Source organism: Helianthus annuus, chromosome 16 (genome assembly GCF_002127325.2).
Source record: "Helianthus annuus cultivar XRQ/B chromosome 16, HanXRQr2.0-SUNRISE, whole genome shotgun sequence".
In the NCBI taxonomy this organism is placed as follows: Eukaryota; Viridiplantae; Streptophyta; class Magnoliopsida; order Asterales; family Asteraceae; genus Helianthus; species Helianthus annuus.
Genome location: NC_035448.2, coordinates 143,074,001 through 143,146,089, shown reverse-complemented (window position 1 = coordinate 143,146,089; position 72,089 = coordinate 143,074,001). Strand labels below are relative to the sequence as shown.

The following is a 72,089-nucleotide window of genomic DNA, read 5'->3' as shown; positions in this document are numbered from 1 at the left end:
CATTAAAGGGATTAAGATCGAGCATGAAGATTGATGAGAATTGATGTAAGATCTTAATTGTTTACCGTTTTTATTTTCCCCATAAATAAAGACATGACTATGATGTAATAGGGGATAGATTTGGTCAATAATATTGTACCGTCCGGAACATTTTACTTATGTTATGATCAAATATTTGTTTTGATAATATATGATTCGCTTTCACTACTAGAAAACCAATCAATTAATTGCGACTATTGTTGCGGTCACAAAGCTCTTCGTCGCTAATCAAATTTTGCGATCGAAGCTGTAACCACCCTTGTTGCGACTGACTTAGTTTGTGACTGGGTTGCGACCAATATTTATTATTGATTTTTAATTAATTAAAATTTCAACCTTTCCGCAACTGATTTGTGACTGAATTTGTACTGTCGCAAAATCTATCAGCGTTGCGTCACATATTGGTTGCAAATTTTCTGCTGTGCATTTCGAACACAAATTTCGGTCGTAATTAAGGGGTAGGGGAGCTCCACTAGTGATGGTTCCGTCACTCACAACATCTAATCAAGTTCCGCCACGTCATCTAGCTTTATTCCATCACTAGTGATGAATTTTAGTCGAAATGCCCATCACCCAGAACCCAAAGATCAATAAACCCAAAACTCACATAAATATACAAACAATAAGAAGATGACAACGCGTGAAGACGACAACGCGTCATATCGACCACGCGTGGAACAAGGTGGTGGCGGCGGTGTTCCACGTTCCACAACGTGTGGTGGATGCTTCATCACGTGTCGCTCCGAATCCTCTTACGCAATTTTATTGTAGAGTAATCAAGGATATTAGATATATCATCATTACTTTAATTCTCAAATAAAAGTTGTATTCAATTACCCGCAAAGAAGCTGATAACGGGCAACGTTGATCATCAGCTCAAAGTCACAACCAATTGAGATCCATTTCAGGGCCGGATTAAATTAAGTTACAAGTTGTTTTTATAGAATAATTACCATATTAACCCTACGGGGGTCTGAAATTATATGAAACTACCCATTTTACCCTAAAAGTTCCCTTATAAAACTTTTGTACATGTTGCATTTTTACCCTTAAAGTTTTCTTATAAAACCTTTGTAAATGTTAGCTTTATAACTTGTAAGTGTGATAAAATTACAATCCAATCCATTATGTAACCAATTTGAATGTGACCATATATTTGAATAATTTACAATATGATATATTATTAATACCATATACTTTGTGGTCAATAATCATTTAATCAATTTTACAATGCATAATTTTATTTAGAATAACAATTAATTTAGACTCTTCACATGTCATCTTAATTATAGATTACGAAGGTGTTGAAATCCCTAAAATGCCCCTAAAGTGTCTTAAATTTTTTAACAATGCGCAAGTTTACCCCTTTTAAAATAGCTTAGCTCTCTTATACATGTTGCTTCAAAATGTGTACACAATGTAAAATTAATATAAGGGTAGAAAACTCAGTTTCTTTAGTAAGTTAGTATAGATATAGATATAGATTATAAGCAAAAGAATAGTTAAAAATTGTTTTAATAGAATAATTATAAGATTAAAATACGATAATTGATAAAATTAAGAGTAAACTGCAATTTTACCCCCTGAGGTTAGGGGTCATTGGCACCCTTACCCCCCCTAAGGAAATAATTGCAATTTTACCCCCACTGTTTGTTGTTATGTTGCAACCTTACCCCCCGGCCTCAAATTTGTTGACTAATCTGTTGACTATAACTTGAAATGACTACAATGCCCTTTCATATTACCCCTTATGTTTTGTGCACTCCTGTGATATTACCCCATGCCACCAGTGCCACCGCCATTCACCACCACAACCACCACTGCCACCGCCATTCACCACCACAACCACCACCCTCCAACAGATAAAGTTTTTGCTTTCTTGATTTCCACTTCATCAACAAAATATTAAACCGAAATCAAACCCATTTTAGTAACCGATTCAACTTCAAATAGTTCAAAAATGAAGATTTTCAGATCATCAAGAAACAAGAAAGAAATATATTTAAAGATGAAGCTTTCAAGAACCAAAAATGGAAAAACAGAGCACCCATTTTGCATCAAACACTTCAAATGGTAAAACAGAGCACCCATTAATTTGATTTTGCACTCTTTATGCACCGTTTATTGATTCCGAATAAGTGATTTTCTGTCAGATTACAACCAAGGAAACACTCGAGAATCCACTTCTAATGGCATTGAAGCAAAGAATATTAGAACACGTTGAAAATTTCGAACATTTCGTTCTAAAATGTGTTCCAAAGACTTCGATTGACTATGTTACCTGATCAAATAAGGTCGTGGAGTCGGTAAATGCAAATACCCTTTTGATGTCATTTCGTGCAGCTTCGGTAATCCCGTCCATCAAAGCCAAATAATCAGCAACCGATTCAACTACGTAAAATAGTTTGTGGTGGTTGGCGGTGGTGGCTGGAGGTGGCAGTGCTTGTTCTGATTTTCTTGTTTGGTACGTTTGCTTTTCTTTGACATAAGGAAGGTTATGATCATAGATTTGGATAGTGCCAGGCGTGTTATTGAACTTGCTTGCAAACACCAATTTTTTGATAAATTTAGGATGATAAGTAGATGTATAGGCAGAGATGAATTATGTCGCGTAGTTGTAGTCTGCCATGAAAAAATTGAATCCAATTTGATAATTTTGTTATTGTAATAAAGAGACAAATGACTAGTGTGTTATTATTAGCTCATATATCCTTTTTTTTTGTTGCAACAGTAATTACGGTGCTTGTGATCTGAACTGGAGCTCTGGTCTAACCATAAAAACCATAATTTGCAGGCGAATTAAGCCAATGTATCCAGCTCTATTCAGCTGCAGATTCATATTCTTCTAAAAGTACTGTTATGTAAATGTAAACTGTAGATCTTTAGGGTGAACAGTGGTGGTTGTGGTGGTGGCTAGAGGCAGAGGTGGCAGTGATGGTGAATGGCGGAAGTAGTGGTGGTGTTATATATGAAAGGGATGTTAAGTTGTGGTGGTGGCTGGAGGTGGCAGTGGTGGTTGTGGTGGTGAATGGCGGTGGCAGTGGTGGCAGGGGGTAATATCACAGAGTGCACAAAAAACAGGGGGTTAATATGAAAGGGCATTATAGTCATTTCAGGTGGTAGTCAACAGATTAGTCAACAAATTTGAGGCCGGGGGGTAAGGTTGCAACATAACAGCAAACAGTGGGGGGGGGGGGGGTAAAATTGCAATTATTTCCTTAGGAGGATAAGGATGCCAATCACCCCTAACCACAGGAGGTAAAATTGCAGTTTACTCTAAAATTAATAATAACAAGTGATGGTTACCTAAAAATTTGTCAGAAAGGTTATCAAGCAACACATGCCATCTTCCGATGATATCTTATAATTTATCAGCTCCATCCTTGAACATCTAACATCTTATTGAGTGTGTTTTAAGACCATATGTGGTTACATGCTAACTTTTAAATATCATTCATTTTTAAGAATAAACCTTAACATTACATTTGTCCTTAGATATATCCTCATAGTGAAAAATCAGGTTCGGTTCGATCTTACACGAAGATTATATACATATTATTTTATAAACTACACATTTTTTTAATACAAGTAAATAAATATAAAGAGTTTATATTTTAATCATCATCATCGTACTCAGTAAATTCCACCACTAGCAAAGCTAAGGTAGGGTCTGAGAAGGGTAAGATGTAGACAGTCTTACGTCTACCCTATAGAAATAGAGAAACTGCATTCAGTAAGACCACCTGCTCGATAATTCAAAATTGAATAAGTTTGAGTAAAACACTACTGTCATATTCCACATATTACGTGATTTGAAAATTAGTTAACTCCAAGTAAACATCACAAAACTGAATCAATGAACCTAGTACAAAATACGCCAAAATAAGTTTTGGTCTTGAAGATTTCAAACATTTTCCACAAAATGATGTTGAAGTTGTTGATAAATTGAATATCATGCATATCATAGAAGTTTTTTTTAGGTATTGTTCAAATTTGGTAATTGGCTATAAATATCTATGCCATCATAATTTAACCTAAATCATGAGAAATCCTTGGTAAATAGAAAAATTGCACATACAGTTGTAAATTGTTGAATGATAAGTATTGGGTATATCAATGGTATGACGGCAAATTAGGGTTTCCAACGGCGAATTAGGGTTTCCAAGGTTGTTTTTGATTTTCATGGCGGGTAGGGACAGATTCAAAGTTAATCAATGGTATGACGTGCCGAATTAGAAAGGGAAGGGATCCAAACAACAGCAAGTTTCGAAGGAACATGATCCGGCTATCAAGTTCTTCGTATCGAATTTGCCCAAGAGGTGTTCGTCTTCTGATCTGGTTAGGGTGTTGAAGGTTTTTTCCGAGGTTCAAGGTACATATATAGCTAGAAAATATGATCGTTTAGGTAAAAGGTTTGGGTTTGTATCGTTCAAGAACGTAAGAAATCTAGTGGATTTGGAGGAACAATTGAAGGATGTTTGGATTGGAAGCTATAAGTTATTCATTTTTCCGGCTAGATTTGTCGATGGAGTTGATGTGTCTAAGAAGAAGGAAGTTGTTTGGCAACCAGTTTCGAAGAATGGGTCGGTGGGGAATAACATGCATGCAGAAAATGATAAAGAAAAAAGGGGGGATCAATCGGGTTCTAGTGTACTCAATGGTAACAATAATGGTGGGAGGTCGTTTCGAGACACTCGTATTAATAAGGAACCCGACGTAGGGTTGATGGAGATTGTCGTGGATCCGAGTGTTCAAGCTTTCTCGGAATGGTATGATTATGGTTTGGTTGGTCGTGTTATCGATTTTTGAACATTAACTAAGTTGAGGAGGATTCTCAAGTTGATTAGTCCTTATAAGATTGACGTAAAATATGTGGGAGGCTGATATTCGCCAATTTACACATATTTTAGTCCCCCATTTTATCCCCATTTTATGCGTTTTTGGCCGTAAAATCGTCATTCGGATACTTAATTATGTATACTTTTGTTTACTGGCCTAAAACAGCATACCGGACAAGATGATAGTGAAAACGAGGACCAGTGCATCAATCCATGCAACAAGATCCCGGAAACGCATGGTCGTGCCATATGAAGAACGGTCGTGCGAGACCGAAGACCAGTCAACTCAGCTGATGTCATGAACAGTAACTCCAATAATGCAAAAAGTGAACGGTCGTGCGATCGGTGCACGACCGTGCGACATCGAAAATATATAAAAAACAAACAGAAACATTCTGTTCGTAACTCTGGAATTTTGGAGAGCTTCACAGGCGATTTTCAGGCTCCGGAGGCATTAGCTTTCGCCCGGATTCAAGCCACATTGTCCCGTTTAGCTCGATTACTATCCGGATTCTCATTCTTATGCTTGTTTATGGTTTGAATTCTTAAGTCTTTCCATAATTTTGTTATGTTTCAAGCATTAAGGTTGATTATTATATATTATTGTAGCCTTTGGGCAAAAACACAACAATCCCTTGCTTGATTATAGCCATTAGTATGTTAATCTTTGTTTGTAATGACATTTGGAAGTATTTTCTATGATTATCTTTGATGATTAGTTTGCAACCTTGTTATTGATATTGATTTCTTGATTATAAGTAATTGTGTTGGATGATTGGTACTTGGTTAGTTGAGATAGTTGAAAAATGAAGCTTAATTAATCATGTATTAGTAAACTTTAAACTTGGTTAACTAGTTTAGCTTGGTTAAAATGTGGGCACCATGATACTAGAAACGGTTAGTGGTTTAATAAAATGTAATTATTATTAATCAAGAAAGCTTGCCGTCACGTAAGGACTCTAACGGGTTAAATGGTGTCGTTATAAATTCTTGCCGTGATTTGTTAGCTTAGTTAGTAGTTTAGGCCAAAATTGCTATCTGGGTGAATTTATGTACAAGATTTGTAAAATGAACTTGGTTGTGATTTAATCTAGTTTATGCTTGTCTCGGTGGTTGCATTGTGTTTATCGGTATCGCTTTCCTTGATTAAGTGCGGTTAGAAAACTCCTAACGGATGACTAACTTATTTTTAGGAGATTTTCATAGACATTTATCAATTGCACGTTAAAGAACAATTTTAGGTGGTTAAAGTGTGTTCATCGTTTTAGCTTTCCGAATGATTGTCATGTTAGGATTCCCGAAAGGGATACTAATTGTCTTAAAATGGAAAATTGACTGAATGCTTCTAGTGCCAAACCGACTTAGTTGACATGCTTTGGTTGTGTATTAAGCAAGGCTATTTATCTATTTTAGTATTTGAAATCTACTATGTTTTATTAGTATTTGTTTATGCTTACTTTAGTTTAATTAAAATCAAACAACTTATGTTTTTACCAGTAGTTTAGTGACAAAGGTCTAGTATTATTTCTCCGCCCATTTCCTTGGATCGATACTTGGTTCTTACCGATACTTTACTACATATATGACGGGGTACACTTGCCCTTTCGTGTGTGTTTTAATGTTGAAGTATAAATCACTTTTATAAATTTAAAACCGAATCGTGTGTAATTTCATTGTAAAAATATGTGTAGTCACGCACACGTCAAGTTTTTGGCGTCGTTGCCGGGGAAGTGGCGAGTTTTAGGAACGACCCGAGTCATTATTTTATCGGTGTATATACTGGTTAATATTTGTGTATATTTTCGTGATTATTTTATTTGTTGATTTATTTGTTAATATTTCTTGCTTTTAATTCAATTTATTCATTTTCGTGATTCTTTTGTACACTTGTGAATTTTTGTTCCATTTATTTGTTCTAATCCGGATTTATTTATTCATTTATTCGTTGAATTTTCGGCTCTTAAAAATCATTTTTACACTAGTCGATTCGATTATTCTCATTGCTTTAATTTTTATAAAATTTCGGGCCCATTTTCGGATTTTTATAAAATTTTCAGCCCATTTAAAATAATATTCTGTTTCTTTTCAGCAAAAAAAAACAACAGCCTTATTATAATAATATAATATTCTTGTCTATCAATTTTTCGTGTCCTCAACCCCCGCTCCCGACGCTGCTGAGCCTTCAGACGAACCCGAGCATGATCTGAGGAGACGTCTTCATTAGAGATCCCGTGCGGTTGCGCTGCAACACGCAGCAGCTGTGGATGAGCAGGTGGTACCCGCTGAGGCAGAGGGCCCAGCCGACGAAGGACACATCATCATGGCGGACGACAAGAAGCGTGTTTACGAAAAACCGTGCCACTTACCGGTGGAATTAGAGCATAAGGCGATGTGGGCTCTAAAAACCGCAAATCTGAACTTAAAAACCGGAGGTGAAGCCCGGTTTCTTCAGATTCATGAATTGGAAGAGCTATAACAACAAGCCTATGAGAACTCCGTGTTGTATAAGGAGCGCACAAAGAGATTGCACGACAAACGCTTGAAGGACCACAAACAATTCCAAGCGGGCGATCTTGTTCTTCTCTACAACTCGAGGTTGCGTCTATTTCCCGGGAAATTACATTCACTTTGTACAGGACCATACACAGTAAAAGAGGTATTTCCTTATGGGACTGTTGCAATGGAGAACGCGGACGGCGTTATTTTCAAGGTAAATGGGCATCGGTTGAAGGTTTACGTTGGAGGGCCGATCGAGTCGGCGGTGGAGGTCATCGAGCTCCAAACCCCGCACACATCATAAGTGTGGGGAGGAGAGAGTCTACGCTACTGACTCGCGGATCAAAAATGTAGCAAGAGCGTCAAAAGTGCTTTAGGGGTAGTATCGTCTTTTTACGTGTTTTTCTAGTTTTAGCGTAATTTAGGAGTATTTGGTAGTTTCTGTTAGTTTGTACAGTTTTTATACGTGCCGAGTGAAGGGTCTACGTGGGAATATTGTTAAAACATGTTGCGGATGGTAAAAATGGTGAAAAACGGCGAAAACGGCTGCTGAAACTGCATTCTACAGTTTACAGACACATCTGCAGCTGTTGCACGGCCGTGCCATGCATCGAACGAGCGTGCGTTTGCGGGTTGGCCGAACGATGAGTCGCACCCCCGGTGCATCTCCGACAACAGCACACAGGGTTTGAAAATTGTCGCTATCGCACGCCCGTGCGAGCTGTTGCACGACCGTGCGACACATCAAGGGCAGTTTGGTCATTTGGCGATATAAATACCCCCATCTGCAGCCATTCCCCTCATTCGCGAACCCTAACTGCTGCCGACCGTTCTAGAGCGATTTCGCCTCAAATCGCACGGTTTCTTCGCACGGTTTCACCCATCTCTTCGCACGGTACGTTCCTTCTTGTAGATTTTCCGTTTCTTCGCTTTCTAAGTTAGATTCATCCGATTCTTCAAGGATTCTCTAGGGTTCTCTTCATAAACAAATCGAAACCCTAGCCCTTGTAAGAATCTTGTATATCGTGAACATCCGGTGGATTTTCTGACCCCTGTCTTTGTAAAAATTTGTTGATTTTCGGAGAAATCTGACTGTTCAAAAATTAGAGGTCGGGTTCTGCAAAAAAAAAAACGCTGTCGCACGGTCGTTCCTTGGATGGAACGGTCGTGCCGTTACGGCTGTTTATGATATTTGTAGTTGGTCTCGGTAATGCATGGTTGTGTCGTTGGTCGCACGCCGTGCATTTCCGACAAGTTTGGGCCATATCTGCTTGTTCTCGGTGACGCACGGCCGTGCGCCAGGCCGCACGCCCGTGCCATTTACCCAGATCAGTTTGACACAATCTTCATATTTGTGCGTTCTGCTGTTTTTGAGAGAAATTTTTCCTGTTCCATGTTTTCTAACTATGTTCCTTATGCAGATGGATCATCCCTTCCTTCAGTTTAACCCCAATGATGAACGAGAAGCTCTTTGTATCCCAAAACGTGATGCCTTATGGAGAAGGCGAGGGCAGTTTGGCGTCCCCCGGAGGTTGGATTGGGACGTTATGAGGGACCTAAATCAATTTGAAAGACTTGAAAACATGATCAGTATCCCACTTGCGTGCTTAGTAGCTATCGACCGACCCATCTATCGCGAGCTAACGATAGAGTTCTTCTCCACATATGCCTACGAAAAACTACTTGCTTATAGGAGGCCAAAATTCCGCTACAAGGAGCGGATAACTTTTAGGTTGGGCGGACGCTGGCACAGTTGGTCAGTGGGTCGATTGGGTAGGAGACTTGGTATCTACACGACTGCATACATGGACTCCGAATTCTTCACGGAGCAGTTTACCTTCCTGAGTGATGAAGCACGGGCCGCATTCTGGGCTGAAAATGCTATTGGTGACCCTTACGACCCGAGAATGTCTAAGGCTTCACGGTTGAAAGACCCCTTGGTTCGAGTGATGCATCATGTGTTTAGCCACACCATTTGCGGCCGCATGGACAGTTTGGGGAACTGTCCAACACCGGATTTGATTTTTCTGTACGCGTTGGTTTATGGAGTACACATCAACCTAGCCGCAAGGATGGTTGAATACTTTGTGAAGTGCTCAGGTAGGACACCCAGCAGTCAGATTCATGGCGGTCAATATGTGACCGAAATTGCTTACAACCTAGGGTTGATGACTGATGCGGTGCTTGAGAGTCTCACTCATGTGACCAATGGTGTTTATGTTGATATTCGGTCATTGAAGGCAATGGGGTTGATTGTTGAGTTGGATCAGGGGGATAGGTTGAGGGGGCTCAACAACGAGGTCTGGGACCCGTTGCCCCCACTCCCAGTAGAGGATGAGGATGTAGAAATGGAGGAGCAGCCTGCAGTTCAGCAGCACGAGCAGCACCAGCCACAGACACCACCACACCAGCCACCGCATTCACCGCAGCACCATGATTACCACCAGCATCAGGAGCGGCCAGAGTTTTACCAGCAGTTCCAACAGATGCGAGTTACGTAGGAGCAGCATGGGACTTATATATACTAGATTAGGACTAGTCAGGACCAGATCAGGACTAGTCAGGATCAGCTCAGGGCCACTCAGGATCAGCTTAGGCATAACCAGGAGAGTTTGTCCCAGGGGGTGAGTGCTGGATTTTCATACTTATTCAGGGAGATGCATCATGCATATCCCGACTACTTTCAGCACCCCCACAGTTCTCACCGTGGAACCCACCTGGTTATGGTGATTGTCACGGCCCTCGGCCCCGGTTTGACCCGGTCCTAGAGCCGCGGGGCAGGAATCCCGTGGTATTTAATTTAAGCGACAACGGAAGTCTTTTAATACAGAATCTTGAGTAAATTGTCATTTTAGTCCCTGAGTTTTGTCCAAATTTGCCAGTTTAGTCCAAATAGTTTTTTTTGTGCATCTGGGTCCCTGACTTTTACATTTTGTTGCCATTTTGATCACTTTGCCTAACTCCATCCAAAAACTCCATCTTTAACCAGGGGTATTTTGGGAATTTTCATTTTAAATGTTTTTAATTGCTATTTTGATCCAATTCCAAAAAATCAAAAAAATTCCAAAAAATCAAAAAAATTCCAAAAAATAATAAAAATTCTAAAAAAATCATAAAAATTCTAAAAAATCCAAAAAATTCTAAAAAATCCAAAAAATCCCTTTTGGCGCGAACCGTTTCGACCCGTATCGTTTCGAAGCTGAACCGTTTCGACGCGAACCGTTTCGACCCGTACCGTTTCAAGCCGAACCGTTTCAAGCCGAACCGTTTCGACCCGTACCGTTTCGAACCGAACCGTGCCGTATCGAACCGAACCGTTTCGAGCTGAACCGTTTCGAACCCGAACCGTTTCGAGCTGAACCGTTTCGACGCGAACCGTTTCGAAGCCGAACCGTTTCAACCCATACCGTTTCAAACCGAACCGTGCCGTATCGAACCGAGCCGTTTCGAACCGAACCGTTTCGACCCGAACCATTTCAAGCCGAACCGTTTCGAACCGAACCGTGCCATATCGAACCGAGCCGTTTCGAACCGAGCCGTTTCGAACCGAGCCGTGCCGTTTTGACCCGTACCGTTTCGACCCGTACGGGTCGAAACGGTTCGGTTCGAAACGGTACGGGTCGAAACGGTACTGGTCGAAACGGTTCGGCTTCGAAACGGTACGGGTCGAAACGGTTCGCGTCGAAACGGTTCAGCTCGAAACGGTTCGGGTTCGAAACGGTTCAGCTCGAAACGGTTCGGTTCGATACGGCACGGTTCGGTTCGAAACGGTACGGGTCGAAACGGTTCGGCTTGAAACGGTTCGGCTTCGAAACGGTACGGGTCGAAACGGTTCGTGTCGAAACGGTTCAGCTTCGAAACGGTACGGGTCGAAACGGTTCGCGCCAAAACGGATTTTTTGGATTTTTTAGAATTTTTTGGATTTTTTGGAATTTTTATGATTTTTTGGAATTGGATCAAAATAGCAATTAAAAACATTTAAAATGAAAATTCCCAAAATACCCCTGGTTAAAGATGGAGTTTTTGGATGGAGTTAGGCAAAGTGATCAAAATGGCAACAAAATGTAAAAGTCAGGGACCCAGATGCACAAAAAAAACTATTTGGACTAAACAGGCAAATTTGGACAAAACTCAGGGACTAAAATGGCAATTTACTCCAGAATCTTTTAATACTAAAACTGCCCGTTTTCATAATTTAGGGATAAAACCCCCTATTTTACAATAAGGTGATTTTACTGGGAAATCTTTATTTCTCAAAACATGTTTCTTTATTTATTTATATTGAGCCACTTCTCTAAGCTTGTAGTGCTTCACGGCACTTTTCTTGGATCACAACAGATCACCTGAAACATGTTTGAAAAAGGTTTTGTCAGTGGGGAAATACTGAGTGAATCATTCATTATGATAAAATGACACTTAGTTATAAATTACAGTAAAAGAGCGATTACAATGGTTTCTATCTTATTGTTATATGGCACCGTGTCACCTCCTGGTGACGGTGGTCGTACCACTATTGGGTCCTGTCACCCAATTAGTGATGATTATCACTGTTAGGGCTTATATGCCTAACCTATGTTAGGGCTTATTAGCCTAACCCTGTGACAAAATTTGTAATGTGCACAATACCCCACTAGCCATTGATTAAGATAGCCATGACTTAATCCCTGTAATTATAACATTCTGAAAATAATTTGAGGTATTGTAAAACAGTTGACAAAAAGAGAATGACTCATATTGCAGATTTAACGAGCAGCGTATAAGCCTACTGATTAGCCTTGTTTAACCTAATTTAGATAACAATGCACACAAACAGGGTTAGTAACTAATACAGCAGTTACGACAATTCACGAGATTAAACCCTCACAACGATTTACAAAGTGCAATACTTTAAAAATTCAGCGGATTCACAACGAATGACAGAGTGTAGCCCGAGTTCGGACAACACTCAAACATTCAAGTCGAAATCACGATGAATAACAAAGTATAAACCCAATTTGAGCAGCACTCAAACAATCGTTGGATAGTTACAATCGATCGGACGTTGTATCGTAATAGCGATCGAGTTATTACCCTGTTTTGCGGCAGCGTTTCGAGATTTGTGTGTGTTTTGATAGTAATTCTATGATATCTCAGCGTGTATAATGAATTTCTTCGTCGTTTTAGTGCCAGAAATCAATTGCCAATGTCCTCTATTTATACACGAATTTTGACCCCCCTCGCGTGACGCGAGGGGTACCCCTAGGGGCTTCGCGTAGCGCGAGGGGTCACCTATTTCCATAAGGTAGCTACGTGTGTGTGTAGGCTTGCTGAGTTGACGAAATCGAAAAATTCAAAATTGACAGCAAGTTATTTAGATAATCGTAACTAGGGTTTCCCCCCCCCCCTGAGTTTTAGGGGCCCTGATCCTGATTCTGATTGTTCTGAAAATTTTAGGGTTTATGTAGAATTACTTGGGTGTCTCAATTAGGGTTTCCTTATTAGATAATTAACATAATAAGTAATGTTTTTAGTGAGAGTTGTTACATCCTCCCCACCTTACGAAAAATCTCGTCCTCGAGATTTACTAGAATAAATGAGGATATTTCCGCTTTATTTCTGATTCCAGCTCCCAAGTGTATTCTGGTACTCTCTTTGAATCCCATTTGACTTTGACTAGCACTAGTCGTTTATGCTTCAGAAATTTGACTTTTTCTGTCTTCTATCTGTAGTGGTTTCTCTACAAATTTTAGCTTTTCATTTACATCTACGTCTTGAAGAGGTACTACCAGGGATTCGTCGGATAAACATTTCTTGAGATTGGATACATGAAATACATCATGTACTCCAGCTAGTTCTTCTGGTAGTTGTAAACGATAAGCAACTGGTCCTATTCGTTGCATTACTGGAAATGGTCCTACGTATCTTAGACTCAGCTTTCCTTTCTTACCGAATCGTACTACTCCTTTCCGAGGAGAGACTTTCAAAAGTACTTTGTCTCTGACTTGAAACTCTAGTGGTTTGCAGCGATTGTCTGCATAGCTTTTCTGGCGATCTCTAGCAGTCTTCAGTCTTTCTTTGATTTGAGTTATTTTGTCTGTGGTCTCTTGTACAATTTCTAGACCTGATAATTGACTTTCTCCTATTTCTGCCCAACAAACTGGAGTTCTGCACTTTCGTCCATACAGTGCTTCGAATGGGGCAGCTTCGATGCTTGAATGATAACTATTGTTATAGGAGAATTCAATTAAGGGTAAGTGGTTATCCCAATTACCACCAAAATCAATTACACATGCTCGGAGCATGTCTTCCAGGGTTTGTATCGTCCTTTCACTTTGTCCGTCTGTTTGTGGATGATATGCAGTACTTAAATTAAGTCGGGTTCCCATTGCTTCCTGGAAACTAGTCCAGAAATTGGAAGTAAAACAACTATCCCTATCCGATACAATGGAGAGTGGAACTCCATGTAAGGATACTACTTCGTTTACGTACAACTTGGCTAGTCTTTCCATGCTAAAGGTTTCCTTCATTGGTAGAAAATGAGCTGATTTGGTTAATCGATCCACAATTACCCAAATCGCATCATTACCTTTTCTGGTTTTGGGCAACTTGGTAACAAAATCCATAGTTATTAGTTCCCATTTCCAAACAGGCATTTCCAATTGGTGGAGTAACCCTGAAGGTTTCTGGTGTTCTGCCTTAACTTGTGAACAAGTAAGACACTTAGATACATAACTAGCTATATCCTTTTTTCATTCCTATCCACCAGAAATTATTCCTTAAGTCTTGGTACATCTTATTGTTTCCTGGGTGCATGGTATACCTAGATTTATGAGCTTCTTCTAAAATCTTATTTCTTAATTCTCCCTGCTTAGGTACCCAAATTCGTTTCTTGTGGAATATCCAAATTCCATCATTTCCTTGCTCTAGTTCCTTTACATAACCTTTCATTCCTTTAGCATTGTCTTTGATTGTTGTTTCCTGCACTTTCTTCAATTGTTCCATTAAATCTAATTGTAGATTGAATCTAAGCATACGAACTCGTCGTTGCTTCTCATGATACTTACGACTTAAGGCGTCTGCGACTACGTTTGCCTTTCCCTCGTGATATTGAATATCACATTCGTAATCGCTTAGGATTTCCATCCATCTTCTTTGCCTCATATTTAACTCTTTTTGCCCAAATATGTACTTTAGACTTTTATAATCTGTATAAACAGTAAATTTACTTCCATACAGATAATGTCTCCAAATTTTAAGGGCAAAAATTATGGCTCCTAACTCCAAGTCATGAGTCGTATAATTTTCCTCGTGCTTCTTTAATTGCCTGGAGGCATACGCAATTACCTACTTGCGTTGCATTAGTACACATCCAAATCCTAATTTTGAAGCATCACAATATACTTCAAAATCTTCTGTTCCTTCTGGCAAGGCTAAAATTGGAGCATTTGTCAATCTTTGCTTTAAAATCTTAAAAGCTTCTTCTTGTCTAGGTCCCCATTCAAACTTAACTGCTTTACAGGTTAACTTAGTCAATGGTACAACTATCTTGGAAAAATCCTTAATAAATCGTCTATAGTATCCAGCTAAGCCTAGAAAACTTCTAATTTCCATAGCCGTTTGTGGGACCTTCCACTTGGTAATTGCCTCAATTTTAGCAGGATCTACGTGAATACCTTCGTGATTCACCATGTGTCCTAAGAATTGCACTTCTTGCAACCAGAATTCACACTTCGAGAATTTGGCGTAAAGCTTTTCTTTTCTTAACAAAGTTAAGAGTGCATGCAGATGTTCACAATGTTCTTTCTGATTCTTTGAATAAATAAGTATATCGTCGATAAAGACAATAACAAATTTATCCAGATACGGTTTACAGATTCTATTCATCATGTCCATAAATGCTGCTGGAGCATTTGTTAGTCCAAAGGGCATGACTGTAAACTCGTAATGTCCATACCTTGTTCTGAAAGCATTTTTAGGTATGTCTTCTTCTTGTACCTTCAATTGATGGTATCCGGAGCGCAAGTCTATCTTAGAAAAATATCTAGCTCCTTGCAACTGATCAAAAAGGTCATCAATCCTAGGTAATGGGTATCGATTCTTAATTGTAACCTTGTTTAATTCCCTATAATCGATACACATTCTCATGGATCCGTCTTTTTTCTTAACAAACAACATTGGAGCTCCCCAAGGGGATGAACTAGGTTGTATAAACCTCTTGCTTAATAATTCATCTAACTGCTTTTTCAATTCTAGCATTTCAGTGGGTGCTAATCGATAAGGTGCCTTGGCTATTGGTGTAGTACCAGGAATTAGATGAATTCTAAACTCTACTTCCCTGTCGGGTGGTAACCCGGGTAATTCTTCTGGAAAGACATCTGAGTATTCTGAGACTACAGGGATATCCTGAAGTTCCTTACTTTTAGTGTTAATGATTACGGAAATCATATACACTACATCTTGTTTTCTTGAATAACTAGCCAACTTCATTACTGAAATGAATTTCAGTGCCTTTCGAGGTCTATCTCCTATAATTACAATTACTTCTCCTGTAGGGGTACGAATTTCTACGGAATTCTTATCACAAAGGATTCAAGCATGGTTGGCTACTAACCAATCCATTCCTAACACTACATCGAATCCAGCTAATTTCATAGGTAACAGGTTTGCAGAGAACTTATGACCTAAAAGTTCTATCTTTCCTTCTTGAAAAACCTTATCTATGTTAACAGAATTCCCATTTGCCGTTTCGACTGTAAAAATCTGCCTAAGGGTAGTTAATGGTAAATTAAGAGCTTGGCAGAATGAAGTATTAATAAAACTTTGGTTTGCACCAGAGTCAAATAATACTTTGGCGAACACTTCATGAACTAAGAACGTACCGGCTATCACATCTGGGATGAGTTCTGCTTCCTGGGTGGTCAGCTGAAATGCTCTGGCATTCTTCTTGGTAGCTCCGTCGGCTGGTTTGCCTTTGTTGTCTGTTGGTTTAATCAATTTAGGACATTCTGTTTTGAAATGCCCTGCTTCTCCACAGTTAAAGCAGACTATGAATTTCTTTCTCCTGCAGTCTTCCTCCTGATGTCCCGGAATTTTGCAAAAATTGCAATATCCCTTGTATTTTCCAAAATGCTTCTTTTTGCAAGAATTGCAAAATGGTCCATTGGAGGATTGTCCAGTCCCCTTTCTTTTGAAGTTGTTACGGTTACCCACACGGAATCCTTGGGTAATCTTTTGAGCTACTTCTTTCTTCCGATCTTCCTCTCTTGTGCGTACTAGTTCATCGGTTAAAGTTTAGCTAATTCCACAGTATCGTCAATAGTACGAGGTCTTGTAGCCTTAACGATGTTACGGATTTCGCCAATTAAACCCCAAATATAACGAGAAATGAGTACCAATTCTAGCGAAGCCAGGGTTGGTACCACTCTCGCATATTCAAAAATGTCAACGTATAACCGCGACAATCTACACCAGGCATACGATGATTTAGGAATTTATTTGACATTTGATCTTTTTCATATTCGGGACAAAATTTTCTTTCTACAAGACTCTTAAATCCTTCCCAGTTCATGGCATAGGCCATCCTTCTTCCTTTTGCTTGTAATACTGTGTTCCACCATTCTAGCGCCACTTCTTTGAACAAATTTGACGCATACATGACCTGATCTTCTTCGGCACATTTGCTTATTGCAATTACTGCTTCGGTTTTCTCTAACCAACGCAGTGTTGCAGTTGCCCCTTCATTACCTGCAAATTCTACTGGTTTACAGGCAAGAAATTCCTTATAAGTGCAACCAGGAGTTGCAGCTTTCATTTTCTTAGAGAGTGGGGCCTGTCGTGGATTATTATCGTCATGATTGCCGCCTCCATTTATGTTGTTACTGTCGTTATCTTCCGGAGTACGTTTACTAGGAATGATTTGTTCAGCAGGTTTCTGAGCAGTAGCCAGGATTGCTGGAATAGCATTGGCTATCCCTTGAGCAACAATATTTTCAATATCTTGTCTAGTCATATATTGATTTTCCTGATTCTGCTCAGATTGGTTTACTTCATTAACTGGTTCATTATTCACGTTTTCCATCTGGTAATTATTATAAGTGTAAATTATTAGTATCAAAGAATTGATAATCAAATACATAAATTAAACACACAACTTTTACAACATGCATATATAGCCAAAATTGTTGATTTCTCGACTTCTATTTTTTTATATAGATTATATAGGCATCCATACACACTGTTTATCTTACAATGTTTTATTTCCTACTTTACAGAGTTATATTTTACTACTACTGTTATTATACAGATATACTTCCCAACCCTACTATTCTTTGGTCAACTGGCAGTTTTAGTAGCGACGCTCCCTCTCGTCGTATTTCCAGGAGATTTGTTTCCACATTTCCCGGATCCTATTCCCTGTACCTATCAGCTCTTCACCGAAATGATGAAGTTCGGCTAAGTTTTCGTTGCTCATTGGAGGATTTGGGGATAAGTTCTGGATTGAACTGAAAAAGTTTATAGGGATTGTTTTGGAACTGTATTTCATTAGTCAACCATTCGTCTATTCCTAAAGGTTGCGAGTGGATTGAAGGGTTTGGAATAGCTGGTTCTAAGTTCATTGGTAGTTGTGTTTCAAGAGAGTGAATAAAAAGATTTTCATTAACAGGCTTAATAGTATTATAGCTTGCCAATATAAAATCTAACTCTTCATGATATGGTAACCCCTCAATTTGCCTAGAGCTTTCCCCAATTTCTATTTTCTTAGGCTTGGGTTTCTCGAGAGGTAAAGCGTTGAATTCTATAGGTTCTTCTATGTCTGGTATATACCTATTGAAATCTCTGGAAACCTGTATTCTTACCGGATAGAGATTTAAATTATGGAGCGCGTCAGACAAGTCACTCATGCTGTTATGCAAAATACACACCATTACTAATTATAACAAAATTTTTATAGAAAATCTTTAAATATTATTTCAGATTGTGTAACTACCAAACAACTGAAAATTAAAACACACTAGGTTCTATTTGTAAATTTATTTATTTACTGAAGGAGGTTTCTAGACTGTAGATAATAAAGGTGCTAAAACTTGGTTCAAAATTTTTAAGGATTTGCATTAATTGCTACATTGACTAGCATATAAAGATCTGCCCATACTGTACACAATTAGTTATATAATAAAACACATAATCACAGAATGACAGTTAGAAAAATTTAAGTATTTTCTCAATACTTAATAGGCTTAAATCAGTGATAAGCTTAAAACAGTGGCTCTGATACCACCTTTTTCTGTCACGGCCCTCGGCCCCGGTTTGACCCAGTCCTAGAGCCGCGGGGCAGGAATCCCGTGGTATTTAATTTAAGCGACAGCGGAAGTCTTTTAATACAGGATCTTTTAATATTAACACTGCCCGTTTTCATAATTTAGGGATAAAACCCCCTATTTTACAATAAGGTGATTTTACTGGGAAATCTTTATTTCTCAAAACATGTTTCTTTATTTATTTATATTGAGCCACTTCTCTAAGCTTGTAGTGCTTCACGGCACTTTTCTTGGATCACAACAGATCACCTGAAACATGTATGAAAAAGGTTTTGTCAGCGGGGAAATACTGAGTGAATCATTCATTATGATAAAATGACACTTAGTTATAAATTACAGTAAAAGAGCGATTACAATGGTTTCTATCTTATTGTTATATGGCACCGTGTCACCTCCTGGTGACGGTGGTCTTACCACTATTGGGTCCTATCACCCAATTAGTGATGATTATCACTGTTAGGGCTTATATGCCTAACCTATGTTAGGGCTTATTAGCCTAACCCTGTGAGAAAATTTGTAATGTGCACAATACCCCACTAGCCATTGATTAAGATAGCCATGACTTAATCCCTATAATTATAACATTCTGAAAATAATTTGAGGTATTGTAAAACAGTTGATAAAAAGAGAATGACTCACATTGCAGATTTAACGAGCAGTGTATAAGCCTACTGATTAGCCTTGTTTAACCTAATTTAGATAACAATGCACAAACGGGGTTAGTAACTAATACACCAGTTACGACAATTCACGAGATTAAACCCTCACAACGATTTACAAAGTGCAATACTTTAAAAATTCAGCGGAATCACAACGAATGACAGAGTATAGCCCGAGTTCGGACAGCACTCAAACATTCAAGTCGAAATCACGATGAATAAAAAAGTATAAACCCAATTTGAGCAGCACTCAAACAATCGTTGGATAGTTACAATCGATCGGACGTTGTATCGTAATAGCGATCGAGTTATCACCCTGTTTTGCGGCAGCGTTTCGAGATTTGTGTATGTTTTGATAGTAATTCTATGATATCTCAGCGTGTATAACGAATTTCTTCGTCGTTTTAGTGCCAGAAATCAATTGCCAATGTCCTCTATTTATACACGAATTTCGACCCCCATCGCGTGACGCGAGGGGTACCCCTTGGGGCTTCGCGTAGCGCGAGGGGTCACCTATTTCCATAGGGTAGCTACGTGTGTGTGTAGGCTTGCTGAGTTGACGAAATCGAAAAATTCAAAATTGACAGCAAGTTATTTAGATAATCGTAACTAGGGTTTTACCCCCCCCCCCCCTGAGTTTTAGGGGCCCTGATCCTGATTCTGATTGTTCTGAAAATTTTAGGGTTTATGCAGAATTACTTGGGTGTCTCAATTAGGGTTTCCTTATTAGATAATTAACATAATAAGTAATTTTTTTAGTGAGAGTTGTTACAGTGATGCGGGCCCGTCCTTCACAAGAGATAATGATGGTGATGACGAGTAGGAGATGGTGGTGTTGTTCGTTGATGGTTTTTTTTATTTCAGTACTTTATATTTCGGGTGTTCATTTTGCGTAGTATTTCAAACACCCTCGGATTGTATTTTATTTTCAGACACTTTACTTTATGTCTTGTCTTTGTTGGGATTTCTAGTATTTTTATTTATGTATATTATGGTTTTTATGTTTATTCTGTTACTGCTCTGTTTGGTGTACATGTGACATACTTGCAGATCCGACATATCTTGGACCGGAGCATATGACAAACACAGCTTTGGAAGTCTCGTTTCATCAGATATCACCTTGAGGGGAGTACTATTATCCTTTTTCTTTATATTTCGGGTTTCGCATTGGGGACAATGCGAAGTTCAAGTGTGGGGAGGGGGTTAACTTTGTTAACTTTGTTAACTTTGTTTGTCCTCTAAAAAAACCAGAAAAACCAAAAAATATCTGTTTTCTGTATTTATTTTAGTAAATAAACCGGTTGGTTGTGTTTTAGAAAGCTTCGGACTTGATAAAAACTCGACAAACAAAATATTTTTGAAAAAGGAAACCGGAAAGCGTGACAAACAAAGAAAGACTTGCATGATAGCTTGCACACTTTTACCCATTCTCTCCATTACTTGAGCATATTTGAGCCTTGATATTGTTATATATTTGTTCATTTCGGAGTAGAGTGAGCCGGATGTCATATGTAATTTAGAACTTGTCACTAGAATGCTTGTTAAGACCATGAACTTGCGAAATTGTGTAGAAGTGATAGAGGCACCTAGATTACCACTTTGTGTTAGCCTTGTTCTTTGTGTTATGTTTCCCGTAAACCTTACAATACCCTTTAGGATTAACCATGTCGAGCCTTCCCGTTTACCTTTGTTTACCCAATATTATCGCCCACTTAGCCATATTTAGCCTTTTTATGTTTTAAACCTTTTAGTGTTGAAACTCGGCCAAAATAATCATTTAACTAGCGCTTGTTATAGTTTACTATCCATTGTATAAATCCGTTAGTTTATATGTTAAAAAAAACAGAAAATAAAACACCCTAAAATAGGGTGAAGTAGACAAAATTCGAGCAATTTTGAATGATAAAATGATGAAATCTTGTTTATGAGCTCGTTGTCGCATAAGTCGCCTTTTTAAGGCATTTGTATGTATAGTTTTGTTGTATTGCGCTTGTTAAACGTAACTACCGAGTTTTAACCATTTCGCCACTTTAAATTTCCATTTCCATACCCTTCGCCCAAGCCTAACGTTACAACCCGTAAAGACCTCTTGATTTACACTTTTTCGCATGTCAGTTGGTGGAGACGAGATCTTATGACAAGCTTATGATATTACACATTTCATTGACGAGGCATTGAGTGTTTGCACGTACACATTTTATGTATGGTTCATAAATAAAACCGAGTGTGTGTGAACATTGTGAGTTGTGTGAAGATTAACATGTTGAGTCAATTAAATGTGAAATCACGGCTTTTTGGTTGTCGCTATATATTTGCATATGCTTGTTGGGTTTGAGTCTTTTGATGTTGTCTTTCGAAAAACCGGCTAACCGTTTATAGTTGTTTTCAATAAAATAGTGTGTAAATTATCGTTCCTGATTCTATCTTTTATTGCATTTTAGTTTAGCTTGCTTGAGGACAAGCAAGGTTCAAGTGTGGGGAGATTTGATATTCGCTAATTTAAACATATTTTAGTCCCCCATTTTATCCCCATTTTATGCGTTTTCGGCCGTAAAATCGTCATTCGGATACTTAATTATGTATACTTTTGTTTACAGGCCTAAAACAGCATACCGGACAAGATGATAGTGAAAACGAGGACTTTCCGGATAAAACGACGAAGCTGCGAACATTCTGTTAGGAAACTGATCTGGGCAAGTGGAATGGTCGTGCGGTCTGAGGAACGACCGTGCATCTCCGACATATCAAGACCAGCCGGTGATGAACGACCAGTGCAACACGGCGTGCAAGACAATCCCGGTGACGCACAGACGTGCCATACATTGCACCCCGTGCGGATCCGATGTTCAGCCAAATCCCGGTGATGAACGACCAGTGCATCAATCCGTGCAACAAGATCCCGGAAACGCACGGTCGTGCCATATGAAGAACGATCGTGCGCGACCGAAGACCAGTCAACTCTGCTGATGTCATGAACAGTAACTCCAATAATGCAAAAAGTGAACGGTCGTGCGATCGGTGCACGACCGTGTGACATCGAAAATATATAAAAACAAACAGAAACATTCTGTTCGTAACTTTGGAATTTTGGAGAGCTTCACAGGTGATTTTCAGGCTCCGGAGGCATTAGCTTTCGCCCGGATTCAAGCCACATTGTCCCGTTTAGCTCGATTACTATCCGAATTCTCATTCTTATGCTTGTTTATGGTTTGAATTCTTAAGTCTTTCCATAATTTTGTTATGTTTCAAGCATTAAGATTGATTATTATGTATTATTGTAGCCTTTGGGCAAAAACACAACAATCCCTTGCTTGATTATAGCCATTAGTATGTTAATCTTTGTTTGTAATGACATTTGGAAGTATTTTCTATGATTATCTTTGATGATTAGTTTGCAACCTTGTTATTGATATTGATTTCTTGATTATAAGTAATTGTGTTGGATGATTGGTACTTGGTTAGTTGAGATAGTTGAAAAATGAAGCTTAATTAATCATGTATTAGTAAACTTTAAACTTGGTTAACTAGTTTAGCTTGGTTAAAATGTGGGCACCATGATACTAGAAATGGTTAGTGGTTTAATAAAATGTAATTATTATTAATCAAGAAAGCTTGCCTTCACGTAAGGACTCTAACGGGTTAAATGGTGTCGTTATAAATTCTTGCCATGATTTGTTAGCTTAGTTAGTAGTTTAGGCCAAAATTGCTATCTGAGTGAATTTATGTATAAGATTTGTAAAATGAACTTGGTTGTGATTTAATTTAGTTTATGCTTGTCTCGGTGGTTGCATTGTGTTTATCGGTGTCACTTTCCTTGATTAAGTGCGGTTAGAAAACTCCTAACGGATGACTAACTTATTTTTAGGAGATTTTCATAGACATTTATCAATTGCACATTAAAGAACAATTTTAGGTGGTTAAAGTGTGTTTATCGTTTTAGCTTTCCGAATGATTGTCATGTTAGGATTCCCGAAAGGGATACTAATTGTCTTAAAATGGAAAATTGACCGAATGCTTCTAGTGCCAAAACCGACTTAGTTGACATGCTTTGGTTGTGTATTAAACAAGGCTATTTATCTATTTTAGTATTTGAAATCTACTATGTTTTATAAGTATTTGTTTATGCTTACTTTAGTTTAATTAAAATCAAACAACTTATGTTTTTACCGGTAGTTTAGTGACAAAGGTCTAGTATTATTTCTCCGCCCATTTCCTTGGATCGATACTTGGTTCTTACCGATACTTTACTACATATATGACGGGGTACACTTGCCCTTTCGTGTGTATTTTAATGTTGAAGTATAAATCACTTTTATAAATTTAAAACCGAATCGTGTGTAATTTCATTGTAAAAATATGTGTAGTCGCGCACACGTCAGAGGCTTTCATGTTATGCTCTTGTTTGGTAACAATCTTGAGAAACAAAGGTTTTTTGAATTAAAAAAAGAGTGGGCAGAGGTGTTTTGTCAGCTTCAAGATTGGAAGGGTCAAAATTGTCAAGTTGAGAGGATTATATGGCTTAAGCTTCATGGAGTTCCAGTTATGTTGTCAAATGTTCAAGTTTTCGACGCTATAGCTGGGAGATTTGGGGACGTCATTCAATCGGCTCAATTTACCGAAAACAATACAGATTTATCATTTGCGGTTTGTGGGGGTATTATGCAAATCGGTGGAAAGGATTCAGCAAACATTAGCTTTGAGATGGAAAGATAAAGTGTTTCATGTCCGGGTGGAGGAAGAGGCTAGGGAATGGATTCCCGATTGTTTGGTAGAATTAGATGAGGTTGGAGATGAAGTGGTAACGAATAATGTGATGGATGTTGGAGGAGGTGAGGGGAACACTTCAGATGTTATACGGGACGAGCAGATTCAGGAGCCTGCTGTGGGGGTTCAAGATGTTCATAGTGGTGTCTAGGAGGTCTTTTTGAATAACATTCAGGAGGGTGGTCACTGTGGTGAATTGAGAAAGAAGAAAGGAATGTTTAATCGAAAGAAAGGTGCTAGAAGTAAGTGGAAGTCGCCGTTGGGACAGGAGCGACCTAAAAAAAGACAAAGGGAGAGCGATGATCCGTACAACATTGATAGGTTTATATTCCAGTCTAACGAGGGTACGGTTGGCAACATAATCAACAACGGAGGTGATGGAAATTCGGAGGAGTTTTTAACTCCGGATTTGAATAGAGAGGTGGTATTAGAGGAAGAAAGGACCATCTCGAATTCTGAAGTTATAGCCGATGGCCAAGGAATTGGGGAAAGCTTGACAAGGAGATTGGAAGATGGTTTCCAGGATGAAATTGATGGTACAGTTCGGATGGCAAGCATTGTGGGCATCACGAACATGGAAATCTTCGAGGGTAATCTTGAAAAGCTAATCGCTAATGAAGGATTTCAAACTGTTGATCAATGAATACACTCTCTATTAACAATCGTTGCTTAGGCTGTGTTGATAAAAGTACATGGATTCGAGGTTTACGTATCGCTAACGAAGTAGGTTTTCTTATGATGCAAGAGACGCAGTTTACGACGGTGGACGGGTTAGAATTGGGGTCGTTTTGGGGTAATGGTGCTTTTACTTTTGATTGGGTCGGTTCTACGGGTCGTTCTGGAGGTTTGATTCCGATGTGGAACCCGAGTCGGTTTGTTATGGCCTCGGTAATAAAACACAGGTACCTTCTTTGTATTCGTGGGCACTTGAAAGAAACTGGGAAAGAGATAACTTTCCTAAATGTATATGCTCCTCAAAAACTAGCCGATAAACGTTTACTTTGGAGTGAGTTGAGTCGTATCATCATTTTAGACCAAGGATATTGGGTTGTTGGTGGCGATTTCAATTGTGTGCGAGATCGAGTCGAACGAAAAAAATTCTAAGTTCATTCCTTCTATTGCTATCGAGTTCAATGAATTCATCAATAATATAGGCCTACACGAGTTTAATCTAAGAGGTAGAAAATTTACATTTGTTTCGGGGAACAGGTGTAGTCGTATTGTGTAACACCCCGAAAACGGGTTTGGTAATCAAACCCCGTTAATACTAAAAGACGGGTAAAGTACCGTTGGTGGTAAAATTTACCCGGTGAGTAATTAGGATTTTTAAATAAATAAACCTAATATTTAACAAAAAGTTAAATAAAGGCTTATGGATAAATAAAGTTTATAAAAGGCCCGAATTAACGGGAACTAAAACAAACTCAGTCGTAAATTTCCCCGAACCCACTAAATTAACTAGGAATATTTAACCTAGTTAATAAGTGAGAACAGTGTTAGAAATAGTTAGGTTGTGGTCTACTTAATAACTAACCAAACATGAGGGACCAAATTGGATATCTTGAAAATAGATTTATAAAAAAAAAAATCAAACACACACACACAAATGGTGTGTGCGTACGTGAGAAGCCAGAGAAGCTCCAAGGAGCCAAAACCCTAACTCAATCCAATTCAGCAAATTGAAGGTCGATTTTAGTCCTAAATCAATGCATGAACACGGATTAATGATCACCCGAGCTAGGGGATCATAAGGTATGTAAAAATTTGATGATTTGTGAAGATGTAAAATTTGAGTAATCTTCATAATCGCGAATTATGTATGGATTAGAGAGGCTATGGCTAAATGAGTGTTGTATGATTGCTTAGAAACAAAACCCTAAGTGGAAAGTTTACATAGGTTGCTATGATTTGAATAATTTGATGATTTGCTACACTTAGACAAGTGGGTTTCGATTATGTAGTGAAGATGATGATATACACATATTTAAAATCATCATATTGGATAGTAGAAGCAAAGTACTTGAACAAAAATTGTAAGATTTAGTGTATGTTCATACAAGAATTGAAATGGGTTTTGTGGGAAGATGATGAACACTAGATTTATGATCATCAATTTGATGTTATTCGATTTCCATAAAGTAAGTCGAGGTGTGGTTATGCATGCTAGACATAAGAACTTGTGAATGATGTTAAAACTTGGGTAAATAACTAGTTATGAAAATTGATTGTTGATTTTATAGAATATGCCCACAAGGTGTTTGTTAAAATGCCTAAGTGAATGTTTATATGTTGAAATTACAAATGAAACGCGTAATTGCCTTGTTTGACTAATTACGTGAAATATGGGTTAAAACGGGTTCTAATCATAATGTTGATTTAACTTAATTATGCCTATTGTATGATTTAAGATAGTTGACCTTTAAAAGTCAAACTAACCAATGATAAAGTCGAATAGTAGTTTCGACATAGAAAATACGTAAGGTGGAATAGTCGTGAATTGAAATGACTAATCTAACCACCTTGTGAATGATGATAGTTTGTCGCCTAACGAGCTAGGTGGAGGCTTGGGAAAGAAGCGGTCAAACGAATCAAGCACGAGAAGAAAAGCGTATTCGGATGCGAGGTAAGTAGAGCTTACACCCCTTTACATTATTTGCAAAATTACTTAATTTCAAGTATTTTTTTATGAATGCTACTAAGTGGTTGGTATACGATGTTCTGACACGATTCAATGAGAGTCGGAACAAGGGAAAATGGTAAGAAATCATGAATTATGGTAAAAGGGGTAAAAAGGTAAATTAGTCATGTACTGACGAACAAATAAAAACGGTTTTAAGTAAAACAAGTTTAAGGGAAAACCGGGATAGGTTTAAAGGGATGGAATGGTAATTAAATACCATCTCATATGGATAAATGGCCGAATTAGACTAAATGGGTCAAATGGTGTTGTTAACACCATTTGACAATTACATTTGACATCGCTTGTTGAGTTTTGTAATCACAGGAAATAACATAAGTATGCGTTGCTTTAACTAGAAAGATTTAAAGCAAAAGTTATGTAAACGGGCCAATACCTTGACCCGAGCCAGGTACGCATAAATAAGCTTTTAGTTAAGCATACAAATCTTGGTCAAATATTTAGCGAAAGTCCTTCGTCGTAAAGTGAGGGACTAAAGTTGACCAAAACACCCGTGAAGGGTATGATGGGGCAAACGACACATAGGGGTTATTTTGGAACTTGCATTAAGATTATAGAATCATTAAATAGGAATAGAAGTTATAGGAATACACATTTTCGGGTCAAATGAACAAAAATGGTCATTTGCGTAAAATGACCAACCGATGAGTAAATTTGGGATAATAGGTTGGTTATGTTAAGTACACCACAAAATAATTGTGGTGGAACATAAGCAGACATTTAGTTGTGACATTACGAAGTATTGAAAAGAAAAGAGCTAGTTTTAGACCAAAATGCATAAAAGATCCCCTAAACGGGTCAAAATGAATTACACGTGTAGCTTGGGTGTTTGCCGCGTAATTCACAAAATTTATGAATCCAAGATAGATATTTTGAGTTAAATACCTTGGTCTAAGAATTTTGATTAACTAGAATCAAGTTTGGAGGTCTTAAATACAAACGGGTCAAAATGTGGATTTTTAATAATAAGTCGAATGCTTAAAAATAAAGAATTTTATTAGTTTGAATGTCGGATATAAACTCCATGAGATGGAGAATCAAATTACGATCATGTAGGAAGAAACGGGAGATCAAATGGATACGCGGATTGAAGATACGAAAGTTTTCGTGTCAAAAACGGCAAAAAAGGAAAGGGACTGATACAGGGGACACCGTAACTTACGGTGCCCACCGTAAGTTACAGTGGTGCTGAAATTGTTACGGTAGTTGCCTACTGAGTTACGGTGGGGGAATTTTCATACAGGAGCCACCGTAACTTACGGTGCCCACCATAAGTTACGGTGGAGGCCAGTTTGTAGACCTTGTTTTTTTTTATCAAGAAATTAACGTTTGGATTTCCTTCCATTATCAATATCTTGTCTTGTACCGTTATTTAAACTATCAATACTAACATTTAAGCTGGTATTGATTGTAGGGGAATGTCGAGAGTCCCAGATGAAGATTAAGCGTCGAGCAAGAACCGAACACACGTTAAATGAAGCTTCCGCAAGTTGTTTCGTCGTTATTCTAAAACGATGAATTAAATTACACTATGTTGTTTTGCTTCAAGTTTAGAAAAGTTTTAATAAACCCGTATTTTAGCATGAATGTTTAAATATAAATACTCAGTAAATTGTGATTATTTACGGAAATCGCTAAATTTATTTATGGTTGTTACAAGTTGGTATCAGAGCCTTGGTTTAAGAGATTCAAGTATGGTGGGGAAAACCATGCTTGGACTTAAACCTTATGCTCTTGACAAAGATCGGTGTTCGGTTCGAGGCTTGATCGCAAATCCGGTAAGTACAAGTATGTTAATGGTTTAGTGTGTTAAAGTGTTGTAAACAACACATAGGGTTATCGTGTAATACACGTTATCCTAATTAAAATGATTGATATAGTTGATGAAAATACGCGTGTTGACGCGTATAATAGAAAAATCCTTGTATTATAATACGGGTGATTATTGAAGTTGATATTATTAACTCTTGTAAATGTTTTAGTTGAAGGACACTCGAATATAAAGATAGTGGGAGTCTAACAAATTGTGGACATGACGGAGGAACGGTCCAAAGTACGACAAGTAGAACAAACTCACCAAGGACCTAAATCACGTAGCGATCGCGAACAAGGCTAATGGCGAGAGAAGCCCGTTAGGGCAAGCATTACCAGGTGCACATTTTAAATTTAATTGTACAAATAGTAATATGCAACAAATACGTAGAGATTGAAAGTTGCATATGTAGATTTAAAACTTGGAAAAACCTGGATAGAAAATCTATCCGGGATATTGTTTCCAAGAGAAATAAATAGAAGTGTTACTTACATGGGGCGTGATGTGAAAGTTATAAAAAGGGTCATGTATGTCATGTGTTGATCGCCTACTCTGGCCAAGTAGGTAGTGAACACATGATACCATGAACTTTTTATGATGGACATGCTTACACCCGATGTAGTAAGGACGGGGTGAGTGGGACAAATTAAAAAGTACCCAAATGAATCAGATAAGCAAAATATTTGATCATAATGTAAACGCACAGCCGAGTGACGGAAGCGTATTATATTAGGATAATGAGCCCGAGAGAAGGGACAAAGAAACATGTAAAATGACTAAGGTACGCACTGGGAGGGGGTGTACTTACACTCGAACCCGGAAAATGAAAACATGTAAAAACGATTAAGGTATACACTGGGAGAGGGTGTACTTACACTCGAACCCGGAAAATACAAATGTGCCTCTTAACGGGCCGTTTTTTGTAAAACGTCAAACTTGAGGACAAAGTCGGATTATAAAAAGAAAAAATGAAGCGAGGTCTTAATGCATACCGGGAGGGTTGCAATAATAACGACTTCGGTAAAACACTCGGTTGATGGGTAAGAATTAAACACAAGCGTAGACCGAGAAACGAGAGCGCGAATGGGAAGTTAAAAGACTCGGGTTTTGAGTCATAACTAAAAGACGACGAGACGATGTAATTAGAAATTTTGAATAAATTATGTTCAACTATTTTAAAGTAGAACGAGTCGAATATAGTATCATGCCGGTGTGACAATCCTCACAAATCCAGGTATCCGTACAAATTAATTAATACTTAATTGATGCTTAATTACTGTGCTTGATTTCAATTATGAATAACTGCTTTCTGTTTTCTGACACATACATACTCATGCATCATACTTTATTACTGTCACTCCATTTATTATACACAAACAATAGTGACAAACTTGATGCACAAAGCACAGTTAGCAGAGTGAACGGATAACCCAATAAACATGCTGACATTGCCAGCACTAGACAGACATTGTTTCTGAGGCCAGTATGAGCCGGGAATAGATTACTACACTAGTAGGGAGTGTAGGGAGGTGAGGACCATTAAACTGCGTCACTAGGTGATAGTTATAGTGACCGGAAGTGCCTAAAACATACTTTAATTACAAAATTCTACACTACATACCAAAATTCAGCATTTAACAATGCTAATAAAGTGTAAAAACTTGGCAAAATAATACTAGACACTTTCCAAAGTGTTGAAAATTTAATGTGGCACTAAAAACAATATAAACGATACTTTAAAGCTTTACTTAACACTTTAACGAATCAACATCCAACCGGACTTTACCCGGGACATAAAAATATTTCCAAATACATTGCTTTCATTTTTCTAAGCTAGTTAGGGTCCCTGAATACCCTAACACACCTTATATTATACTACACACTTAATACACTAACTAAAACCATTAGATCCTAACTAATCAAGTAACTATATCATCACTACCCAACCCCCCTACCCCCCCCCCCCATTTCGACGGTCCCAAGGGTGGGACACACCCTTGTTTCTTTTGATTATTATATTAATGTTGTTGTTGGTTAATTAGACATAAGACATGTTGGACAATATGAGAATTGGATTATAAATTTACATGAGAGTCTTGCATTTCATTTCATCAAAACCCAACAAACAACAAAACTCTCTCCTCCTACCACCACCTCACGGCCGCCACCACCAACCACACTATCACCACCATCCAACCTCCATACAAGTGTTTCTCATACACTTAAAGGTGCAAGGAGTCCTACAAACAAGCCCGGTGCACTCGGAAATTCAAGAACCTCTCTCGTTTCCTTTTATCCACCACTTTTATGCCTTGTTTCTCCCCTAGCCTTGTGCTAGTAGTAAGTGATCTAAAACTTCATCTTGTTCTTGTATTTGGTGGTTAATAGATGGTTGAATGATGAAAAGTTAAGAAACATTAATGAACATAATTTAAAGTGTTGAACATAAGTGTTAAAAGGGTGGATAAAGAGAAGATATGTGTGTAAATCATGTAGATCTTGTGTAGTTATGATTACTTGATGTTGTTGTTAGTAGAAGCAAGATGGATCATCATCTAGACATACTAGTTCATGTTTAAGAACATAAACTAGTAGGATGTAAAAGTTAGAATCATGAAAGATGATGGATCCATCCATTCATAAGCCTTGAACTTGAATAAACGTAAGATTTCTTGCGAAATGAAGTTGAAAACTTGTAGATCTAAAGATCTACAAGTGGTTTTTCAGAAGAACCAAGCGGAAAATACTAGTTTAGTAAATACCCGGATCTTGTATGAACTAAAAGCATTTTTGGTAACTAAACAAGTGTATAAACACTTGTGTAACAAGGAGATTTCATAAAGAAATATTTTTGTGAATCTTGACTAGAAGTTGTGAAACTTCAAGCTCTTTCAAAATAAAGTTTTCAAGAAACTAATCATGTTTTTAAAGATAACAAGACCTACTAAGTATGATGGTAACTTACTACATATTTTTATAAACTTTCAAGTTCATGAGCTTATGATTTAATCTTATTTTTTCAAGATTAGTGATTAAATATTGTTGATTGATGATTGTTGATTGATTTTTTCAAAAGAAAATGATATGCTAAAAGCATAGACACCTCCATTTACAGAGGAAACTCTGGCGAAATTTTTCTAGAAATATAACACTTAGAAATATTTTTCTAACAAATATTTACAAATATATTTTTAACTTGTTGTCAAAAATAACTTCGCCATGATCTTTATTACAAAAATTACAAAGTATCGGAGGTGGATTTTCGTAAATAAAACTTGATAAATATATATTTAGAATATATATTTTGTAGTAAAACGCTTGTGTGATTATGTGATTATTTTGTGAACTAGATATATATTATTTTTAGGGTAAAAATAATATGACTTGAAATATCATGAAATAACGACTCCAAAATAATACCAACGCTCTCACAAAATAAATATTTAAGTTATTCAGGTATCGTAATACAACGCGAACTTTAAAAACATAACTTATGTATTTTTCAAGAAAATACTCCTATTTGTACATTTTTGTGAAAATATTATTTTGGAGAAACTTATGAAATAAAATATAATATTTTTGGGAAAAATATATATATTTTGGAATTAAAACATTTTAGACAAAGTAATTAAAATATATTTTTCAAGTGAGACTTAAAAATATATTTTCAGAATGATAAAGCACACATGTATTATTACCCCTATCCTTGGGAAGGAATATACATATAAAATAATTTAGAAGTGTGAATACGAAATAGTTGTTTAACTATTTTCCAAAAACACAAAACCTTAAGCTAAGGCACGGCCGTTCGTCTAATAGAAATTAGTACGTGTAGGTCGTCACGCAGCAGGTTGAGTTGGGATCAACTATTTCACGAGACGCACTTCTGTGAGTTCATGTCCCCCTTTTCTCTTAACTGTTTTCAGTTTTATAACTTCAGGGGTGAAATACATGTTACAAATATTTAGAACATATTTATACATGGTATGGCTAGCTTAAGGAGGGTTAGGACGTTCAGATCATGTGAGTGGTGGGTACAACACTTAAAGCCATTAACCCTCCTTGTTAGGACCGAGGGACACAAGAGTGATAGATCTATTTGGGTGTAGCGAGCCCACACCCGTGAGGCCGGGGAGGCCCATAGAGGTGACTGTGTCTTACAGCCGAGGCCCGGTACAAATTTGCTAGGTTTGAGTTTTTCCTGCATCACTTCACACATACCAGTGGCTTTGTAACCCAGTGGTGATCTCTTTTCCTTAATTGCTACATACCAGGAACTTTTATACTTTGGGACGTACTTTAACGATTTATAAACATACTCACTTTTACATGAACTCGCTCAACTTTTTGTTGATTTTTCAAATTACATGTATTTCAGGAAATTAGGGATATGGCAAGGTATGCTATGTCGTCAAGCTGCGTAGGAGAAATGATGTCATCCGAGTTTAGGGATTGTGACTTTTGCCTGGACGAGTCACAAGTCTTAAACTGTGTTTTATTCATGTCTTTTGGTTGTATCGTATGAACAATATTTTTATTATGTCATGTTGTAATCCGTTGCGTGTGTCGACTTTTGAAAACAATGGTGTCGTGTTTTATTTTTAAAACTTGAATTAATGGATGAACATCATGGTTTTACTTTCATATAGCATTGTTGTGATTATGCTATGGTATTAAGAAGTCACACCAAATAAACCCACGCTTCCACAAAGCCAGGGTGTGACAGCCGGACAGCATGAGTAAACGCAAGCGGGATAATAGTAGCGTTAAAAGCAAAAGAATAGTGAGCCCGGTAATGGGACACAATCAAATTCGAATGTATGTGAACTGGATAAGGGTGAGCATAAGATAAACTGACGCATAAATGACGTGAGAAGTCATAAAGTCGGAAAATTTGTCCAAAAGGAAACGGATGTAGCCTTAGACTACGGTCAAGGTCAAAGAAAATACCAAGGCGAAAATAAATGATTTTAAACGAAAACATGATGCCTTGACATAAAACATGTAATTTAAGAATGACATGAGTAAAGAACGATCTACGGGATCAACATAACCTCTGGGGTTATAAACAATGGAAAGGTCTACGAGACTAAAATGACCCACGGGTCATGACTAGAAAGAAATAGATTATAAATACCTCGCCTTAAAGGGGGTGAAAGCCTAATAAAATAGCCCATAAGGCTAAGTGATAAAACCTACGGGTGAATTAGACAAAGCGAGGGAATAAACTGAGAATCCTCGCATAAAAACAAAGACTGTAAGGGAATAAATTTTGGAGTGTCAATATCCTGGTATGGATACTTGACAAAAGTTAAAGAGAAGACGCTAAAATAAAACTTCAGTTTTAGTAAGAAATAACGTTTTTACAAATATAAATTCTGATAGGAATTTAAATAGTAAGCATGAAAGATACAAGTCTTTACACTGATAGGCGCAAGATGATATAATCGAAAAGTGATATTTTCGAAAATGAAAGATTGATATAAATTAAACATGATGCGACACGATCACGGTCAAGAAATGCAATGTGAAGTAAAATCACATTACAACCAAGCGAGCGGTAAAAAGTAACTAGACTAATAAGTCTAGTTAGTAAGACCGGTTAAGGTCAATTAAATGAATTTGAAAACAAAAGAAATTGTTATTAAAAGTGAAGGATTTCACTAAAGACCTTTAAACGGGTCAAAGTAACGGATTCATAAAGAATTTGATAGTATATGAAAGCGATGGATATCACTAAGTTAACTAAACTAGTGGAAATAACGAGATTACGTTATTTAAATTTGCACTATGTCACATGAGATACGTAGACAATTAGTAACCAAAAAGATGTTACCATACTTTTCTGGTAGTACTAACAATTGGTTAAAAGTATAAGTAATGTTCAAAAGATTTCTCGGAACAAATGCATTGGGTTTAAACTCGATGAATTATATAAGAAAAGGTTTCGGGGACGAAACCTCTTTAAGGGGGGTAGACTTGTAACACCCCGAAAACGGGTTTGGTAATCAAACCCCGTTAATACTAAAAGACGGGTAAAGTACCGTTGGTGGTAAAATTTACCCGGTGAGTAATTAGGATTTTTTAATAAATAAACCTAATATTTAACAAAAAGTTAAATAAAGGCTTATGGATAAATAAAGTTTATAAAAGGCCCGAATTAACGGGACCTAAAACAAACTCAGTCGTAAATTTCCGCGAACCAACTAAATTAATTAGGAATATTTAACCTAGTTAATAAGTGAGAATAGTGTTAGAAATAGTTAGGTTGTGGTCTACTTAATAACTAACCAAACATGAGGGACCAAATTGGATATCTTGAAAATAGATTTATAAAAAAAAATCAAACACACACACACACACAAATGGTGTGTGCGTACGTGAGAAGCCAGGAGAAGCTCCAAGGAGCCAAAACCCTAACTCAATCCAATTCAGCAAATTAAAGGTCGATTTCAGTCCTAAATCAATGCATGAACACGGATTAATGATCACCCGAGCTAGGGGATCATAAGGTATGTAAAAATTTCATGATTTGTGAAGTTGTAAAATTTGAGTAATCTTCATAATCGCGAATTATGTATGGATTAGAGAGGCTATGGCTAAATGAGTGTTGTATGATTGCTTAGAAACAAAACCCTAAGTGGAAAGTTTACACAGGTTGCTATGATTTGAATAATTTGATGATTTGCTACACTTAGACAAGTGGGTTTCGATTATGTAGTAAAGATGATGATATACACATATTTAAAATCATCATATTGGATAGTAGAAGCAAAGTACTTGAACAAAAATTGTAAGATTTAGTGTATGTTCATATAAGAATTGAAATGGGTTTTGTGGGAAGATGATGAACACTAGATTTATGATCATCAATTTGATGTTATTTGATTTCCATAAAGTAAGTCTAGGTGTGGTTATGCGTGCTAGACATAAGAACTTGTGAATGATGTTAAAACTTGGGTAAATAACTAGTTATGAAAATTGATTGTTGATTTTATAGAATATGCCCACAAGGTGTTTGTTAAAATGCCTAAGTGAATGTTTATATGTTGAAATTTCGAATGAAACGCGTAATTGACTTGTTTGACTAATTACGTGAAATATGGGTTAAAACGGGTTCTAATCATAATGTTGATTTAACTTAATTATGCCTATTGTATGATTTAAGATAGTTGACCTTTAAAAGTCAAACTAACCAATGATAAAGTCGAATAGTAGTTTCGACATAGAAAATACGTAAGGTGGAATAGTCGTGAATTGAAATGACTAATCTAACCACCTTGTGAATGATGATAGTTTGTCGCCTAACGAGCTAGGTGGAGGCTTGGGAAAGAAGTGGTCAAACGAATCAAGCACGAGAAGAAAAGCGTATTCGGATGCGAGGTAAGTAGAGCTTACACCCCTTTACATTATTTGCAAAATTACTTAATTTCAAGTATTGTATATGAATGCTACTAAGTGGTTGGTATACGATGTTCTGACACGATTCAATGAGAGTCGGAACAAGGGAAAATGGTAAGAAATCATGAATTATGGTAAAAGGGGTAAAAAGGTAAATTAGTCATGTAATGACGAACAAATAAAAACGGTTTTAAGTAAAACAAGTTTAAGGGAAAACCGGGATAGGTTTAAAGGGATGAAATGGTAATTAAATACCATCTCATATGGATAAATGGCCAAATTAGACTAAATTTGACAATTACATTTGACCTCGCTTGTTGAGTTTTGTAATCACTGGAAATAACATAAGTATGCGTTGCTTTAACTAGAAAGATTTAAAGCAAAAGTTATGTAAACGGTTCAATACCTTGACCCGAGCAAGGTACGCATAAATAAGTTTTTAGTTAAGCATACAAATCTTGGTCAAATATTTAGCAAAAGTCCTTCGTCGTAAAGTGAGGGACTAAAGTTGACCAAAACACCCTTGAAGGGTATGATGGGGCAAACGACACATAGGGGTTATTTTGGAACTTGCATTAAGATTATAGAATCAATAAATAGGAATAAAAGTTATAGGAATACACATTTGCGGGTCAAATGCACAAAAATGGTCATTTGCGTAAAATAACCAACGGATGAGTAAATTTGGGATAATAGGTTGGTTATGTTAAATCCACCACAAAAATAATTGTGGTGGAACATAAGCAGACATTTAGTTGTGACATTACGAGTATTGAAAAGAAAAGAGCACTTTTTAGACCAAAATTCATAAAAGATCCCCTAAACGGGTCAAAATGAATTACGCGCGTAGCTTGGGTGTTTGCCGCGTAATTCACAAAACTTATGAATCCAAGATAGATATTTTGAGTTAAATACCTTGGTCTAAGAATTTTGATTAACTAGAATCAAGTTTGGAGGTCTTAAATACAAACGGGTCAAAATGTGGATTTTTAATAATAAGCCGAATGCTTAAAAATACAGAATTTTATTAGTTTGAATGTCGGATATAAACTCCATGAGATGGAGAATCAAATTACGATCATGTAGGAAGAAACGAGAGATCAAACGGATACGCGGATTAAAAGATATGAAAGTTTTCGTGTCAAAAACGACAAAAAAGGAAAGGGACTGATACAGGGGCCACTGTAACTTACGGTGCCCACCGTAAGTTACGGTGGGGCTGAAATTGTTACGGTAGTTGCCTACTGAGTTACGGTGGGGGAATTTTCATACAGGAGCCACCGTAACTTACGATGCCCACCATAAGTTACGGTGGAGGCCAGTTTGTAGGCCTTGTTTTTTTTATCAAGAAATTAACGTTTGGATTTCCTTCCATTATCAATATCTTGTCTTGTACCGTTATTTAAACTATCAATACTAACATTTAAGCTGGTATTGATCGTAGGTGAATGTCGAGAGTCCCAGATGAAGATTAAGCGTCGAGCAAGAACCGAACACACGTCAAATGAAGCTTCCGCAAGTTGTTTCGTCGTTATTCTAAAACGATGAATTAAAGTACACTATGTTGTTTTGCTTCAAGTTTAGAAAAGTTTTAATAAACCCGTATTTTAGCATGGATGTTTAAATATAAATACTCAGTAAATTGTGATTATTTACGGAAATCGCTAAATTTATTTATGGTTGTTACATATTGATCGTATCTTGGTATCTTGGAGTTGCATTAATAATTGGCGGAACGCCGAATATCGAGCGTTGGCAAGAGAGTATTCGGATCATAGTCCTATTATGTTCAAGGTGGAAGCTCGAAATTTCGCCGCAAAACCGTTTTGATTTTTTAATTCTTGGTTGTATAGAAAAGATTTGGACGAGGTAGTAGCTAAAGCTTTGGAGGATTTTAATGAAGTTGGATTTCCGGATATAAAAGTTTAAGAAAATCCGTCATGATCTTGTTAAGTGGAGGAAAACGCTAGCAATCGAAGAGGTTGACGAAGAGGCAAATTTGAGACAAGATTTGTTAGAGTTGGATGCTTTAGTTGAAGAGCGGGATTTGACGGAAGCCGAGGAGTGGGTTCATACAAAGGCGACTAAAAAGTTAAAAGAATTGGAGGAATGTAAAGCTAGGGACCTTTGGCAAAAAGCGTGAGTACGATGGGCTAAGGATGGTGATGAGAATACTAGCTTTTTTTATGGTATGGTGAATAAAAGAAAGGTGTCTAATAATATTCCGGGGTTAACGGTTAATGGGACGTGGGTTTTTAAGCCTTCGGAGGTTAAAAAAGAAGTCCTTCAATTTTTCAAAAGTCGTTCCGTGGAGGATATAGAACAGCGGCCGCACTTAAGAGTGTTATGGGATAAAACAATTAAATGATGAAGATGTCGATATGCTTGTGCAACCTTTTTCAGAAAAAAGAGATAAAAGATGCGGTGTTCGAGTGTGGCGGAGATAAAGCTCCGGGTCTGGATGGGTTTAATTTTCGGTTTGTAAAACGATTTTGGAGTTTGTTCGCTCTGATTTTGTGAGGTTGATGAATTATTTCGCTGAAACCGGAAAGATTAATCATGGTGTTGGTTCGTCTTTCATTACTTTAATCCCTAAAGTTAATGATCCGGTGCATCTTGGTGAATATTGTCCTACTACTCTCATTGGAATTATTAGTAAGGTAATTTCTAAAGTTCTTGCCAATAGAATTAAAATGGTGATGGGTAAAGTTATTCATGAAACGCAATCCGCGTTTTTGTCGGGAAGATATATTTTGGACGGGCCGTTGATTATTAGTGAAATTCTCTCTTGGGCGAAACGAATGGGTAAAGAGCTATTTTTATTTAAAATAGATTTCGAAAAGGCTTATGACAATGTGAACTGGGATTTTTTGATCTCGGTTATGCGACAGATGAGGTTTCCCGAGGTGTGGTGTAAGTGGATTAAAGGGGTTTTATCTTCGGCACGGTCTTCAGTTCTAGTTAATGGAGTGCCTACTTTCGAGTTTGCTTGCGAGAAGGGTCTTAGGCAAGGAGATCCTATTTCGCCATTTCTTTTTGTTATTGTCATGGAGGCGTTGTCTTGTATGATTCGGAAGGTGTGTGATAGTGATGCTTTTGACGGGGTTCGGCTTCCTAATGATGGTTCTTTGGTTTCTCATTTGCTCTACGCGGACGATGCTATGGTCATGGGTGAGTGGTCTCAGTTGAACTTTAAGGCGTTGAAGAGGATTTTACGTATTTTTCATTTATGTTCCGGGCTCCGTATAAACATTCAAAAGTCTAGTTTATTCGGTGTGGGGAAAACGATGGAGGAGGTTGAGGTAAAGGCGAATAGGTTGGGGTGTAGGCCGGGTATTATCCCGTTTAAATATTTGGGTATTCAAGTTGGTGCTAACATGAATCGCATTAATAATTGGGAACCGGTTGTTGAAGTGTTTAAAAACCGCTTATCTAGGTCGAAGGCTAATGTTTTATCTATGGGTGGTAGAGTGGTGCTTATCATATCGGTGCTAGAGAGCCTCCCTTCGTATTATTTCACTTTATATAAAGCGCCGGTGACTATTATTAATAAACTTGAAAGTATTATTAGGCGTTTTCTTTAGGGTGGTGACGAACATAGGAATAAAGTGCATTGGGTCGCTTGGGAGGTTGTTACGAAGGCTAAAAGTGAAGGCGGCTTGGGTATAAACAAACTTGGGGATTGTAATAATGCTTTGATGCTTAAATGGTTATGGCGTTACCGGTTAGAATATGATGCGTTATGGAGAAAGGTGGTCGATTCAGTTCATGGCTCGAATAGAAGATGGGAAATGTTTTATTGCAAAAAAAGATTTTCCGGTACTTGGAGCAAAAATGTTACGTGCGGGTCTCATTTGAAAGCACAACATAACTACTTTGTGAATATGATCTGAGGTTCGGTCGGTAATGGTAATTCGGTTAGATTTTGGATTGACCCAAGGATTGAAAATGAACCGCTAAAGAACGTGTATCCTTCTTTGTTTCGGTTAGAATTAAACAAATGGTGTTCGGTGGCCGATCGGCTTGGTATGGATAACAATTGAACTGTGATGAATTGGAACTGGAGGGTGTACCCGTCCTCTGATGTCGAGATTCATGAGCTGATTGGGCTTCAAAGAAGGTTTGAGAATATAAGGCTTAATGATAATGAAGATAGTTGGCTTTGGAATGGGGAGGTAGACAAAGAATTTTCGGTTTGTGAGGTTCAGAAATGGATTAAAGGCGATGTAGCAAGGGATACTCATGGTTGTTACAAATGGTGTAAATGGGTTCCAAATAAATGTAATGTTTTTATGTGGCGCGCTCAAATGGATAGGATCCCGACAAAGATGGCTATTAGGAGAAGAAATATTATGGTTGGAGATAACTTATGTGCTTTATGTGGCATTTCGGATGAAAACTCGAATCATTTGTTTTTAGCTTGTAGCGTGTCGAGTGGAGTTTGGCTCGGTATTTCTTCTTGGTGAAATATTTCGCCTTTCTTTTTGTTTTTAGTAAAAGATGTGGAGCGGATAGTGGAGTCGATGGGCGAATCGGATTTGAAGAAAGAGATAATTTATGGTATTCTTATTGTTATATGTTGGCGTATTTGGAAGGCTAGGAATGAGAAGGTTTTCGCTAGTGTCATCCCGAACGTGGTCCAACTGATTTCCGATATAAAATCTTTGGGGTATCTTTGGTATAGGAATAGAAATAAGAAGGGCACGGTAGATTGGATAGATTGTTGTAAGTTTTCTTGTAATATGATATAATTTTGTTCTAGGCGGTTATTTCTTACTTGGAGATTCCGTCGGTTTTGTGTTTTAATGAAGTTCGCCTTTAAAAAAAAAGAAAAAAAGTATTGGGTATATCCTATTGACCCCGTGTTATGTGAAATAAGTAATTGAATGATAAGGGGTGTGCTTAAAATGGAACATTATGAAATAGTGTTTAAAATTGGTACGCTAGTTAAAATTGTAAGTTTTGGTAATTAAAAGATTAAAGTTCGACCACATAGTTACAAGAGTAGTAATTTGACATGAGTTATATTAAAAAGCTAATTTAAAGCCCACATTTATATATTTTTAGAGTGAATTTTTGAGTTAAAAGATTTAAACATGAAAGACGTATTTTTGGATGAAAAATTATGAGTTAAAAGATTTAAACATGATAGACATATTTTTGGATGAAAATTTTATTAGGAGTCAACATTGTTTGAAAATATTAAACTATATGAGTGCAATAACATTAACATTTACACCATGATTAGTAATATAATCTTATATGCTCATGTCGTTTTGTGACATGGACGAATGACCAAGTCAATTTTATTCACATAGTCTCATTATCTAATTTATAGTTACTTATTCGTGTGTTTTCTAATTAATCTATAAATTTGGGTTTTTAGCTAAAAGACAAATTATGTTTTGACTTTTTTTTTTAGGTTTTGACTTAAAATTTTAAAATAAATCATTTGATTGTCAAATCGTATGATAACTACAATTTTGATATCGTATATTGTTGCTATAACTTTTGAGCTACTTAACCATTTTTCACTTAGTGGTTGTGTGTGCTTTGACGTAGCACATTATCATGGTAAGAAGTCCATGTATAGAAGTAGAACTAGAGAATCGTCAAGTTATATATTTTGGTATTTTATTCAACAAACCAATCGAACCATAAGTTATGTAGATAATTTGTATATCCTTTTTGGACGTAAAGTGTAATTTTAATAATAGAGTGTATAAGTATTTTCGAATGTTAAGTTTTAATTACGTATTTGACTTTGAGGTCAACATAACACTTTTAGGTATATATTGTTTTAATTTAACATTTATTCATGCTATTTTTAAAGTGACTTTCAGGTGAAAACCCATTTCTAGTTTTTAGCTAATGACCGGCCTAATGTATGTGATGTATGTCTTGGGTGGAAAAAGCTTCTAGAAATAATTTTTTTATTATATATATATATATATATATATATATATATATATATATATATATATATATATGTATAATTGTTTATATAAATAAATTTAATATTTATTTATATAATATAATATGTAAAGAAATCACTGAAATAAATAATCCCATTTTTTCATCAGTCCTGTTTTCCAATTAAAAGAAAAGAAAATGCAAGTTTGATGAAGTCATGGATGAGTTCATATGTCTATTTTTTAATTAATTGCATCAACAAGGTTAGGATAATTTCCCATAAATTAAAGAAACGACGTGTTTTATATGTATTTTATGTGTAAAGCTTGTCATTAAAGTAAATATTAATTGTAAAGCTTGTCGTTAAAGTAGACAAATATTAATGTAATAATTTATGGCATATTCATCGAAGATGTCTTTTTTTTTTCTCCTAGTGGAGCACGTAGTACATATAGATTGGATGCCATCAATATTATAAATAAAATATAAATAGTCGGTGGAATAAATTGTCTAAAATAATATTTGTATGCCATCAATCATGCTAAATAATGTTACTTGAGTTGCTTAAAAATAAAGATTGGTATACAAAGCAAAAACCAACAAGAAATAAGCTGCATAGCATGGCCGGAGTATCAACTGCACCAGCTACTTTTCCAATGAGTCTAGACAAACCCGCAACGGTGGTGGTGAAGAGGCCCGCGAAAAATGAAAGAGGACATGGTGAAGAACAAGAAGAAGTGTTGGTGATAGAAGGGATAGAAGTCAATAAAGATGAGTTTGTGAAGTTTGATGTGTTCATCAATGATGAAGATGAAGAAGTGGCGAGTGGCGCTGGACCTGAGAAAACCGAGTTCGCTGGTAGCTTCGTGAATGTGCCACGTAAGAAGTGGGAAGATGGCGGAGATGGTAGTGGGAAGGTAATAAAGACTAGGTTAAGAATAGGTATAAGTGAGTTGTTGGAGGATTTGGGAGTTGAAGATGATGATGAACATGTGGTGGTTAAATTGGTACCAAAGTGTGATAATGTTCATGTTGTAATAGGTGGTGTAAAAATTGAGATTGAGTGATCATTTAGTGAGTTGTAATCTTAATTAATTTTATGTCATTTTTATCAGTTTCAATTAAAATTTCGTAATTTCTATGACACATTCTCAATACACATTATTGACAGCTTGACACGCGTTACAATTGACGCAAAACTTTATCATAATATGCATCATTGGCGCAAACCTTTATATAATTTGCACCATTGGCTAATCTTGATACATGTGATGTATTTTGATTGGGTATATTGGTTTGCAAAGGTGAAATTCAAAAATTTAAGAAAAGAAGTCCATGACTATATAAGTAAAGACAGGTCTAACAGTTGATCGGCTTAGCCCATAAGGCCCAAGACCATAGAATTGTTTGCATCAATCTTTTTGATACTTTGGTCTCAAAATGAAATCAAACAATTGCATAGAGAATCACAAAGAGAGGTGATTTACGCATAACAAAATTATAACACAGCGATAATGCTTTGTGTCGCTGTGTTTAGTAGGTAAACCATAATACTACTACATATCGGATTTGACCAAAGTTCTAGATCTTACTAGAACTTTCACTACTACTTGTGAGAGTCGGTCTGTATTTCTTGAGCAAGTTCCCTCGTTAAGAAGTCAGCCCGATCATCTTGTCCACCTGCGAATGTATAGACCCGAAATGCAAATTGAAAGGCCTTCCAAAGAGTTTTACCCGACCCGCTTTTCTTGCTATGACATTTTAGCCCATTGTCTTGGTGTTCTTTTGCTGTTGGTTCTCTTGTTTCCTGTAATTAAAGGCAAAATGTAGCACTCATTAATTCTTTATTTTAATATTATGTGTTATAAAATTCCATTTTAAAGATGAACATCAATACACACTCAACAAATAAGTACCTTTAATGCCAATTCCATGCAGTTTGAGGAAACCTCCACCATTAATTCTTTGATTCTTACAAGAATTGTGAAGTCAAAATGGATGTTTTGACTTTTAAATTTCTTGAGTTCTTCGTCTTTTGTTCGGTCTAGAGTGTCCAACTCTCCTTTGATCTGCATATGCAATTTGTCATATGTTACTCATATGATGGAAAAACCTTTTGAGATACAATAAAACAAGAAGTGTTTTTTTTTTTTTTTTCTATTTCTAAAAGATAGTGTTTCTTTAAAAAGTATTAATAAAATATATATGAGTGGTTTGTTTTTTATTTGTATTTCTAGTCATGGTCGCAAAAGTCGTTAGGTGCTCCATAGTCGGATTTGAGAGTACTCAGGGAGTAATTGGCCTAGACAAGGAGTACTCGCACCTCGGCAACCTACCTTGTAGCGAGTACTCGGCCTTGTTTTACAACCATGTTTCTAGTGAATACAAATTTCCAAACCAAATGATTTTAAGATCTTAAATTTTATTTTAATTTTACCTTGTTGAAATAATTCTCAACTTTATCAATTAGCTGGTTCACAGGAGACTCTATCTTCCAATTCTGCAAAGTAGTAGCTATAGCATCCAATTTGGCATACAATGCTGCAGCCATTCTCAATCCCTCCAACTTTTTACTAGGAAAATCTTCAAACCTTGCTAGAACCTACGGATTCAAAATCTTAAAACATGATTATTAAAGATTCTTAACAAAACAAAATGTATATCATAGAAAGAACTTAAATAAATCTAGACCTGCGTTTCATCAGTAAGTTTCTCCATATGCGATTCCACATATTTGTGGAACTTAATAAGCTCATCCATGTCCGTTGTTTGGAACGAACTCAGGGCGGTTCTCACCTCTTTGATTGAATTTGCATAGTTTTTGACATCCTCTTCAATTTGAATAAAGAATGATGATCTGGAAATAGAGAAGGATATCAAGAATAGAACATTGTAATATTTGTAGGATACTATATGAGGTTTATTTACCTTTTTGTCATCTCGGCTAGTGCATCGGCCATTCCTTGCTTTCCGTTACCATTAGAAGCAGCCCCAAGTTTGCTGCCGGTCCTTTTAAGAGATTTACCATCTAAATTGGACCCTTCAAGCTTCCCTTTGAGAAGGCGGTAGAGACTTCCCATTTGAGATGATCTCTTAAGTTTAGTAGTTGGTTTGGCTCGTAGAGAACGCGTTGGACCAACAAGAGGAGGTGGTGGTGGTGCACCTGCTTTTCCTTGTTGAAATGGTGGTGGTGGCAGCGGTATGTTTCTTGGTGTCGTGGGAGTTGGTGGTGGCGGTGGTATGCTTCTTGGTGTCATTGGAGCTGGTGGTGGCGGGGGTACGCCCATGGGTGGTGGCAGAGGAGGTTGCTCTGGATTAGCTACATGGGTTCCACTCATCGAGGGCGGTGGAGGTGGTAGTGGCATTTTACTACTACTTGAAGCCAATGAGGGTGGTGAAGGTGGCAGTGATTTTGTGACATTACTTGTCATTATGGGTGGGGGTGGTGGTAAAGGAGGTTGAGGGGGTATCACTATATGAAGTGATCGGCTTCTCAAGGGTAGTGGAGGCGGCGGAGGAGGTGGTTGTGGTGTCCCTAAACAACTTGCCTTCATTGGGGGTGGTGGAGGTAGTAAACTTTTCGTACTACTTGAATCTGATGGAGGCGGTGATGGTGACATTGATGTTATTACATTACTTCTTCTAACTACAAGTGGTGGTGTTGTTGGGACCATAGTCGATTGCAGATCTTCTGCAGGACTTAACTCAACGTTGTCCACCAACGCGACATAATCTTCAACAGGACTTAACTCAGCGTCGTCCACCAACGCGACATAATCCCTCTTCGGTTCTTCCATGTGATTGTTAGAAACTTGTCGGTTTACATGGGAGTACATGTGGATAGACAATCGTTTTACATCAATCGGACTTAACTTCTTGATCGCTCTAGCTATCGAGCAATCTTCGCCACTTTTCATGCTCGAAAAATCTGGGAGAACTGAAGTTGGAGTTCCGGGTGAAGACGGTACCTTCAGTTTATCCAAATAACACTCCATAAAAGACTTTGAACTGCTGAAACTAGCTGCTAAATCTTCATCATGAGCCATGTCCATTGAGCAATTAAAAAGACACTCTCAGTAACATAAGCATTTCATCCAACATTTGGCGGGCTATAACAGATACCACACATACAAAACAACACGTATACAGTTACACAAATACTGACATGAGAGCATGAAATTCAGGGTGTGGAAATGAAATGAAAGAATTCAAATAACTCCAACTGGTCAAACTTTAGGGTTTAAAAATAGGACAAAGTTTCTTGAATAAATATTTTAAGGGGCTTGGAAGAAGTAACGGGTGGATTTTTGTGTTTATAATTAATTGAAACATGAAAGTGTGATCGTGCAAGCCAATATCTTAGACAAAGAAGCCGCGTTTTGAGCGTGATCATCGCGCTGGTGCTTTATAACGGCTACCTAATCCACCTCCTCTTTCAAATGACGTTTTAAAAGATTCAAGATATGAACATGAAAAGAAAAATATATTTTTTAATATATTTTCCGATATAGATATGGATGATTATATTTTCCGATATAGATATGGATGATTATTATTATTTTTTTTAATTCGGAAAAAACGAGTTATTTTGGCTAGAAAGGATATGAAAAATCTCCCTCGTATTTACGACTTCCATTGAGTGACAAGATGTTTAATTAAAGACAATTTTGTGTTTATTTTCAACATTCAAACAAAGGCTATGCATGTTTAGGCCATGTAAGTCTTTTCGTAGTGGGGTTTTATATGGCGTCTAACCTATCTAGAACACACTATGGCGCCTTCCCACACCGCCTTGAAGGGCGCCATACCACTTGAACCCGGTTACCTTGCGAAAATTATAACCAAGTGAACACATTTGCCTCACACACACACACATACATACATACATACATATATAACCGCGTGTCTACATAATCTCTCATTACACACACATGTTATATAACCTCTGCATTTCACTTTTTTGTCATTTGTCACATACTCCCCCCCCCCCCCCACCCCCTCATAAAGGGGATTATGTGGTGTTACCACTACACATGGCCTAAAAGTGAAATGTGGGGGATTATGAGAGGTTATATAACATGTGTATGCAGTGGATGAAATCCAATAACCCGTTTACCAATCATTACTCAATTATTATTATTTTTAGTTTTATATCTAACTTTATATAATTATAAAACAAATAACATTTCATTAAGTTAAAAAATATTACAATAATTAAAAAAAACATTACAATAACATATATTTAATACTACTCGTCTTTTTTGCCGTTGTCGCCTCCTTCTTCATGATCTCCATCATCCAAATCTCCATCTTCGTAGGCTCCAACTTTGAAATCTTCTTCTTCAGAGTCCTCTTATGTCACACCCTAACCGATGACGGAAACATCGGGGTGAGGCACTGAGCGAAACAGATTGTCCAAGAGATTCCATAACAACTACAATTACCGATTATTTAAGCATTACGTCCCATACCGTAACATAAAAAGTAACACAGTTATTACAAACAAATTGTTCTCAAAGACAAATAGAAAACTATTCCGACAACTCATAAATTAATTGTTTGTTTCTAGACTCCCCTAAGCTTGATTCCAAAACATCCAGCAATCCTAGCATCCTAAACACATGTCACATACGTTAAAATAGAGGTCAATACACATAGTGTAAAGGTGAGTATACAATTTTAATAGTATAATAGTAGCGAAAGCGAGTTTACGCATAACCAGCATGTAACATGTTGAAAAGTGAAGCTAGCAGGCTGTCGACAATGAAATATGCACAGACATGACTGCGAGTTATAGAATGCGCAACACATATCACCACTGTGACACGTGAAATAAAACCATTAACAACCCCTATCCACGACAGGTGCTGAGTCCAAACTATAGTACTATCGTTGCTAAGGTGTCAGGCAACAATCACTGTGTAAACATAACATATAAGCATTCATCGAGTTACACGTATAACATGCAATAACGGTCAGTGTATAAAAGTGTTTGCGTTTTGTGTTGATTGTGATTTGAAATAGGTAACGTATGTAATACCCAAAAGTGCGTAAAGCAAAAAGGGATCGAGTATACTCACAGATAGTGTTTAAATGAATAAGCACAGTCTTGGATTGAAGGGAGCGCTGGAAAGTTAGCCTGATTACAGAGCGATAGCATAAGCGATGAACGGTGCGTTAAACGGTACGAGTGAGACAAGTGACGAAGGGTCATCCGATCGGATGACAATCCGGACGGATGGTCATCCGGACGGATGGCCACATGGTCATTCGTTTGGGATGGATGTGTTTGTGTATGATGTGACTTTGAAGTTTTCGTTGTAGCATTTTATAAAACGAGAAGTATCTCTACCTTTCAGGTCATCCGGTCGAACGGTCATCCGGGTGGATGGTCATTCGATCGGATGGTCGTCCGATTGGATGACCATTCGTTGGACACTGACATGCATTGAAATTTTGTAAAATGTTTTAGTGTTGGAAATCATAAGTCGTCCGATCGGATTGTCGTTCAATCGGATGGCTATCCTATCGGACGGCAATCCGTTTGGTAACTTGTTCATTTTGAAATCTGTAAAATTTGTTAAGTTAGAAAGTTTCGCAGTTGAACCGAGATAGTATGACAACGTGTTAAACAACGGACACTCCATCGAGTCCAAGTCATCCGATCGGATGGGAATCACCTCGTTCGATCAGTTAACTGTTCTTGACTGTTGTTCATGTTCAACCCGTGAATCAGTTGTCTCTTTGATAGGAATTAGTTCTCAAACCGGCACTTCACTAGGGAACGAGTTGAAGCCCTGAACGAGGTCAGATTCTATCGGTTTTTGAATAAAAGTTAAGAACATTGAAGAAAAGTGGAAATCAGTTGGAAAATGTTGAGATTATGACGAAATCAGTGCATAAACATGTTGAAATCTTTTAGATCTGAGTTGTTCTTGGTGGAATGAAGTCACACTTTGAAGTTCATGAAAACCCATGATGACATCACTCTAGAACAGCCCAAATCAGCCGATTTCGTGGTGAAAAGTTAAGATTTGATGGTGAAAATGATGAGAAAGTGTGTGTTGATCGAGAAGTACAAGATTTGAGGTAGCACCTGTTCATGTGATATGACAAGTGCTATTTATAGGTGTGAGGGTGAGAAAGGCAGTGTAATGGTGCGATCGGATGGCCATCCGATCGGATGGTCATCCGGACGGATGACCATACGATCGAATGGTCCTTCGATCGGATGGGTTGTGCGGGTTACTTTCCGATTTTTCGTTTCATGCGTTGAGCGTTGCGAGTAAGTGATGCGATTGTATTAAACAATAGTTACACAAAAAACCTAACTAACATACAATAATACAAGTAACCTTTCTTTTCCAATTCGCGATGAGATTGCGTTGTGATAGAGTTGCGATTGGGTTTGCGATTATTCACCTCAAACATAAAATAAACATGCACAAGTAACACATAATATCACATACACGTAAAACAATATCTTGAACACGCGATTCGAGTTGCGATGCGATAGCGTTAAATAGATTAGCGATTAAACTGCGATTATTGCATTTACTCCACATAATACAACTAAAGAACACAAATTAAAGTAATCGATTTAACAAGTCAAAGAGTACAATCAATAATTAAGCAAGGAGTGACAAATCGCATTTAGCAATCTTTTCCTCCTTTGACTTTGACTTTGACTTGTACTTTGACTTCAAAACGCGGGTTGTTACATCTTCGTCATCGCCATCGTGTCGAATTAGGCGAATCGCCTAAGCATGTTCAATCAAATCCGCCTTTAATGTGTTATGCTCAATCAAATCCGCCTTTAATGGGTTTTGTGTGTAGTTTATTTGGTTATATGGGTATGTATGTATATATATATATATATATATATATATATATATATATATATATATATATGGGACCGCTAGAATGAGAACCACCCCGAGTTGTAAGAACCGCGAGAACCACACCATCCGGGTCGCTGTTTACCACGATTTTTTTTACAACTAGATGTGTGTATTATAAACACAGCCGTAAAAAAAAAAATTAAACGCCCCCCCCCCCCCGAGGGGGTAGTTTTCTACACCACAAGTTTGGTGTTTTTATTTTTTTTTTCTTTTTTCTTTTTACACCAAACTTGTGGTGTAAAAAACTACCCTCTCGGGGGGGGGGGGGTTTAAAAATTTTTTTTTACGGTTGTGTTTATAATACACACATCTAGTTGTAAAAAAATCGTGGTAAACGGCGACCCGGGTGGTGTGGTTCTCGCGGTTCTTACAACTCGGGGTGGTTCTCATTTTAGCGCAATTCTATATATATATATAGAGAGAGAGAGAGGGGGGGAGGGAGAGTTAGAAAATACTTTTTTTATTGTTTTTGACTGTTGCCAATGGTTTAAAATCTTGAACAAATCAACAAAACACCCGTTATAGCCATGAAAGGGGGAGGCGAATTCATCCCATAGTGCCCGGGGGCGGTGTACCCGGCACTATGGGGCGCGACAGTGGGTGATGGCACGGCATAAAGCCCGATTACGCAAGGACTTAGTGTATATATTACATAATTAACAAAAGACTAAAACATAATGGACATAACGTAACACACAATGAGTATCAAACTAAAAACGTAATGGAAAGTAGATTAAAAAGACAATTGATGACAACATATTTAAAACATAATAGGCAGTAAACTAAAACGCAATGCACAACAAACTTAAAACACAATGAATAACAGACTAAAACAAAATGGACATAAACTAAAAACGCAATGAACAAAAGACTGAAAACACAATTAACAACATATTAAAACACAATGGACAATATGACAAAAACACAATGGAAAACAGATTAAAACACAACGGATAGCAGACTAAACACATTGACCAGAACCTATAACACAATGTATAGAAAACCCACCTAGTTGAAAAACACAATAATTAGAATTAATAAAACAATGTATGGAAAACCAAGATATAACACCATCTTCATTGTGTCATACATAGTGTTATAGGTTCTGATAAAAACGCAATTGACAAGACCCAAATTAACATTGTGTCATAAGTTTTTCTAATTACACGATGTATAGAAACCCTAGTAAAAATGTAATGACCAAAACCCAGGTGAAAGACACAATGACCAGAACCTTTAACACAATGGAAAGTAAACCCAGTAAAAATATAAATTTTTATTTTATTTTTATACAGAAATATCATACTCACATTAAAGACGAAATCCTTCTTACCCTTCTTATTTTTCTCTTCGTATTTGATCCTAAAAATTTTATACTTTGATGGAAAAACATTCGTTTGCTAGTCGATGTTTATAAACATGCTATTTTGGTAAAATATAAACCATGTTGGAATAAATACCCTATAAGCTCCTAATCAAAATGAACAAGCTTATTATTCAATGAGGCTCGAGATTTCAAAATACGACTAATACAATATAAGGGCCAATATTTCGGTATCAATATATATATACAAACACACGAATGAATAAATGTATTTTGGTAAATAAAACGTGGGATTGTTTTCTTACTTAACAGATGATAAAATCGAGATTCTTAAAGATAATACAAGCTCAACCCCGACTTTCTCAAGATTCTTAATGCTAATACTTGCTTAACCCTGACTTTTGATAAACGTATGGCTATATTTTGGTAAAAATGACATTAGATGATTTCTTAATCAAAGTGTATAAATTTCTATGACTCAAGAATGTAAAAGAGAAGTCCGGTTAAATACAAGTTGGAAATAAAACAACATTGACCTTCGATAATTATGTAAATGCGTACATGAGCTTATAAGATTAAGTGACCATGATGTAGGTCGTTGCAATCCCACATACACGAATAACACATTCACTTAAGTCTGCACAGCTACTGAAAAGTACAGATACCCCATTTTCTTAGTTAGTTTGATTTTTTTATAAACCCTTTTAATTATATATACCTTCGGAACTCCTAACGTCTTTGACACCTCGATTTTTTTTTTACCGTCAATTGTTGCATGTTTGTTAAGATTTTTATTTGTTTCAAAAGGTCGGAAATCTATTTATTCAAGTAAAGTGGTTAAAATATCGAATATCTTGGTAAACGAAACTTCGATAACATATCTGGGCCTGGATACATTGTCAAGGAACCATTAATCAGGACATACGAGTTTCATGTTACGCTTAGTCCTACGATTTGTAATGATTCGGTCAATAATATGTGTTGACCTCGACCTTGTTTCATGTGATTCTTTCTTAAACTCATTATCACATGATCCGATATATGTTACAAGTTGTTATGATTGTCATTATTATGGTTGTTGTATAAGATTATTTTCTTCAATTACCCTAAGCTCTAGCTTTTCCTAGATTGTCCCACAAGCATGTTATTGTGGCATCAACAATATGTGCTCCTTTCGTAATAAAGAGATTAGTTTACGGCATCCTTAGGTACAAGTGTGGTACAAAGCTACTAGGAGGCATATGGACTTGTCCTAGTTTTGTTTCTATTTTCTGGAGATGGATGGTGGGTATGCCAACCCACGCCACCTCGTGTGATTGACTGTGTCTCATCACTTATTTCTATTATGTTCGGCTCATGGGTACATCCATAAGATAAAATTTGTTTCTTTGAGTTACTCTGCACCATATCGTATTATCGATTATATTTCTGTTTACCGTATAAGTTGTTGGTTTTGTTACCATTTCGATTGTTATTGCAGTTATTTTCAGTTTTGAGCCTATATTACGTACTGGACATTTGGCTCATTCTGTAAACATTTTCCCCTTACTGGTTCACAGGTTACTGTGGGCGGGATGGAAAGAGTGGAATAAAACCATAGGATGCAATCTGAAGATACTAAGTCATGCTTTAGGATTAATCTAATGTTGTTTATTAGCTTTGGAAATTTTAAATAAATTATGTTAGACCTTCGGGTTCAAGTTGACTTATGTTATGTATTTCCAACTTTAAAATTAAATGAAGGTATGTCTTATGTCTCTAAGTACCTCTAATATTGTGACACGTCATTCCTAATCGGGTCCGGGTGTTACAGCTATGATATTAGTGCAAAGGCTCTTTCATGTAGAAAACCTAAACATAGTAATTAGGCTTGTGAGGTAGAGGTGCACAAAATCCGGTTCCTACACAAAACCAACGTACATGACCTGGAACCGGTTCTGGTTCCTACCCGCTATAGTAGGAACCAGTCTCTATCGCAACCCCGACCCCTAATCACCTGGGAACGGGCGGCCGCGAGCACAGATTCAGTGGTACCGGTGTTTAACATTTTGGCAACGAAATTTACATCAGGACCGTAGTTAGGAAATATTTTATCAGAGTAAAATACCACATTTTTAAAATATTAAATACATGGGAAATTCCCAAGTTTCTATTACAAACATGTTCTAGGGATAAACCCTACTTTATTGAAATAAAACATCTTCTTTCTTTAGGTAACTTTTATAGCCATTTTTCCAAGACTTCAGTGCTGTCCAGCTGGCTTCTATTTGGCTTTCACATTTTGTTACCTGAAACGCGTTTAAAAACATTTTATCAGCAAGAAATACTGGCGAGTGAATCCCAATTTAATCAAAAACAGGTTTTATCATTGTACAATGTTGAGGGCGATCTCGCAATTACATTTGTTTATATTTCTACTTTAATTACCACCCACGGTACTGTCAACCCGACTTGTGGTCATGTTACTACTCACAGTGTAGTAACAAATTTTGTATACAAAACCCCAACATACCAACGATAATTGTAGAATACAAATACTCAATCACTGTGAAAGTATAATTTAAACATTTGAGGTTTTGTAAAAATAGTTCACAAAAAGGTTTCATAAAAAGAGGATTACTCACATTGCTACTTTAGGTATTTCCTTTGTGAATTCCTGGTTATAATCTATTAATTAAACAATGCATATGTGTTAGTATAATAACCCAATTTACATTAGTTATACCCTCCCGAGACAGAACTCCAACGACTACATCGGGCAGAGCCTCGACAGGCGTTACGGAGCACTAGATCAATCGGGCAGCGTATCTAATACGTAACTGGGGGTTATGATACTTACATCGAGGAAGGGCTTCGCTATTTTAGTTGGTATAATAATTCTATAATTCAGAAATTGAGAGAGAAGCATGAGATTTGAACGACGAAAATGAAATGCTGATCGCGTCTATATATAGGGCTGTTTCGGCAGTCCCTCGCGCCCCGCGACGTAGCCAAGGGTGGCTTTCGCGGCCCGCGAGCTAGGGGGTCTAGGGCGTAGCTTTGACCAGTCACACGCATAGGTTCGACACGCACATGACACGTGGCAGCAGGGGGTGAGGGCGGGTGGCCAGGCGCTCGCGCCCCGCGACAACCTTCAAGGGCTCTGTCGTGCCCCGCCAGGAACCATTAAATTTTGTTTTTATTTTATTTTCATAAAATAAAGTATTTGGGGCTTATTTCTCGTATACGGGGTGTATTTTAGGACGTATAGGGATGTTTTAAATATTTTAGGAGGGTTGTTATAGTATCGACCTATATATATCCGATAGTTCCAACCTGGTTCCCTTTTCCAATTCGGTTCCAAACCGTGTACTACCCGAATCGATTTGTACCCGGTTCCTGCCGTTGAACGCACATGAATCGATTTTTTACAAGTTAAAACAATTATAGAGTCGTTGGGATCGATTTTAACAATTCAAATAAGTATTTGGCCTCTAAGATCAAGTATAAATAGTTGTGGGTTGTATTGATTGATTACCCAACTCAAAAACGCTTAAACACATTAAAAAAACGTACTGACTCATCAGAATTCAACTTATCATGCTTGAAAGTGCTTTGTCCCAAATGGGTCATTTAGAAAGTTTTCATAATAGTTTAAATGCTACATATGACTTGCACCCTTTCTCCAAAGTATGGTTGCATATTTTTGAAAACATCACTCAATTTCTTGATGTTTTCAAAATGGCAACAACAAAATTATCCAGGGTTTACCATCCCACATTTTGTAAAGTTTTTACGAATGTATTTTTAGTGACTTTAAACTTCAAAAAATTTGAAAGTAGAAATAATTTGTTTGGCTTAAACCCTATGCTAAACGTTCTGAGGGTTGAACGTGTAACAACCTGACTTTTCAGGTCATTACTTAGATCTATCATTTCTTGCTTAATTAACTTGTAATCTCGAGATTCCGATTATCGCTACGGGTTAACTATTTTAAACTATGTTCTACAACGCGTTCACAACGCTTATTCAAAACACAATTATCGCATTTAACGCAGTTTACAACGCATACTATTTACACGCATTATGGCGCATATTACATCGCATGCTTATACTAAACGCTATCGCAGTGCAATCTCAACGCAAACTCGAAACACAGATTTACTTTTATGCATTTTATGTGTTATGTGTGTTATTTGTGTGATTACTTGTCTAACGTTATGTGGTAATCTCAACGCAACGCTTACTCGCAACTCGCTTAAACGCAACGCAACGCTTAACTCACAAAACGAAAGTTGGAAAACTAACTTGCGCACCACGGTTGTCCGAATGGACATCCGTCCGGATGACCATCCGATCGGACGCCCATTCGACACTCCTCTCCACCGCCTTAATCTCTTTCAGCCTATAAATAGTGCCCGTACATGCTACTGTTAACTGATGCGACAGCTCCATTCGACCAACTCGCTCCCAGTTCATTCTCAGGCACTTTTCTCTCGATTCAAGGCCACTTCGTAAGTATTTTCCCTAAATATTATACTTCCATCATCACTACACACTTCTACATCATCTTCTCCATCAAAATCACTGGTTTTCATCTTGAAATCACATGGTTTGGACTCCTTGAAGGTAGTTCTCACTCGGTTGCGTAAGCAAACTGTTGTGTGACATCATCTCATCAAGATTCGTTCAGATATAAAGGATTTCCACATTATTTAGCACGAATCTCAACAAGATTCCAACATTTTCAACAGTTTTTAAACTTTTCTTCATCTTTCTTCAACTTTCTTCAACATTCTACAAAGAACCGATGGAATCTAGACTCATCCAGGCTCTCTACTCATTCTCTAGCTGAGAACCGGTCTGAAAACGGATTCCCACCAGAGAGACGACCGATTCACGGGTTGAACATGAAACTCCAACAAGGATAGTTAGTCTGATCGAATGGGGTGATTCCCATCTGATCGACTGAGCTGGACCTTTGGTGTGTTTCCGTTGTTTGACATGTCACCACGCCGTCTCTGCTACACTTCAACATTTTAACTTAGAGAATTTTACAAGTTTTCAAACAACGGGTTGCCCACTCGAGTGGCCATCCGATCGGATGACCATTCGACCAGGTGACTTGTCTTTTGTACTATCTCCTGTTCAAAATAATTTGCTCAAAACTTCAAACTAATAGTTCCTCGATCAAATAGCCATCCGATCAAATGGCCATCTGTTCGGATGACCATCCGACCGGATGACTTGGCAACTATACATTTCATTGTTTAAATACTACAACGAAAACTTCAAAAGTTTTTGAAACAATTTACAAACACTCACATCATAATTGAATGGCCATCCATTCGAATGGTCATCCGTTCGAATGGTCATCCGCTCGGATGACCATCCGATCAAACGGGTATACATTCGTTCGACTCACCATTCAACACTTATCTCTCCCGACACGCTGTTTACGCACTGTTCAACGCTTACGCTACTGTTCAATGCTCAGGCTAACTCCAACGCGCTCCCTTCAATCCAATTCAAGGCTGTGTTTATTTGTTAAACACAAACTGTGAGTATACTCGAACCCTTTTTCGCTTAACACACTTTTGGGCGTTACATACGTTCTATATCAACACACAACGCACACAATACTCAACACTTTTAAATGCTAACCATTCTCGCATGTTATACGTGACTCGATGAATGCTTGTATGTTATGTTTACACAGTGATTGTTTGCCTGACACCTTATGTAACGACTCACCCAAAAATGTCCTAAAATGCTCTGTAAATGGAACCCGAACCCCTGAAACTCTAACGTACATGAGAAATCAAGAAATCAAGAATTTAGAGTTTCAGGTGGGCCACGTAAGAGTAAGCTTAAGCTTACGCGGGCCGCGATGGATTGAAGATCACCGGATAAGCATGAAGGCTTCACACGGGCCGCGTAAATGTTCCTCCAAGTTCACGCGGGCCGCGACAGCTCTTTAAATCTCCGGATAAACTTTAGGACACGTGTCGTTACACGTGTCACAACCACCGATGACTCAGCAACTCTACTGCCGCCCTTCTGACTCTGGCGAGCCGCGTAAGATACATCAAAGGGTTTACACGGGCCGCGTAAAACCCAAAAGTTTGCTATAAATTGCCTGGGCATGAGCAGTTCATCTGTGCTCGAAAACTTCATTCAAAATCGTTTCTTTCTGCTTAAATTCGAAATTCTAGGTAGGGAAACGCTGCTACGATGTCACGGCCCTAGCCCCGTTTTGACCCGGTCAAGAGCCGCGGGACAGGAACCCCGTGGTATTTAATTTATGCGACAACAGAAGACGTTATCAGGATCTTTTTAAACTTGAAATGCTTGTTTAATTTATTTCATAATTCGGGATAAACCCTATAATTTACAATAAAGTGATTTCACTGGGAAATCTTTATTTCATATTTCTTTATTTATATTGAGCCACTTCCTTAAGCTTGTAGTGCTTCACGGCATTTTTCCTGGATCACAACAGATCACCTGAAACATGTTTGAAAAAGGTTTTATCAGCGGGGAAATACTGAGTGAATCATTCTTTTTGTCTAAATTAATACTTTTGTTATAATTTACAATATTAAAAGCGATTACAATGTTTATACATGTCAACCATATACCCACGGTATTTGTCACTCGACCACCTATTGGCTATCTCGTTGTCCAATGGTGTCTGTGACTATGGTCATATCACCCCTTGGCTAACCCGTTGTCCAATGATGACTGATAACAAGTAATGTATACAAAACCCCACATACCGGCTGTAATTGAAGACTACAAAGACTTAATCCCTGTAATTATAACTTTAAAACCAAACATGATTTTGAAAGCCAATTTGGTAAAAAGAGAATGACTCACATTGCAGATTTATGCGGGCAGAGTTTAGCCTACTGATTAGCCTGTTAACCTAATTTAAATAACAATGCACACGAACTAGGTTAGTAACTAATACAGCATTTACGACAACTCACGAGATTCAACCCTCACAACAAATGACAAAGTGCAATACTTAAACATCCATCGAATTAACGACGAATGACAAAGTATAAACCCAATTTGAGCAGCACTTAAACATTCGTTGGATAGTTTATCAATCGGACATTGAATCGTAATAGCGATCGAGTTATTACCCTGTTTGTCGCGGCAACGTTTAGTGATTGTGTGTGTTTTGTAGTATTTAAACGATATCTCAGCGTACAAATTGAATTTGAACGTCGAACTAACGCAGAAATTCAAGTGCCAACCCCCCTTATTTATACTGGAATTTTGGTTCCCTCGCGTGGCGCGCCAGGGAGACCTGGCTCCCGCGTGTGGCGCGACGGGCCTACTTCTAGCATAGGGTGGCCACGTCTGTTTGTAGCTTAGCTGAGTTGACCGTTTCTTAAAATTCGATTTCGACAACAAACTGTTTAGATAATCGTCAATTAGGGTTTACCCCCTTGAGTTTTAGGGGCCTTGATCCTGATTCTGATTGTTCTGAAAATTTTAGGGTTTATGCAGGATTACTTGGGTTTCTCAATTAGGGTTTCCCATTGGACAATTAACATAATCAATAATAATTTTAGTGAGAGTTGTTACATCCTCCCCACCTTAATAAAAATCTCGTCCTCGAGATTTACAGGAATAGATGAGGATATTTCGCTTCATTTCTGCTTCTAGCTCCCAAGTGTATTCTGGTCCTCTTTTTGAATCCCACTTGACTTTGACTAGCACTAGTCGTTTGTGCTTAGGAAACTTGATCTTTCTATTTTCTATCTGCAGTGGTTTTTCCATAAATTTCAGCTTTTCATTTACCTCTATATCTTGAAAAGGTACTACCAGGGATTCGTCAGATAGACATTTCTTGAGGTTGGATACATGAAACACATCATGTACTCCAGCTAATTCTTCTGGTAGTTGTAAACGATAGGCAACTAGTCCTATTCGTTGGATTACTGGAAATGGTCATACGTACCTTGGACTCAGCTTTCCTTTCTTACCAAACCGTACTACTCCTTTCCAAGGAGAAACTTTCAAAAGTACCTTTTCTCCAACTTGAAACTCTAGCGGCTTGCGGCGATTGTCTGCATAGCTTTTCTGATGATCTCGAGCCGTTTTCAGTCTTTCTTTGATTTGAGTTATCTTGTCAGTGGTTTCTTGCACAATTTCAGGACCTGATAATTGACTTTCTCCTATTTCTGCCCAACAAACTGGAGTTCTACATTTACGTCCATACAGTGCTTTGAATGGGGCAGCTTCAATGCTTGAATGATAACTATTGTTATAGGAGAATTCAATTAAGGGTAGGTGGTTATCCCAGTTACCACCAAAATCGATTACACATGCTCGGAGCATGTCTTCTAAAGTTTGTATTGTCCTTTCACTTTGTCCGTCTGTTTGTGGATGATATGCAGTACTTAAATTTAGTCGGGTTCCCATTGCTTCCTGAAAACTAGTCCAGAAATGGGAAGTGAAACGACTATCCCTATCCGATACAATGGAGAGCGGAACTCCATGTAAGGATACTACTTCGTCTACGTACAACTTGGCTAGCCTTTCCATGCTAAAGGTTTCTTTTATGGGTAGAAAATGAGCTGATTTGGTTAATCGGTCTACAATTACCCAAATCGCATCATTACCTTTTCTGGTTTTGGGTAACTTAGTAACAAAATCCATTGTTATGAGTTCCCATTTCCATACAGGCATTTCTAACGGTTGTAGTAGTCCCGAAGGTTTCTGATGTTCTGCCTTTACTTGCGAACAAGTAAGACACTTAGATACATATTTAGCTATGTCCTTTTTCATAACTATCCACCAGAAATTATTTCTTAAATCTTGGTACATTTTGTTATTTCCTGGATGTATGGTATACCTAGATTTATGAGCTTCTTCTAGAATCTTATCTCTTAATTCTCCCTGCTTAGGTACCCAAATTCTTTTCTTATGGAATCTCCAAATTCCATCATTTCCTTGCTCTAACTCTTTTATTCGTCCTTTCATTCCTTCAGCATCGTCTTCGATTGCTGTTTCTTGAACTCTCTTTAATTGTTCCATTAAATCAAATTGCAGATTTAATCTAAGAGCACGAATTTGCTTTTGCTTTTCATGATACTTACGACTTAGAGCATCAGCGACTATGTTTGCTTTTCCTTCGTGATATTGAATATCACAGTCGTAGTCACTCAGGATTTCCATCCATCTTCTTTACCTCATATTCAACTCTTTCTGCCCAAATATGTACTTTAAACTCTTGTGATCCGTATAGACTGTAAATTTACTACCGTATAGATAGTGTCTCCAGATCTTAAGGGCAAACATTATTGATCCTAATTCTAAGTCATGAGTCGTATAATTTTCCTCGTGCTTCTTCAGTTGCCTTGAGGCATACGCAATTACCTTCTTGCGTTGCATTAGTACACATCCTAATCCTAATTTTGAAGCATCACAGTATACTTCAAAATCTTCCGTCCCTTCTGGAAAGGCTAGAATTGGAGCATTTGTTAACTTTTTCTTTAATATCTTAAAAGCTTCTTCTTGCCTAGGTCCCCATTCAAACTTAACTGCTTTACAGGTTAGTTTAGTCAAGGGTACAGCTATCTTAGAAAAATCCTTAATAAATAATCTATAGTATCCAGCTAAGCCTAGAAAGCTTCTAATTTCCATAGCTGATTGCGGGACCTTCCATTTGGTGATTGCTTCTATTTTAGAAGGATCTACATGAATACCTTCGTGATTTACCATATGCCCTAAAAATTGCACTTCTTGCAGCCAGAATTCACACTTCGAGAATTTGGTGTAAAGCTTTTCCTTTCTTAACAAAGTTAAGAGTGCATGCAGGTGCTCACAATGTTCTTCCTGACTTTTGGAATAAATAAGTATATCGTCGATGAAGACAATTACGAATTTATCCAAGTATGGTTTACAAATCCGATTCATCGTGTCCATGAATGCTGCAGGAGCATTTGTTAGTCCGAAAGGGCATGACTGTAAACTCATAATGACCATACCTAGTTCTGAAAGCAGTTTTAGGTATATCTTCCTCTTGTACTTTCAACTGATGGTATCCGGAGCGTAAGTCTATCTTAGAAAAATACCTAGCTCCCTGGAGTTGATCAAAAAGATCATCAATCCTAGGTAATGGGTATCGATTCTTAATTGTAACCTTATTTAATTCCCTATAATCAATACACATCCTCATTGACCCATATTTCTTTTTTACAAACAACACTGGTGCTCCCCAAGGGGATGAACTAGGTTGTATAAATCCTTTGCTTAGTAATTCATCTAACTGCTTTTTCAATTCTAGCATTTTAGTGGGTGCTAACTGGTAAGGTGCTTTGGCTATTGGTGTAGTTCCAGGAATTAGATGAATCCTAAACTCTACTTCCCTATCGGGTGGTAACCCAGGTAATTCTTCTGGGAATACATCGGAGTATTCTGAGACTACTGGGATTTCCTTAAGTTCCTTACTTTTTGTGTTAATGATTACTGAAATCATGTATACTACTTCTTGTTTTCTTGAATAACTAGCCAACTTCATTACTGAAATGAATTTCAGTGGCTTTCGAGGTTTATCTCCTGTGATTGAAATTACTTCTCCTGTAGGCATATGGATTTCTACGGAATTTTTTTTCACAGAGAATTCTAGCATGGTTGGCTACTAACCAATCCATTCCTAACACCACATCGAATCCGGCTAATTTCATAGGTAACAGGTTTGCAGAAAATTTATGGCCTAAGAGTTCTATCTTTTCTTCTCGTAAAACCTTATCTATGTTAACAGAATTTCCATCTGTCGTTTCAACTGTAAAAATCTACCTAAGTTTGGTCAATGGTATATTAAGAGCTTGGCAGAATGAAGTATTAATAAAACTTTGGTTTGCACCAGAGTCAAATAATACTTTTGCATACACGTTGTGAACTAGGAACGTACCAGCTATCACATCGGGAATGAGTTCTGCTTCTTGAGTGGTCAGCTGGAATACTCTGGCATTCTTTTTAGTAGTTCCGTCGGTTGTCTTAACTTTGTTGTCTGCTGGTTTGACCAATTTGGGGCATTCGGTTCTGAAATGCCTGGTTTCTCCACAGTTATAGCAAATCCTGGTCTTTTTCCAACAATCTTCCTCACGATGTCCTATAACTTTGCAAAAATTGCAGGTTTCATTGCATTTTCCAAAATGTTTCTTTCTGCAATTCTTGCAGAAAGGCGGAGTGGAAGATTGCCCGGTTCCCCTCTTCTTGAACTTGCTATTATTACCCATACGAATCCTTGGGTAATTTTCTGAGCCAATTCCTTCTTCCGGTTTTCTTCTCTTGTACGTACCAGTTCGTCAGTTAGGGTGTTAGCTAGTTCTACCGCATCGTCTATAGTGCGAGGTCTCGTAGCTTTAACGATATTACGGATTTCGCCAATCAATCCCCAAATATAACGGGAAATAAGCACCGGTTCTGGCGAAGCTAGGGTTGGTACCACTCTTGCATACTCGAAGAATGTTGAAGTATATCCTCGACAATCTACACCCATCATACGATGGCTCAGGAACTTATTTGCCATTTGTTCCTTTTCATATTCGGGACATAATTTTCTTTCCATCAGCTGCTTAAATCCTTCCCAATTCATGGCATAGGCCATATTTCTTCCTCTGGCTTGTAGTACCGTACTCCACCATTCTAGCGCCCCTTCTTTAAAAAGATGTGACGCATACATAACCTTGTCTTCTTTAGCACATTTACTTATCATAATTACTACTTCGGTTTTCTCTAACCAATGCAGTGTCGCAGTCGCCCCTTCATTGCCTGCAAATTCAGCTAGTTTACAAGCAAGAAATTCTTTGTAAGTGCAACCAGGCGTTGTAGCTTTTATTTTCTTAGGGAGTAGGGCCTGCCGTGGATCATTATCGTGATTAGTATGGTTGCCGCATCCGTTTATGCTATTATTGCAGTTATCTTCTTGAGTACGTTTACTAGGAATAATTTGTTGAGGTTCAACAGGTTCCTGGGCAGCAGCCAAGATTGCTGGAATAGCATTGGCTATCCCTTGAGCAACGATATTCTCGATATCTTGCTTGGTCATAAATTGATTTTCCTGATTTTGCTCAGATTGGTTTATCTCATTAACTGGTTCATTACCAGTGTTTTCCATCTGGTAATTAATATATGTATAAATTATTAGTGTCAAATAATTGATAATTAAATATAACAAAACAATTGCACATAATCATACCAACTTTTATAACACACATATAGCCAAAATTGTCGATTTCTCGACTTCCATTTTTATAGATTATATTAGGCATCCGTACACACTGTTATTTTACAAAAGTTTTATTTTTAAGTTATTTTACAGAGTTATATTTTTATTATTACTGTTATTATACAAACACAGCCTCCCAACCACACTATTCCTTTGTCAGCTGGCATCTTTTTAGAAGCGACGTTCCCTCTCGTCGTACTTCCAGGAGATTTGTTCTCCCACCTCCCGGATCCTATTCCCTGCACCTATCAGCTCCTCACCAAAGTGGCGGAGTTCAGCTAAATTTTCATTACTCATCGGTGGGTTTGGTATAGGTTCTGGGTCGAACTGAGGGAAAAAGGTATAAGGGTTATTAAGGAGGTTTTGAAATTGCCAGTCGTTAGTCCACCACTCGTCCATTTCTCCTAAAGGTTGGGTGTGGATTAGAGGGTCTGGAATAGCTGGTTCTAAATTTATTGGAAGTTGGGTTTCAGCAAGCTAAGGGTAGAGATTGTTGGTGATAGGTCTAATGATATCACAGCTTGCCAGTAGGTGATCTAATTCCTCCTGAAATGGAAATTCTTTAGTTCGCTTAGAACTTTCCCCGATCTCTGTTCCTGCTTGCCTAGAATTTTCTCCGATTTCTATCCCTTTTCCTTTATCCATGGGATTCTCTATTTTGGGAACTTTCCTAGTTGCTGGTTTCCTCCTGCGTACTTTCCTCCATCCTACATATCTTCTCCTTTTCTTAGGCTTTGATTTTTCCGGACATGGAGCTTGAAATTCCATTGGTTCCTCCACATCAGCAATGTAACCAGTAAAGTCTTTGGAAACTTCTATTGGTACAGGATAGAGATTGAGATTCTGAAGGGCTTCAAATAACTCATTCATGTTGTTTAGCATATATGCAAAATGCACACAAATGCTAAGTTAAAATTTTTATAATAAAATTTTATAGATAAACATTTAAGTATTATTGCGTACCATGTGATTAATTTAATACAAAGGACAACTGAAAATTAAAACATACTAGGGTTTATTGTAACTTATTTATTTACTGGGTAAACTTTTCTTTAGAGCTTCTGGCTTGTAGGTAATATAGGTGCTAATACTGGGTCAGGGTATTGGTAGTTTTAAAGGTTGGTATTTACTGCTACCATGGCCAACATATAAAGATCTGCCCATTTTTCATCTAACTTATCTTCCCATGGTGGATTATTGCCTATTTTCTGGGTTTCCTGATTAACCCTCACTTCCTTTGGTTGTGATTTCTTTCCTTTCTCCTGACTTTTCCTAATAATCAAACTTCTTTTATTAGGAGAGAGTGGCTTCTCAAACTGTGCCTTACGGACAAATATTCCATCCTCAGTATCTACGAAGTGTTTTGAGGATGATGATCCCTTATCTTTTGGTGTACTATCTAATTGACGATAGATGTCCGAAAGTCTTTGTTTACCCATACTGTAAACAAATATTCAAATAATAAAACATATAATCACAAAAATAGCAATCAATAAAATTTTTGCTGAATACTAAATTGGCTTAAATTAGTGGCTCTGATACCACCTTTTCCTGTCACGCCCTAGCCCCAGTTTGACCCGGTCAAGAGCCGCGGGACAGGAACCCCGTGGTATTTAATTTATGCGACAGCGGAAGACGTTATCAGGATCTTTTTAAACTTTAAATGCTTGTTTAATTTATTTCATAATTCGGGATAAACCCTATAATTTACAATAAAGTGATTTCACTGGGAAACCTTTATTTTACAAGACATGTTTCTTTATTTATATTGAGCCACTTCCTTACGCTTGTGGTGCTTCACTGCATTTTTCCTGGATCACAACAGATCACCTGAAACATGTTTGAAAAAGGTTTTATCAGCGGGGAAATACTGAGTGAATCATTCTTTTTGTCTAAAATAATACTTTTGTTATAATTTACAGTATTAAGAGCGATTACAATGTTTATACATGTCAACCATATACCCACGGTATTTGTCACTCGACCACCTATTGGCTATCTCGTTGTCCAATGGTGTCTGTGACTATGGTCATATCACCCCTTGGCTAACCCGTTGTCCAATGATGACGGATAACAAGTAATGTATACAAAACCCCACATACCGGCTGTAATTGAAGACTACAAAGACTTAATCCCTGTAATTATAACTTTAAAACCAAACATGATTTTGAAAGCAAATTTGGTAAAAAGAGAATGACTCACATTGCAGATTTATGCGGGCAGAGTTTAGCCTACTGATTAGCCTGTTTACATAATTTAAATAACAATGCACACGAACTAGGTTAGTAACTAATACAGCATTTACGACAACTCACGAGATTAAACCCTCACAACAAATGACAAAGGGCAATACTTAAACATTCATTGGATAGTTTCAATCGATCGGACATTGAATCGTAATAGCGATCTAGTTATTACCCAGTTTGTCGCGGCAACGTTTAGTGATTGTGTGTGTTTTGTAGTATTTAAATGATATCTCAGCGTACAAATTGAATTTGAACGTCGAACTAACGCAGAAATTCAAGTGCCAACCCCCTATTTATACTGGAATTTTGGTTCCCTCGCGTGGCGCGCCAGGGGGACCTGGCTCCCGCGCGTGGCGCGATGGGCCTACTTCTAGCATAGGGTGGCCACGTCTGTTTGTAGCTTAGCTGAGTTGACTGTTTCTTAAAATTTGATTTCGACAACAAACTGTTTAGATAATCGTCAATTAGGGTTTACCCCCCTTGAGTTTTAAGGGCCCTGATCCTGATTCTGATTGTTCTGAAAATTTTAGGGTTTATGCAGGATTACTTGGGTTTCTCAATTAGGGTTTCCTATTGGACAATTAACATAATAAATAATAATTTTAGTGAGAGTTGTTACATACGACTACAGGGTACTAACTCGATCACTGCTCAATTCTTTTCTTTCCTTCAGCTTTTATTATTGTAAATAATAGCTCGGGATGATACCTTCTAAATCCCGAAACTCTGCCCGTTATTAGGGTAATAACTCTAATCGCTGCTACGATTCAATGTCCGATCGATTGAAAATATCTGATGGATGTTTAAGTGCTGCTCAAACTCGGGTTATACTTTGTCATTCGTCGTGAATTCGATGGATGTTTAAGTATCGCACTTTGTCATTCGTTGTGAAGGTTTCTATCTTGTGATTATCGTTAAAGTTGAATTGAGTTAATACGAGTTCCATTGTATCTATAAATTAGAACTCATAAGCAGGGAGCTGCTAGAATACTTAATAGCTAAGTAAACTTAATAGTTAAATAAACTTAGCAGTTAAGTAGATTAATTAATCTGTTAATTAAGTTAAGTATGAATAAATTAGTTAAGCGAGATTAAGCTAAGCTAAGCGAAATTAATTAAGCTAAGCTAGTTTAATTAAGCTAAGTGAGATTAATTAAGATTAAGCAAGATTAATTAAGCCAAGTAAGATTAATTAATTAGCTAAGTAAGATTTATTAAACACCTAAATAGATATACATGAATTATATATATATATATATATATATATATATATATAAACATAAAATAGATAATATCAAAGGAAGGTGCTAGGAAGTTGTAAGAGGATAGATATATGAGAGTAGGAAGCTTCCTAGAAAATGTATAGCTAGCTTCCTAGAAAAGCTATAGGAAACTTCCTAGAAATTTCATACTTCTTACCTATAAATAAGAAGCCTAGGAATTCATTTTCCTTTACTCATTCCTTCTATTCTTCTCTCTATACGTTGGTGTTCTAACCAATAATCACCAATGCGATGTTCTGTCCGATCGATTCAGGAACTAACTAACTAATGCCAAAGTGTTCTACTTTGTGAATTTGGGTAAACGGAATCCTAAGTATTATACTTTGTGAATTTTGAAAAGGTTCGAATCTCGTGACTACCGTTAGGTTTGATTTGGGTTTTACACAAATACGTATTCCATTCTGTTAAACTATATGTTTAACTATCAGAATACTCCCAACTACACACTTACAATCAAACAAGCTGTTAAATCATCAGAAGATTCAGAACAATAAAGTATACGCTTAATTATCAGAAGGAATAGAATCAAGAAGCTTGCTAAATCATGCTTATACTGTGAGTCATTCTCTTTTTATCAAAAGTATTTTACAATACCTCAAATTATTTTCAAAGTTATAATTACAGGGATTAAGTCGTGGTTATCTTGAATCACTGGAAAGTGGGGTATTGTGCACATTACTAATTTCTCACGGTTAGGCTAATAAATCCTAACAGTGATAATCATCACTACTTGGGTGAAAGGACCCAATAGTGGTATGACCATCGTCACCAGGAGGTGACACGGGGCCAGATAAAAATAAGACAAAAGCCATTGTAATCGCTCTTATGCTGTAATTTATAACTATGTGTCATTTTCGTACAAATTGAATAAACTCACCAGTATTTCATGCTGACAAAAGTTTTTTAAAACGCGTTTCAGGTAATTACAATAGATCGGAATAAGAGTTGGATACGGCACCAAAAGGCTTACAGAAGTGGCTTAATTTATCAATTAAATTAAATTAAGAAAAGTTGTTTTATGTATTCGGGTTTATCCCATATTAAAGCTACCTTTCAAAACATGGTTTTATTCCATCTATTTAGTAAATAAAATCCGGTGTTTTCTAAACTCTTATATTTTTCCTAACTCACGGTCCTGATGAAATTTCCGCTGCACTACTTTTCTAAATAACCACTGGTATCACTGAACTGGTTCGCGGCTCCCGATTCCATCCAGGGTGGGGTCGGGGGTCGTGACAGAAGGTGGTATCAGAGCCACTGATTTAAGCCAATAGGTGTTGTGATAATAATACCTAAGCTTAAATAAAAGAGTTAGGAAATTACTATTAAGTGGTAGCACACATGATAGCATTTAGACTTGAACTTAAGAAAAGATGTCTTAGTATAAGCTTCGAGATAAGCTAAATACTTGTGTAAATAAAGTGTGATGGGTTTTGGTATGCCGTGAGGATGATAACTAGAACATTGCAAGTATAATAAATAAGCAATAACACTTGACCACTGTTATTTCTTATTTATTTATACTACTTTATTCTAGAATATGATCCGTCATGTGAATACTAATTTGCTTGGTCTTTGTTGAAAGTCATAATGCACTTTCCAAATCATGATTTAAGAAAAATACTATTTATGGGAAATATAAATTTCTTCTCCGGCAAGACTGGGTATGGTGTAGCAGACTCTCCAGCTTGTCCGGATATAATGGGGTTACCTCTCCGGCGAGAACCGGATAAGCCGAGGTATATAATATGTCAAACAAGTGACAAGATTTCCCTAAATATTATCATGACCTGATATCTGACTTGTTTTTGGAAATAAGAATCTGTTAAATACATTGACCTTATGAAGGGTATGTATATTACAGCATGTGAAATATATGATTATATAGATATGTATATCTATAAGGCATTCCAAATGTCAATTAAGAATAAAGCACAAGCATATGTGTCAATAATAAATCTAGATTTCTTTATCAGGAATCTCTCGCATATATCTATAATTCCGATATCAAACATTATTTCGTTTGATCGTATGTCTCGTAACTCATGCGACAAAATAAAAGACGAGAACCCTTTAAGTTGGTATGCCATCAAAAGTATAAGAATTTTCAATACATTACCATAAACTATTAACGTAAGTGGAAAACATGTAAAGTTGTGCTAGTGCACAAAAATACACATGAAACTTAAACTATATGACAGCGGACGTCGAAGTATATCACACCCGACTTTCAAGACAAGGCCTTTGGAAAACATGATTGGCATGACAACAACGATGCCAATCCCGTCAGTGGAAGAACTACTAATCAAAAAGCAGCACTTGGCCACGTGATCCTACAAACGACATGAAACTTGCTGAAGTACGTTAGAACAAGATTTCACAAATCGATGCATAGTCTAATCAGACTCATAATTATTGGCGCTGCAAAAGAAGTCACATACCTTTGCAATCCCCCTTACTTCCTTATCACACGAAATTTCAGATAAAATTCTTAAATTTCTTTTGTTGAAATTCTGACTTCTGCATATAGTAAGTAAACTTTTGCTTTTCTACTCTCCCTAATGGTCATCATGAGGATTTCTTTCATAATAGCGAATATTTATTTGGTTGTTTCATTTCTTGGTAAATCCACACGTTACACGTACACTGTTTGTTACGCATGTGGTTAGTTTGAGTTATGAAGACCATAGGAGGGCTTCATTCCAATTTGTTATTTTATTAAAACTCACATATCATTCCGCTATACTTGATCTTTGCATTGTAAACCGCGTTTTTGCAAAACGATGACTCTTTGATATCGAATCGATGAATTTCTTGAAAAACTCGATTTTCTTTTGAAGGGTATACATGGTTTTTGTTGTGACCATGTCAGAACTTTCTTATTGATACATGAACTCGTTGTGTTTAAACCAAGTTCCATTGTTTGAACTTGCTTGCATTACGTATTCCATTCAAGGTCCCATATGATGGATTGAAGCTATCATATTCAAAATAGTCCCAACAAGCACATTATTTGTTTTGAACCATAACAGGCTTGTTTGGTCTTCAACTTCATTAAATTATTTCTTTGATCACGATCACCTTGTGGTGACGTTATCCCAAATTTGAAGCTTGCGCTAATCTCATTTGCACACATCATATACGGATTTAATTATTTATTTATTTATATTGAATCCGCTTTGTTGGTTTATCATATTCAAGCAATCTTAACATAATCGTGTGTTAAGATAATGATACACAAATTCATATCATATTTCAGTGTATCTCTTCGTCGTTCTTACAACATCAATCAAGCATTTCGTAATCTTTATTGCTTTATCATCTTCGATCGAAAAACATTATTCAGTTGTTTCAATTTCAATCAAAAATCCTACTTGATTTGTTTGAAACAAACATTCAAAACTTACTTTGTTGAACTTTCATTTGACTTAAAACATGGTGAACTCGTTTGGTCACCGCTATTATTATTTCGATCACTACGACACCTTGTGTTGTCGATATAAACTTGTAGCTTGAGCTAATCTATATACACCCTTCGCTTGACTCATTCTTGAAAGTGGTCTTAATACAACTATGTATTAAGACATTGATACACTAAACTTTGTTGTATATCGGTGTATCCTTATAATCCAATAAATGTCAACCCATTGATTTTTCTCATATCATAATTCAATAATTGACAAGTCATTTTCGTATTTCTATTTCATTCGAGCTTGTTGATTCTGAGTCGTCCCACTGGTTGAACCTCGCCAGGTAGCTATCAGGACCACGGTAGGGTGATCCATGAAAAGATGACCCATCGGAGATTTCGATGGGGTGGTTCGGGGTCCCGGTTGCAGGCTCCACGGGATCCGTATCTTCATCCATGTCATTTTCACCCGAGAAGTGATCCTCGGGTCATAGTGGGTTAAAACCCACGGGTTCTTGAATAAAATTAGCCGGGTTGAACCGGCTCTGGAAAGTAGGGGTAAGGTCACCAAAAGAATGGTGCGAGTTTGACCGCTGCAACGGTATGAAGGAAGGCGGAGGGTTGGCGGGCTCGTTTTCGGATTGCAGCCCGAAAGAATGCAAATAGGACGGTGAGGAACTCAAAGAGACTGATCGCCTCCCAGGTTCAACGTAAACCCTCCACGGCTCCTGGGGGCTAGTGCTCATTGTGATAGATGGGGTACGCCGGTGCGAAGGCCCGGCTTCATGGTCATGGCCCGTAACTGGGCCCTTGCCTCTTCCTCTCAAAAACCTTGGCGGCATTCTTAACCTGCAAACATGATTAAGATAACAACAACAAATATATAATAAAATAAAGACCAAATAAAACAAAACAACACAGAGTTTGTCCTATGTTCTTTGTCTAGACTCGGAACTCGAGGAATGTGCATTTATTTAACTGAGATTAAACACAAAAAAGGCTAGTGTTTAATTCACTCAGCGTTGGCTCTGATACCAACCTGTCACACCCCTATTTTCCACGTTCACCGGTGGGCCCGGTGGGGGATTAGTGACGTAGTTGATATCGTCATAGTCAAACAATACAAAATATAAATGCACAACGGAAGCAAAAGATAGATTTATTTCAACCAAATAAAATTGTAATATCAAGTATCACAACAGTTGAAATAGATCCACAGGCGGATCAAACAAAGAGGAAACTTTTATTCAACAGACTTCATGCATCCTAAGCTTGCGAGACTTTTATTTATGCTAAGGAGTGGCCAGCCTATTACGCGTAGTACCTGCACTTAGCCTTTTTGGAAAAATACGTCAGTTTACACTGGTAAATACAATTTAACTGACTTATTTTGAAAAGGTTTAAAATTGATTTGAATGCCTGCGGCACAAAACTTTTTATAACTTGGGATAATTATTTGCTTATAATCTTGTAAAAGAATTACATGTTTGTTATGCGTTCAGTTGTCCGGGTCGTGCCGGGTTAAAGATTAATAGACACACCACTTCGTATAATTCTGCCGCGAGACTTCTCTCGTACCGACGATTATACTTTATTGATTTGAATGCACTACGGGTGTACGCCTACACCTGTGTGCTAAGGTCGTGGCCATTCTTTGAATGATGCCAATGATATCCGGGACATGGTCATTAAACCCCCAAAGGCGTTAAACAAACAAAACAACATTTTCAAACGGGTCATTTCGACCACACTTAACCACCAACCGGTTAAGGTCAA

General features: G+C 37.3%; 4 protein-coding genes and 1 long non-coding RNA gene across 5 annotated transcripts in view; 4 read left to right on the top strand and 1 right to left on the bottom strand.

The window, feature by feature from the left end:
- The window catches only part of LOC110920507 (polyphenol oxidase, chloroplastic), a 1,964-nt gene extending 1,757 nt beyond the window's left edge, over positions 1-207 (top strand). The window contains exon 1 of the mRNA XM_022164729.2: positions 1-207. This exon is cut by the window's left edge and continues 1,757 nt beyond it. Within this exon, the coding sequence (XP_022020421.1) occupies positions 1-34 (34 nt within the window). The 3' untranslated portion in view covers positions 35-207.
- A 26,470-nt stretch (positions 208-26,677) lies between these two features.
- Positions 26,678-28,430, top strand: LOC118488131. The gene is made up of 2 exons (XR_004883872.1): positions 26,678-26,716; positions 28,206-28,430. It is a non-coding gene; the product is annotated as an uncharacterized LOC118488131 (long non-coding RNA).
- An 11,624-nt stretch (positions 28,431-40,054) lies between these two features.
- LOC110919741 lies at positions 40,055-40,827 on the top strand. Its single transcript, XM_022164000.1, has 3 exons — positions 40,055-40,454; positions 40,500-40,711; positions 40,768-40,827. The coding sequence occupies exons 1-3, from the start codon at positions 40,055-40,057 to the stop codon at positions 40,825-40,827; spliced, it is 672 nt and encodes a 223-aa protein (XP_022019692.1).
- Positions 40,828-42,472: 1,645 nt separating this feature from the next.
- Positions 42,473-43,064, top strand: LOC110915690 (polyphenol oxidase A1, chloroplastic-like). Its single transcript, XM_022160419.2, has one exon. The coding sequence runs from the start codon at positions 42,539-42,541 to the stop codon at positions 42,983-42,985; it is 447 nt and encodes a 148-aa protein (XP_022016111.2). The 5' UTR covers positions 42,473-42,538; the 3' UTR covers positions 42,986-43,064.
- A 282-nt stretch (positions 43,065-43,346) lies between these two features.
- On the bottom strand, positions 43,347-46,224 carry LOC110917136 (uncharacterized protein At4g04980). The gene is made up of 5 exons (XM_022161747.2): positions 44,847-46,224; positions 44,610-44,775; positions 44,356-44,520; positions 43,835-43,987; positions 43,347-43,725 (listed from the first exon to the last, which is right to left on the bottom strand). Exons 1-5 carry the CDS (start codon positions 45,968-45,970, stop codon positions 43,525-43,527), a joined length of 1,809 nt encoding a protein of 602 aa, XP_022017439.1. The 5' UTR covers positions 45,971-46,224; the 3' UTR covers positions 43,347-43,524.
- Between the last annotated feature and the right edge of the window lie 25,865 nt (positions 46,225-72,089).

Bases quoted from the DNA above. Each gene is read 5' to 3' on its own strand.
- LOC110917136 (XM_022161747.2), bottom strand. From the start codon at position 45,970: ATGGACATGGCTCATGATGAAGATTTAGCAGCTAGTTTCAGCAGTTCA. The intron at 44,776-44,846 runs GTAAATAAACCT...CTCTATTTCCAG, and splicing joins CTAGCCGAGATGACAAAAAG to ATCATCATTCTTTATTCAAA. The intron at 44,521-44,609 runs GTCTAGATTTAT...TTGAATCCGTAG, and splicing joins AACTTACTGATGAAACGCAG to GTTCTAGCAAGGTTTGAAGA.
- LOC110919741 (XM_022164000.1), top strand. From the start codon at position 40,055: ATGAATTGGAACTGGAGGGTGTACCCGTCCTCTGATGTCGAGATTCAT. The intron at 40,455-40,499 runs GTATTTCTTCTT...TTTTGTTTTTAG, and splicing joins GTCGAGTGGAGTTTGGCTCG to TAAAAGATGTGGAGCGGATA. The intron at 40,712-40,767 runs GTAGATTGGATA...ATTTTGTTCTAG, and splicing joins ATAGAAATAAGAAGGGCACG to GCGGTTATTTCTTACTTGGA.
- LOC110915690 (XM_022160419.2), top strand. From the start codon at position 42,539: ATGGCCGGAGTATCAACTGCACCAGCTACTTTTCCAATGAGTCTAGAC.